The sequence below is a fragment of the Lactuca sativa genome, chromosome 3, assembly GCF_002870075.4.
Source record: "Lactuca sativa cultivar Salinas chromosome 3, Lsat_Salinas_v11, whole genome shotgun sequence".
NCBI classification, from domain to species: Eukaryota; Viridiplantae; Streptophyta; class Magnoliopsida; order Asterales; family Asteraceae; genus Lactuca; species Lactuca sativa.
The window spans coordinates 287032476-287104564 of NC_056625.2; the positions used below are offsets into that span (position 1 = coordinate 287032476).

Genomic DNA, 72089 nt, shown 5'->3' on the forward strand with positions numbered 1-72089 from the left:
AACAAGAGCAATAGCCTTCTGAAACTCTTCTTCAACATCATACTCTGAGTCGGCTTCGTATGAATGTGGTGTAGTGTCATAAGAGGGAGAGTAGGATTGATTATGTGGAGCTTGTGCTATAAGAGCGAGTGGTCCTCTGAAGTCAGCACAGTCTTTGAGTGCGGTGGATTCTTGTGCTTTTAGTTCCCCATAGAGCTTGTAGAGAGATAATGAAAGAATCTTTCTATCTCCTTGAACTATCATCTTAGCAGTAGTCCAATGTCTTCCCAAACCGTTGAGGAATTGAAGGTTTGTTTCATGCTTACTGCGGATGGTGCCAACATTCTGTAACTTAGTGACTATCAGATTGAACCTTTTAAATGAGTCTTCTAAACTTTCGCTAGTATGAGCTTTGAAGTTGTTGAATTAATTGAGTGAAGTTGTGAGCTTCTTATCTTGAGCTTGTTCTGAGCCTTCGTACAAATTTTTGAGAACATCCCAGATCTCTTTTGCTGATTTGCAGTTTATGATAATATCAAAGTTGTTAGGAGCAACTCCACAAGAGATTTCATAGAAAGCAACAACATCATTTTCCATTTTATCGAGATCATCTTTGGTGGGATGGCTTATGACTGGTTATCCTCCTCCTAGTCTAGCCGTGGCACCATCAGTTTGAATAGGTGTAAGGGACATGTGGTCCTTCTTCTACGGACCGCCATACATCTCTACCAAGTCTCATTAAGTACCTTTCCATTCTTTGAGACCAGTGATGGTATTCATTTGCCACCAATATTGGAGATCAATTTGAACCATCAACACTATTGGAAACATTCAGAGATAGTTCTTGTGCCATTTTGTTTTTTTTGTTTTTTTTTTTTTTAAGAAATGAGCTTCATTGTTATAGAAGGACCTTTGAAAATTAGAGTATTGTTTGTCAGAAAGCAACCACTATGGCTCTCATACCAATTGTTGAGAGGAAAACTTGAGGCACACTTTAACAAATGTTAGAACAAGTATAGTTGCGAAATAGTTAATCTCAAAGGATCATGAAAGCTCCACAATAATAATAAGTTAGAGTTAGATAGTTACAAAGTTAGGTGCGGAAATTTAAGGAAATGTAAACGACAGCAGGTGATATATCAAGTATACACATATGTTGATTCATAAAATGGAATGCATTCAGACCAAGTTAGTGAGTGAGATCAAGCATAGTGATAAAGTCACGAATGACTTGCTCCGAAGAGAAGTAATAATAAATTATGTTCTTAAGGATTTTGAGAGTAAGGAGAGATTTGAGATGCATGATAGAGAGATGTAACTGATAGATAAGAAGTATTTTAATTGAGAAAGATTGAGCTCTATTTGTAGAGATTCAAGAATTACATTGGATCAAATCTCTAAGAGTTGCCATGCAAGGCATACTGGACAATAGAGAGTATTACAGAAAAGTAGGTAAAGTTAAACTAAGTAAAGAGAAAGTAAGATTGCGGTTCGATGATGACTTCGGATGAGGTTTTTGTGGAGGGTTTGACTGCGGATCCTTGAGGGTTGCAGTAGACTAAGTTTAAGAGCGTCACTTCCATGATTCAACAAAGACACACCCCTAGATGCCTAAGAGGAATTTAAAACACAAAATGGCATGTATCACCAAGAGTGTACACCCGTACACTCACTTGGGCCGTACAGTCTGTCCGTACACACTCTTGAAAAACAACCTGTTGGCCGTAAACACTAATGTGTGGCTGTAAACACTCTTGAAAAACATCCTTAATCTACCTTTTAAATGATTTTAAATGCTTTTTTTTGGTGGGGGGGGGGGAATACAAGTTGAAAATTATAGTGATTATATCAATCACATCTGATGAATAACTATCAAACCAAAGGATTTACTATACTTTTAACTGTTGTATGAAACAAACTACTTCAAAATGTTAATCAAACTCTTTTACATGTTAAACTCTTTATCAAACTTGTTCTTACATACCAAACATTTTCTTTTAACTCTTTTAAACTTATATATTGTCAAAACCATGTCTAATGCATATATATTTATATAAGTAAGGGTGGGAGGACTTAGGACTGATAACTCACTTTACTTCTTGTTCCTCGTTTGGTTGTGCACTTAGAGTACCCTGTTGTTTGTCCGAGTGTTGTTTGATCCTTAGTTATATATTATGTATATATGTATAAAAAATAAAAGCTATTATCTCAGTTGAACACACTCAGTCATACAAACAACTATACTAGTAAATTATTATAGGTATAGTTTAGGAAGACACTACTCATTACTTCTAGTACAACGAAACATAGAAGATTCAGTTCATTCATGAGTCAATACAGACATACTATTTTGAGAAACTAAGAGAACATATTATTATTAGAAACTAGGAGAACATACTATACATTATACAAGAGAACATACTATGATAAGAAACAAAGAGAACATAGTACATACTAGACAGAGAGAACATACAATACACTAGTACATACAATACATATACAAGAATACTATAACATAAATGTGAGCCACTGTTTCGGGGCATGGCATCACTGCCATGGCTTGTTTTGTATGCAGAGTCTCCTGGAGGGAGAGCGTGAATTTGTGTATAGATCTATATTTTGGATTGAGTATCCTACACCTTGCTATTCGCTATAGTGGGACTTGCAAGTCTACGGGTGCCAAATGTCATTTCTTCCGACGTCTTTCATCGTCATGTTTTTAGTCGATAGTATGGTGCAGTCATATCACACTATTCCTTAATTAACAACTGGTTTAAGGTAGTTAGTACAACAATAGTTACTATATTACAACACTATAGTACTTCATTATTTTCCCATTGCATTAACATTGTGATCGTCTCACATAAACGGTAATGTAAAAACTATATTTTTTTTGTTAATGATAGTCACACTTGGGAAAATACACACTCTTACAAGAAACAAACATACATAACATTGGATGCCTTGGTAGAAGGCTACGTTTAGTAGAAAATATAGGATTTTCTAGGAGATACAAACATTTACTACAAACATTTACAAACTTATACATCAAACACTTACAAACATTTTCATACAAACAATGACACTAAAATGCTTATGAACTCACCAGCTTTAAAGCTGATCAAATCTTTCAAAATAACTTGTATTCTTAGGCCATCAGTAGACAGGTACCGATGCCAGGTTTTGAGAAGATGGATCTCGTTCAAGACTCATCTCCAAGATGAGAATGCCACAAGCATGCCTTGTCTAAACCACTAGACGAATGGATACACAACACATTATTTCCTAAGTTATCTATAACCGTCACAATTTCATATTGTCACACCCCAAAACTGGAATGGCGGAAAAGTTCGGGGGCGGAGGAGTTCATGTACAGTATCACAACAAAGCATAGTAGTAAACAAGCAACAACATCATCCATTGGAGTCATTTGACCTGAGGTCAGATGATACGTGTGGATCTTGTTTACTCAGAAAGATGTCTAAATCACCTTTCACTAGTACTTTTGAAAGAGGTGAGGGTTTATTGGATCTCATACACACATATGTGTGAGGGCCTTTAAGATCCAACACAATGGATGCTAACCGCTTCTATGTGACTTTTATCGATGATTATAACAGATATGGGTATATCTAGTTAATCAAGCACAAGTAGGAAACCTTTGAATAGTTTAAAAAGTTTAAGCAAGAAGTGGAGAATCAATTTGGCAGGAAGATAAAGATGCTCATATCAGATAGGGGTGGTGAGTATCTTAGTATCGAGTTCCAAGATTATCTTAAGGAATGTGGAATTGTTTCAAAATTGATGCCTCTTAGGACACCGCAACTCAATGGTGTGGCTGAAAGGCGCAATCGAACCTTGTTGGACATGGTTCGTTCCATGATGAGTCGAGCTTCGTTACCTATCTCATTCTGGGGGTATTCCTTAGAGACTACTATGCATATCCTTAATCTAGTCCCAACTAACAAGGTTGCCAAAACACCTCATGAGGACAAGGAAGGTTCCCTCGTTGGCGCATATCAAGGTTTGCGGTTGCGAGGATTTCGTAAGATGGGAGACTCACGAAAAGCTTGAACCTCATAGTGAGGGATGTATTTTCATCGACCACCCAGATAAATCTTTTGGATATCTTTTCTACATACCCAGTGACAACGTGGTCTTCGTAGCAAGGAGAGGGGTTTTCGGCGAAAGAGAACTCATATGACAAGAGGACAGTGGGAGGCAAATTGATATTGAAGAGCTTCAAGAGTCAAGCGGTAAAGGAACCTATAAAACTAGAACTCAACCTGAGGAAGAGATTCATTTTGAACCAGTTGACGAGTCATTACCTCTAAGACATTCCTCTTGAGTTAGGAGGGCACCATAGTTTTATGGTTTTCATATTACTACAGAAGGTGAAACGTTTATCAGTGATAGTAAACTAGTAAATTTGGATGAGCCTACTAACTAAAAGGAAGCCATGGAGGGCCCCTAGTCTGCAAAATGGAAAGAGGCAATGGATTGCGAGATCTAGTCCATGTATGACAATCATGTTTGGAACTTAGTTGACAATGTACCAGGTCGAAAGACAGTTGGGTGCAAATTGATCTTCAAGAAGAAGACCGACAAGGAAGGAAATGTGTGTACATTCAAGGCACGACGGGTTGTGAAGGGCTTTACTCAAACCCTAGGGGTGGACTATGATGAGACCTTCTCACTAGTTGCCAAGATAAAGTATATACGGGTTATGTTGGCCATAGCTGAATTTCATGATTATGAAATATGACAGATGGTTTTCAAAACTGTTTCCTTCACAGGAAGTTGGTTGAAGATGTTTACATGTGTTAGCCAGAGGGTTTTGTAGACGCAAAGTACCCTAATAGATTGTGCATTCAAGAGAAATCCATCTGTTGGGTTAAATATTTTGGTTTATACTTTGCTTTCCTAGGAAATTGATTTTTTATGTAATATTGTATATGTGTTTATGGTTAGGAAGTGTGTTTACGACCGTAAACAGTGTTTACGGCCGTAAGCCCAGTGTTTACAACTGTAAACCCAGTTTGCGGCCCAAGTGTATATATATAGGGGTGAGGGGTGTGAGGAAAATAGTGATGAACACTAGAGGAGCTTAAGTGTGTGCATTTGAAGGTGTTCTAGAGAGAGAGAGAGAGAGAGAGAGAGAGAGAGAGAACAAGTGTGTGTTAGTGTGTGTGAATCTTGTATCCAGATCTTCATTCTAATCATATCATACAAGATTCATATTAGTCTTCTTCTCCTTCTCTTCTATTTGATCTGACATCCGTTTGATTGGGATTCCGCACCATCAAACGGATCTGATTGATACATAGGCAAATTAGGGACTTACAATTGGTATCAGAGCTTGGTTGTATCAGTCAATTTTTTTTAAAAATTTAAAATTTTTTTTTGTTTTTATTTATTTATTTATTTATTTATTTATTTATTTGAATGAATTGAGCTTGCACACAATTAAACACAAGAAATTGTCAGGTACAACTCAAAAGTGACCGTAAACTTCTAGAGCAACCAACCCACAAAAGACCAGCTCCTACACTATATATACCCATCTGGACTGCAAACTGAGTTTGCAGCCGTAAACACGTTTACGGCCGTAAACTTGTTTACGGTAGTAAACACAATAAAGTTCAAGTTAACAGAAAGTGAAATTACAGACACAAAACAAAACACATCACATGCTAAGCCTAGCCCAAACCATTTACATGGCCCTTCAATATCCCCCTTGGTTTGGATCAGGCTTGGATTTAGTCTTTGTCGACAACCAGCACACGGGACCTCCCCATGGCTCCATTCCATATTCTCTTGTCAATAATTGTAGCCACCATCCTTGTATATTCCTTTGCAGCAGGCTCAAACAGCTCATCAACAACAACAATTTGACAACTTGCAAGCTGATGAATGTCTCGTTCACCAAACTTAAGTAGATCCCTTTTGTTATACAAGCGAATACAATCTTCCTTGAGCTTGATGACATCAGTATCTGATGTTTCATCATACAGCCAATAAAGCATAGAGTGTAGAGATCCATCAGGACAATTTTGAGGAACAGGGATGTGTTTTACTTGAGTAGTTGCTGGCCACATTACTGCCCGGATAGGCTCGCTAGTTTCTTTATCCAATACATGCTTGTGAACTGCAACAAAAGACTCTGCAGTTTTCGTTGATGGAAATCCTTTAGCGACTTGATCTTCCTAAAATGATTTGAATTGACTGGCCTTGGATTTCTTTGATGGATTCGAGACGGGAGCTTTAGATAGCTCAATGAGATCAACCTTAGTAAAGGAGTTGAAATCATGAGCATCCTTGTACAGTTCTTTGTTTCCACTCTTCCTTCGAACCATGAAAATATCTAGTGTATCATGAAATCCCCATGAAATAATTCCTGACCTATCACCATATATGTCTCTGAAGGTTTGAGTGCTTAGGTCAGTGAAGGTTACATGAGGCCTATCCCAAGGAGAATTATGATCTACACTTCTTTTAAAGAGCCATTTGTTCTTGTCAGTCGAATTTTCAGCAGCTTTCTTTCGTTTAGCTCCTTTTGCCTTTGCAGCTCTGTAAGCCTGTTCTGGATCCACGTCAAAACGATCAACAACGATGGAAGATTGGATTGGTTGAGAGGAAATGGGAGCATCATCTATGGGAGCATCAACATTTGGAGCGTCTGGAGCGGGGGAATCGACATGAGGTTCATCAACAGTTGTCTTGAAATCATCACCAAACCTGTCTTCAAGCTTCTTTTGTAACTCCAGGAGATTTGCAGCCAGACTGCCATATTGCGTCTGAAGATTAAAAATCTTCTTAGTCTTCAGAGCATTTTCTTCTTTAAGTTCAGCCATTTGAATGCTGAGCTAAGTATTCTCAAATTGGAGGTCTGCGATTTTGATTACCAGCTCAATGTTCCTCTGGTCAAGCTCAACATTCTTCTGTTTAATGGCATCAATCTGGCTTTGGAGTGAAGGGGAGTAATCTCTTGTGTTATCACCTTCGATGAGAATTCACTTGCCACAAGAAGGCGGCGTCGAGAATTGTTCCTCAGCTAACAGATGTGTAACAGCTCGGATTCCGATGTATTATTCATTCTTATATTTTGGTATTTTGTGAGGATAGTCGGCGAGTTGGAGCTCAGACTCGCCGAGTAGGATCGCGGTTTTGGACGCGGGTTCGCGCCTGGACTCGGCGAGTCCAAGTAGTGGACTCGGCGAGTCCACGTTGTTTAATGAAACCCTAATTCCCCGGGTTTGGAGCCTATTTAAGGGCACTTATAGCCTCCCATTGCGGCTACCAGTCCCTTGAGAGAACCGTAAGAGAGCTAAATCGTTTTGGGAGAGAAGAAGTCACTTTTGGGCCTTTGTATTCCTTGTTTAGCAAGAAGAAGGTGGCAAGAGCAAGGAGGAGGTCAGATTCTAGCAGATCCAGAGTCCAGAGGCTTCATTTTGAGGTAATGGTTCGAATCTCCTTCAGTTTTAGGGTTGATCTTTAGAGTTAGGATTTTATAACCCCTTTGAAGAGTGATTATGTGAAGAAAATGGTCCCTCTTCGAGTTTGTGCCATGGATCTGGACTCAAATAGGTCTAGAGACCTTAACCCTTGGGGCTTTTTGGGTTATTATGGAGTTATTAGACCTAGGTGGTCATTTTTGGGACCAAATCATCTTTTGATGCCTTGTGGGGGTCATACAAGCATCAAGTTCCAAACTTTACGTGACATTCATGCTTAGGGAGGCTAGATCTATGGTTAAGGAAATCAGATATGACCTCAGAAGGTCAATAGAGTGTGTGCATGGCATGAACTCACCGAGTTGTTCTTGAGACTCGGCGAGTAGGGTCGGAGTTACATGTAAAGTATTCAGCGAGTGGACTCGTCGGGTTGGGGGTTGACCCAGTGAGTCAGGGAGAGTCATTAGGGGGCTGAGTCAAGCCTGAACTCGTCGAGTTGTTCTTGAGACTCGGCGAGTTGAGTCGTGGTGGCCCCGCGATTCATGCCAGGTGGAACTCGTCGAGTTAGGGAAGTACTCGACGTGTCAAGAGAGGATCCAAGTGGGGTTAGTGAACACGTATAGACTCGCCGAGTCGCTCTAGTGCACTCGCCGAGTCCGGTCAAAGTTGACCGTTGACCGTTGACCAGAGTTGACCAGTGTTGAATTGATAGGGGTAGTCAACCTTAGTTGTGAAAGTGTTAACTGGAGATATATTGTGTTATAGGAGGATTATAGCTCGGGGGATCAAGCGCGAGTGATTTCCGGATTTCCGAGTTATTGAGATACGCGAGGTGAGTCTTCTCACTATACTTTACCTTGAGTAGGTAACCAGTGTTATGTGACATAGTATTTGTATGCTATATGTATGTTATGTGTTGTACTGCATTATTTCTATGTGATTTATGATGTACATGTTTATAGAGTTGGAACCGAAAGGTTCCCAGAGTTAGAACCAGAGGGTTCATAGAGTAGGGTCCACGGACCCACAGAGTTATAGCCTCGAGTGGCTACTATGTGTTATGTGTGGTATTTTGGGGAACTCACTAAGCTTTGTGCTTACAGTGTTGGTGTTATTTGTTTCTGGTACTAGTGATGACGGTGGGAAGGCGCCGGCTTGATCAGTATACACACACGGGATTTTATGTTATCAGATCTTGGGAATATTATATAGGATGGATTGAGTATCAAACATTGATGTTTTTATGAATGTTAAAAGAAATTGTGTTTTTATATTATGCGAAAAATTATTTTGAAATTCACGGTGTTACAAGTTGGTATCAGAGCCTTGGTTTGAGGGATTCGAGTACACCTTCAGGCGTATTTGAACTCAAACTGAGGATTTGAGAAGTATTTTCAAAAAAAAAAGAGTAAAAGATTTTTGGAAGAACGCAGAGCAGAGTTGTGTGTACGATCAGTCCGCACCCGAACGATGATCTCCCAAAATACCCTCATGTTATGTGATATTGATATTGATAAGATGTATTCTCATGCTATAGTAGGCTAGGTACTCCTATTAAGACTAGAGTGGCCTGATTTGTGATGCCTTAGCCTAGGGAGAGGCGAGCTGTTATGAGATGCTTGAGAGTGAGTAGGTAGCAGCGAGGGGCTTATAAGAGATCTGTTAGAGAGTGGATTGTGCATGTTAGAGTACTTGGAATTTGGGATCCGAAGAGGGGGACTTGGGGTGTATCCTGATACGGTGCGGACAGTAGTATTGGGCCCGTACTACTGAAAGCACCGGAGCGGTGTACAACCCAAGTAGGAATCTTTGGAATACCAAGGATCAAGGAGGGCTGAGTTGTCGAGTGTGAGTATGCTCGAATGGATTCTAATTTATCGTATGTTGTATTTCAGAGGTAGATCATGGTGAGGACACGTCTGATGCCTGAGAGCAGTGAGACTAGTGATGAGGAGATCCGCCGGATCATCCATGCAGAGGTGGCTGCGGCCATCAGGGCAGAGATACCAGAGGTGTTCGGGTCTATTAAGACCACGTTGATTGAGACCTTCGACGAGCGTTATGCCGCTCTTTCTGAGGCTGCTGTTGGAGTGGCCACCGCAGCTATTGCTGCCGCGAGGCCGTAGGGTGGTGATGCGTTGCTGTTCCGAGAGTTCAGCAACACAAAACCGCCGGAGTTTGATGGGACCCACGACCCGGTGGCAGCTATGAGATGGATTTCTCACATAGAGGGGTGTTTCTTCACTTGCTCATCTCCTGAGCATTTGAGAGTTCGGTTCGCGCTGAAACAGCTTCGCTTGGGAGCGAAGGACTGGTGGAAGTTTGTGACAGCGCACTTTACTCCTGCTGAGCTTATGACAGTGACCTGGGAGAGGTTCACTGCCATGTTCCGAGATGAGTATGTTCCCCAGGTGGAGAGGGAGTGTTTGGCCCAGGAGTTTCTGACCCTCAAGTAGGGTACTGAGTCTGTTACGATGATTACCAGGATGTTCCATGAGAGGGCGATGTTCTGCCCTGAGCACGTGTCCACTGAGCAGGCACGTATGAGCCAATATTTGAGTATCTTGAGGCGAGACATTCGGAAGCTCGCGGCGAACTCCTTGTACCGGACATTTGTCGAGCTTCAGGCAAATGCCCGGAAGAGGGAGATTGAGTTAGAGACTCAGGCCAGGGAGGAGGCGGAGTCTTTGGGGAGGGATCGTCGATCGACACAGTCTCAGCCGGCAGCCATGCGGGCCAAACCCGCTAATCCCAAATCAGGGAGCCAGAAGGGCCTCACTTGTGGGAAGTGCGGCAAGGTTCATGATGGAGTCTGTAGAACGGGATCTTGCTACAAGTGTGGCAAGGAGGGGCATATGGCCAAGGACTACCCCAAGGAGTTTGCGGTGTGTTTCCACTGCAACCAGATCAGACACCGGAAGGCAGAGTGTCCGAATTTACGAGGATCATCTCAGGCAGCACCTCAGGGATCTGCCCCTGCCGCCATTAGAGCTACCGAGAGTCGGCCAGTGAAGGCCGAGGCGCCAAGGGCACAAGGGAGAGCTTTTCAGTTGACCGCGGAGGAGGTCCGCGCAGCGCCCGATGTCGTGGCTGGTATGTATTCTTTCGTGTATTTATTTTGATGTTGAGATATTATGCTTATATTATGTTATGCGTAGGTACTTTTCTTGTGAATTCTGTACCTGCCTTGGTGTTATTTGACTCGGGTGCGAGTCGGTCTTTTGTATCTTTGGCTTTTAGTCAGCATATCAGTGTTAGTCGTGAGGCGTTGAGCCGGCCTCTGAGAGTTTCCATAGCTGACGAGAGGGTGATATATGCCACGGAGGTTCTCCGAGGGTGCGTAGTCGAGATTTTTGGTGTTGAGTTCCCGATTGATCTGGTTCCTATTGCGATGGGTGATGTCTATGTCATTGTGGGCATGGACTGGTTGAGCAGATTCGGTGCGGTTATCGACTGCGAGCGACAGTTGGTGACCAAACGAGACCCTAGTAGGGGAGTTCTTGCGGTGTACGGCGAGGGTACACGTTCTGGATCAGCATTTTTTTCGGCCGCTAGGTTGAGGTAGTGTCTACAGCAGGGTTGTAAGGGTTTTGTGGCGTATGTGATGGATACGCGGGTGGATTCCGAGAGACCGAGGTCAGTTGAGGAGGTTCCAGTAGTGCGTGAGTTCCCGGATGTATTTCCTGAGGAGTTGCCGGGTGTGCCTCCTGTGAGGCAAGTGGAGTTCAGTATTGATTTGGTTCCGGGGGCCGCGCCTATCGCTAAGGTGCCTTATCGCCTTGCACCTCCAGAGATGCAAGAGTTATCCTCGCAGCTTCAGGAGCTGTTGGGGAAGGGGTTTATTCGGCCGAGCAGCTCTCCGTGGGGAGCACCTATCGTGTTTGTCAAGAAGAAGGATGGTTCACACCGGATATGCATTGATTACCGGGAGTTGAACAAGCTGACAGTCAAGAACCGTTACCCGTTGCCAAGGATCGACGATTTGTTCGATCAGTTACAGGGAGCATCTTGGTTCTCCAAGATCGATTTGAGGTCTGGATATCATCAGGTGAGGGTGCGAGATGAGGACATCCAGAAGACAGTGTTCAAGACGCGTTATGGGCATTACGAGTTTGTCATGATGCCTTTCGGGCTCACCAATTCCCCGGCAGTGTTCATGGATCTCATGAACCGAGTGTGCAGGCCGATGCTTGATCAATCGGTGATTGTATTTATCGACGACATTTTGGTATATTCGATATCTAGAGAGCATGAGGAGCATTTGAGGGAGGTTTTCGGAGTTCTGAGATCGGAGAGGCTTTATGCCAAATTCTCCAAGTGTGATTTCTGGTTGCGAGAGGTCCAGTTCCTGGGGCATCTCGTTAACCAGAAAGGGATATTGGTCGACCCGGCCAAAGTTGACGCAGTGATGAGTTGGGAGGTGCCGAGGTCACCCTCCGAGATCAGGAGTTTCTTAGGGTTGGCAGGTTATTATCGGAGATTTATCAAGGATTTCTCTAAGATTTGCAGTGCCACTCACCAGGTTGACCCGGAAGGGTGTCGCTTTTTCATGGGGCCCCGAGCAGCAGGCCTCCTTTGAGACGCTTCGCCAAAGGTTATGCGAAGCCCCGGTGTTAGCCCTCCCGGAGGGGATGGAGGACTTTGTGGTATACTGTGATGCATCGATTTTGGGGTTGGGATCGGTGCTGATCCAGAGAGGGCATGTGATAACGTATGCATCGAGGCAGCTGAAGCCTCATGAGACGAGATATCCCACCCATGATCTAGAGTTGGGGGCAGTGGTGTTCACCCTCAAGATTTGGCGTCACTACCTGTATGGGGTTCGGTGTACGATATACACAGACCATAAGAGTTTGAAGTATTTGATGGATCAGCCCAACCTAAATATGCGACAGAGAAGGTGGTTGGATGTGGTCAAGGATTATGATTGTGAGATCGTGTACCACCCAGGCAAGGCTAATGTTGTAGCCGATGCACTGAGTCGCAGGGCGGAGAGCACCCCGCTACGGGATGTATGTTTGAGATTGACCATGTTAGCTCCAGTGTTGGACGCCATTCGTGGGGCACAGGCCGAGGCTGTGCAACCTGAGATGCAGAAGAAAGAGCAAGTTGTTGGATTAATTTCAGAGTTCGTTACCGATGGTCGGGGGCTTATGACATTTCAGGGGCGTATCTGGGTGCCGGTTGTGGGAGGAATGCGTACCATTTTGATGGAAGAGGCTCATCGGTCGAAATTTTCGATCCATCCTGGGGCTACTAACATGTATTTGGACCTGAGGAAAGAGTATTGGTGACCCTGTATGAAGAGGAGTATTGCGTGGTTTGTTGAGAGGTGCTTGACCTGCCGTAGGGTTAAGGCCGAGCACCAGAGGCCGCATGGTAAATTGCAGTCGTTGGAGGTTCCCAAATGGAAGTGGGAACAGATCACCATTGATTTTATCACCAAATTGCCAAGGACTGCCAGGGGAGTTGATGGAATTTGGGTGATTGTAGACAGGTTGACGAAGAGCGCTCACTTTCTTGCTATCAGCGAATGTTCTTCAGCAGAGAAATTGACAGAAGTGTACGTGAGGGAAGTGGTATCTCGGCATGGGGTGCCGATCTCGATTGTTTCAGACCGTGATGTGCGTTTCACTTCCAGATTCTGGAAGAAGTTTCATGAGGAGTTGGGTACTAGGCTGCATTTTAGTACCGCATATCACCCCAGACAGACGGACAGAGTGAGCGGACGATTCAGACGCTCGAGGACATGCTCCGGGCATGTGTGTTGGATTTTGGGGGAAGTTTGGATACATATTTGCCCTTGGCGGAGTTTTCCTACAACAACAGCCATCATTCGAGCATTGGTATGCCGCCCTTTCAGCTGTTGTATGGGAGGAGGTGTCGGACCCCCATTTGTTGGGGAGAGGTTGGACAGTGTGTGATGGGCAGTACGGAGATTGTGCTTCAGATGACGGAGCAGATCCAGCAGGTCAGACAGAGGTTGTTGACCGCTCAGAGTCGTCAGAAGAGCTATGCAGACAGACGCCGGTCCGAGCTTGAGTTTCAGGTCGGCGACCTTGTACTCCTGAAGGTCTCTCCTTGGAAAGGGGTGATTCGATTCAGGAAGAGGGGCAATTTGGGGCCCCGATATATTGGTCCATTCTGAGTGATCGCGAGGGTAGGCCGGGTAGCCTATCGTTTGGATTTGCCAGCAGAGTTGGGGCAAATTCACGACACTTTCCATGTGTCGCAATTACGGAAGTCTATAGCCGATGAGTCGGCAATGGTTCCATTGGAGGATATTCAGGTGGATGCGAGCCTGAATTATGCTGAAAGACCAGTGGCAATCAGAGATTAAAAAATCAAGGTTCTAAGGAACAAGGAGATACCCTTGGTTTTGGTTCAGTGGCAGCATCGGAAGGGGTCCGAGATGACTTGGGAGCCGGAGTGTGAGATGCGCGAGTAGCATTCGAAGTTATTTGCAGAGCGAGACTTCGAGGACGAAGTGTAGTTCTAGTGGGGGAGAATTGTAACAACCCGGATTCCCACGTATTATTCATTCTTATATTTTGGTATTTTGTGAGGATACTCGCCGAGTTGGAGCTCAGACTCGTCGAGTAGGATCGCGGTTTTGGACGTGGGTTCGCGCATGGACTCGGCGAGTCCAAGGAGTGGACTCGGCGAGTCCAAGGAGTGGACTCGGTGAGTCCATGCTGTTTAATGAAACCCTAATTCCCCGGGTTTGGAGCCTATTTAAGGGCACTTATACCCTCCCATTGCGGCTACTAGTCCCTTGAGAGAACCCTAAGAGAGCTAATTCATTTTGGGAGAGAAGAAGTCACTTTTGGGCCTTTGTATTCCTTGTTTAGCAAGAAGAAGGTGGCAAGAGCAAGGAGCAGGTGAGATTCTAGCAGATCCAGAGTCCAGAGGCTTCATTTTGAGGTAATGGTTCGACTCTCCTTCAGTTTTAGGGTTGATCTTTAGAGTTACGTTTTTATAACCCCTTTGAAGAGTGATTATGGAAGCAAATGGTCCCTCTTCGAGTTTGTGCCTTGGATCTGGACTCCAAGAGATCTAGAGACCTTAACCATTGGGCCTTTTTGGGTTATTATGGAGTTATTAGACCTAGGTGGTCATTTTTGGGACCAAATCATCTTTTGATGCCTTGTGGGGGTCATACAAGCATCAAGTTCCAAACTTTACGTGACATTCATGCTTGGGGAGGCTAGATCTATGGTTTGGGAAAGCAGATCTGACCTCAGAAGGTCAATAGAGTTTGTGCATGGCATGAACTCGCCGAGTTGTTCTTGAAACTCGGCGAGTAGGGTCGGAGTTTCATGTAAAGTGTTCAGCGAGTGGACTTGCCGGGTTGGGGGTTGACCCAGTGAGTCAGGGAGAGTCATTAGGGGGCCCCGCAATTCATGCCATGTAGAACTCGTCGAGTTAGGGAAGTACTCGACGTGTCAAGAGATGATCTTAGGGGGGTCAGTGAACACGTATAGACTCGCCGAGTCACTCTAGTGCACTCGCCGAGTCCGGTCAAACTTGACCGTTGACGGTTGACCAGAGTTGACCAGTGTTGGCTTGATAGGGGTAGTCAACCTTAGTTGTGAAAGTGTTAATTAGAGATATATTGTGTTATAGGAGGATTATAGCTCAGGGGATCAAGCGTGAGTGATTTCCGGATTTGCGACTTATCGAGATATGCGAGGTGAGTCTTCTCACTATACTTTACCTTGAGTAGGTAACCAAAGTTATGTGACAGAGTATTTGTGTGCTATATGTATGTTATGTGTTGTACCGCATTATTTCTATATGATTTATGCTGTGCACGTTTATAGATTTGGAACTGGAAGGTTCCCAGAGTTAGAACCAGAGGGTTCACAGAGTAGGGTCCACGGACCCATAGAGTTATAGCCTCGAGTGGCTACTATGTGTTATGTGTGGTATTTTGGGGAACTCACTAAGCTTTGTGCTTACAGTGTTGGTGTTATTTGTTTCAGGTACTAGTGATGACCGTGGGAAGGCGTCGACTTGATCTGTACACACACACAGGATTTTATGTTATCAGATCTTGGGAATATTATATAGCATGGATTGAGTATCAAACATTGATGTTTTTATGAATGTTAAATGAAATTGTGTTTTTATATTATGCGAAAAATTATTTTGAAATTCACGGTGTTACAAGATGAGATAGCTTGACTGAGGCATCGTCTTTATTTATCCTTAGAGGTGAGAGATCTGCTTGAAATGAGGAACCACCAACATCGAATACAGTGCTGGGACCTTTACTTATGGGTTTGGCTGAGACAATAGCTGGTGTGATTGTTAGAGGAGCTGTAACACTTTGTGTCGTTGAACTTCGATTTGCAAATCTCAGAACGAGTATTCGTCGCTTTGTCGGAGGAGGAGTGGCTTGGATGGTGGAAAGATCTTCTTCCATTGGCATGGATGTAGGTAACCTAGTATCAAGAGGAGGAATTCCTGACACTGTCACCATAGGAGTTGTTGTTTCTGCCTCTGGATTGGAAGTGGAAGGAGCGGTGACAAAAATTTCTTCTTCTACCCTTCTCTCAGCAGTTACATGAGATACTTCATCGACATCATTAAGCAAGTTGTCGAGGTTTACATCAGACAAAAATATACCATTGTTATCAAAGTTTAATGGGATATCATCTCTGTCAAAATCCGTGACATCAACATTCTCATTTTCTTTGTCATCTTTTCTCAAGTCCTCATTGTAAGTACTCTGAACCTGAACATACTGCAATTCCTGTTCATCATTGACTTGAGTTTCGAGGGCTGGGGATTCATCATCCTTGTGATCTGAAACAGTGATTATGCCAACGGAGGATACTCTTTCTGATGAAGTTGGCTCAGACAAAGTCTTCTCAGAAGTTCCATGCGACTCAGAAGACTCATTGATCTCTGTAAATTGTCCGAACTTCACCAAGGGATGATGACCTTGAAATACCACTTTACCCTTTATGTTTTCATTGATGAGTCCCAAAGCCTTTGTGTCCATCCTATCGCCAGGTTTAACCATGTCAGGAAACTGATCATCAATGAAGGTCTGAATAAATCGGGGATACATCAGAAAAGCATCTCTGTACCCCCGAGTTAGTGCACCAATGTTCACAAGAAATTCATCAAAGACGTACTTTGAAAAGTTGAACCTGTTGCCAGCTGCCAGGGAAACAATAGCCCCTGTGTTCCTGATTGAGATCTCATCCGCTCCCGATTTGCTTCCTGACACACAACTAATGAACATGTGAGCCAAAAATTGCCAGTAAGGAGGCAGAAGCTTTTTCACGGTTGGAGGAAAAGAGCCCTCATATCCCATTCTTTCAAGAATCTTTTGAATTTCCGCAACATCAGCTTCGGTTGGATAGTCAGAATTATCAAGAATCATCAAAGTTTCTCTGATATATTGCTCCGAAATTTGGATCTTGCTATTTTGAACCACAACTTAAATGATCATTTCCTTATTCTTGATGGTTACTTTGGCTGTTTTCCAGAACTCTTGAATACGACTTTCATAAATGATAGGATTCACCGTAATCGCATAAGCCAAGCAACACTCTCAAAGACGGTACATCATGGACATGAAGTCTTTGTGAGCCTTTGGTGGATCATCCAACACAATTGCAATGTTGTGCATCTCAGCTGTTTTAAGATATGCCATTATCTGCACTAAACAAGCCAAGTAAGAAAAGAATTTATGGTCAAACTAGGTCAACGGACCGTAAACAAAGTTTACGGTCAAACTAGGTCAATGGATCGTATACTGAGTTTGCGGCCGTAAGGTCAAACCTAGTTTACGACTGGAAAACCAAGGGACAGTTTACGGTTAGTAAATGAATTTACAGTCCATGACTTTTAAAACATGTTTACGGTCTATGAATCAGAACGAGTTTACGATCTATGATTTTACTCCCTGGGAGTTTACGGTCTATGAGTTTACTCCCTATGAACATTCAAAAACCGTAAACTCCGACAACCTTCAAAACTAAATTATTCCTATCATTCCGAGTCGATTTGAACAAGAATTACAGTTTCAGAGTCGGAATTTACATACCTTTGTCGTGGACTAAACGATTTTGAGAAAAGATGCACCTGATTTAGAGAGATTTGGGCAGTTTGCGGTTTTGTAGTGAGTGAGGCGATAAAGAGTGTTTACTGCATAAACTCGCGCTTTTATACTCCTTTGACTTTTTCAGGCTGCATCTCTATACCCCCGAGTTAAAGCATCTTTGTACCCCTGAGTTAGTGCACCAATGTTCACAAGAAATTCATCAAAGATGTACTTTGAAAAGTTGAACCTGTTGCCAGCTGCCAGGGAAACAATAGCCCCTGTGTTCCTAATTGAGATCTCATCCGCTCCCGATCTGCTTCCTGACACACAACTAATGAACATGTGAGCCAAAAATTGCCAGTAAGGAGGCAGAAGCTTTTTCACGGTTGGAGGAAAAGAGCCCTCATATCCCATTCTTTCAAGAATCTTTTGAATTTCCGCAACATCAGCTTCGGTTGGATAGTCAGAATTATCAAGAATCATCAAAGTTTCTCTGATATATTGCTCCGAAATTTGGATCTTGCTATTTTGAACCACAACTTCAATGATCATTTCCTTATTCTTGATGGTTACTTTGGCTATTTTCCAGAACTCTTGAATACGACTTTCATAAATGATAGGATTCACCGTAATCGCATAAGCCAAGCAACACTCTCGAAGACGGTACATCATGGACATGAAGTCTTTGTGAGCCTTTGGTGGATCATCCAACAGAATTGCAATGTTGTGCATCTCAGCTGTTTTAAGATATGGCATTATCTGCACTAAACAAGCCAAGTAAGAAAAGAATTTATGGTCAAACTAGGTCAACGGACCGTAAACTAAGTTTACGGTCAAACTAGGTCAATGGATCGTATAGAGTTTGCGGCTGTAAGGTCAAACCTAGTTTACGGCTGGAAAACCAAGGGACAGTTTACGGTTAGTAAATGAATTTACAGTCCATGATTTTTAAAACATGTTTACGGTCTATGAATCAGAACGAGTTTACGATCTATGATTTTACTCCCTGGGAGTTTATGGTCTATGAGTTTACTCCCTATGAACATTCAAAAACCGTAAACTCCGACAACCTTCAAAACTAAATTATTCCTATCATTTCGAGTCGATTTGAACAAGAATTACAGTTTCAGAGTCGGAATTTACATACCTTTGTCGTGGACTAAACGATTTTGAGAAAAGATGCACCTGATTTAGAGAGATTTGGGCAGTTTGCGGTTTTGTAGTGAGTGAGGCGATAAAGAGTGTTTACTGCATAAACTCGCGCTTTTATACTCCTTTGACTTTTTCAGGCTGCATCTCTATACCCCCGAGTTAAAGCATCTTTGTACCCCTGAGTTAGTGCACCAATGTTCACAAGAAATTCATCAAAGATGTACTTTGAAAAGTTGAACCTGTTGCCAGCTGCCAGGGAAACAATAGCCCCTGTGTTCCTAATTGAGATCTCATCCGCTCCCGATCTGCTTCCTGACACACAACTAATGAACATGTGAGCCAAAAATTGCCAGTAAGGAGGCAGAAGCTTTTTCACGGTTGGAGGAAAAGAGCCCTCATATCCCATTCTTTCAAGAATCTTTTGAATTTCCGCAACATCAGCTTCGGTTGGATAGTCAGAATTATCAAGAATCATCAAAGTTTCTCTGATATATTGCTCCGAAATTTGGATCTTGCTATTTTGAACCACAACTTCAATGATCATTTCCTTATTCTTGATGGTTACTTTGGCTATTTTCCAGAACTCTTGAATACGACTTTCATAAATGATAGGATTCACCGTAATCGCATAAGCCAAGCAACACTCTCGAAGACGGTACATCATGGACATGAAGTCTTTGTGAGCCTTTGGTGGATCATCCAACAGAATTGCAATGTTGTGCATCTCAGCTGTTTTAAGATATGCCATTATCTGCACTAAACAAGCCAAGTAAGAAAAGAATTTATGGTCAAACTAGGTCAACGGACCGTAAACTAAGTTTACGGTCAAACTAGGTCAATGGATCGTATACTGAGTTTGCGGCTGTAAGGTCAAACCTAGTTTACGGCTGGAAAACCAAGGGACAGTTTACGGTTAGTAAATGAATTTACAGTCCATGATTTTTAAAACATGTTTACGGTCTATGAATCAGAACGAGTTTACGATCTATGATTTTACTCCCTGGGAGTTTATGGTCTATGAGTTTACTCCCTATGAACATTCAAAAACCGTAAACTCCGACAACCTTCAAAACTAAATTATTCCTATCATTCCGAGTCGATTTGAACAAGAATTACAGTTTCAGAGTCGGAATTTACATACCTTTGTCGTGGACTAAACGATTTTGAGAAAAGATGCACCTGATTTAGAGAGATTTGGGCAGTTTGCGGTTTTGTAGTGAGTGAGGCGATAAAGAGTGTTTACTGCATAAACTCGCGCTTTTATACTCCTTTTACTTTTTCAGGCCGCATACACTGTTAAACTTCCAGTCCAATTTCCAAGCAAGTCTTTTCAAAATTAAAGCCTTTTGAGGATTGTTAAAAAAAATTTTAAAAATAAAATAAAAAATAAAAATAAAAATAAAAATATTCTAATTTCAACAATTAAAAAATAAAATAAAATTAAAAATAAAATTCTAACTAAGCAACATAAGTATACTTTTTGACTTCATCTTGAGGTACTAGGATCAAAGTTGTTGGAACTTTGATTTTCAATGAGAAAGTCAAAGAGTTTGGATTTTTGAGAAGTGAGGATGAGTCCCGTGTGTATGTCAAGGCTAGTGGGAGTGTAGTTAGCTTTCTAGTTTTGTATGTTGATGGCATATTGCTCATAGGAAACAACATCTCGACCTTGCAGGAAGTTAAGTCCTGGCTTGGGAAGTGTTTCGCTATGACGGATCTAAGGGAAGCTGCTTAGATTCTAGGGATAAGGATTTTGAGAAATATAAGTAGGAAACTAATAGGACTTTGTCAAAGTACTTACTTTGACAAGGTGTTGAAACGTTTTGACACGGAGAATTCCAAGAAAGGGGAACTGCCAATCCAAAGCAATACTAAGCTGGGTAAGAATCAAAGTCCGAGTACCAATGTCGAGATAGCAGAAATGAGTTGAGTGCCATACGCTTCCGCCATTGGCTTGATCATGTATGCTATGATATGTACTCGCCCCGATGTGGCTTTTGTGTTAAGCATGGTTAGCAGATATCAAGGGAAACTGGGTAGAGCTCATTGGACAGCAGTTAAGAACATTCTTAAGTAGCTGCGAAGGACGAAGGACTGGATCCTTACACTTGGTGGGAGTGATCACTTGAGAGTGACAGAGTACAGTAACCCCAACTTTCAAACCGACGAAGATAATTTCCGCTCTCAGTCGAGCTAGGTAATTACCCTAAATGCATGAGAAGTTACTTGGAAAATTTCCAAGCAGGAGACCGTGGCTGATTAAACGTGCAAATAAGAGTATATAGCAGCGAGTGAAGCATCGAAGGAGGCAATATGGTTGAAGAACTTCATTGGAGACCTTAGAGTTGTACCAACCATAAAGGTGAGTACGGAGATTTTCTATGATAACGAAGGATCGGTTGGGATAACCAAGGAACCAAGGGATCATTATATATCCATACACATCGATAGAAAATACCACTTCATCAGACGTCGGGTGGAAGAGGGACTCCTCGTGGTCAAAAGGGTATCATCAGAGGAGAATCTAGCAGATCCCATCACAAAGGGTCTGAGCCGGGTTAAGCACTTACAACATGCGAGGGGCATTGTTCTAAAGGACGATATTAGTTTTAGTGATTAGATAGATGTGTAGAAACTTTTAATAGATAAATGTAATTAACATTTGATGATTAAGTAATGCAGATTTATTTATGAGTAAAGTTTACTATCTTGTGTCGATTGTTTACTATTGTTTCACTTTTGCATGTTTTACTTCCAAAATAATTGGATTGTTCAAATTATGCACAGTCGGTCATACTTTAGAAGTAAGTAATGAGGCAAGAATGTCATGAATTGGTTTGTAGATTGTCTAAGTGTTTAGACATAACAAAGGTTTGCTGCAATGTTCATGAGTACTCATGAAATAAGAATTGAATATTGGATTCAACCCATGCTCATATGAATCATTTCATGGAATTTATCACCACTACTAGAAAACAGCCTTTTACGACGCGTAATGCGTGTCGTAAAACTATCTGAAGGCACGCAAATGCATGTCAAGGAAGGTCCTGTCATAACGAAAGACGAAACGCTTTTGCACGTCGTCTATATAAGACGCGCTGACACGCATTTACGATGCTCACTTACGACACACAATGTGTATCAAGGAAGGCCCTGTCATAAAGGAAGACAACATGCATATGTGTGAAGTCACCTTACTACACGTATTTAGGAGACACATTGCCTATCAATAAAGCCCCTGTCATAAATGAAGATGACATGCATTTGCGTGTCAAACACTTCAGCAACCATTTACGATATGCATATACGACGTGCCTTTACCATACTCTTTTACGCATAATACAAAAATATCGAAACAAAATATACCAAAACAATCAACTTCATCGAATAACATCATGTCAAAAAATTGTAATACATTAATATTAAAGGGATCTGATTGTACATTGTTATTAAGAGGTTTTCCCTAACTATATAACCTAATACTACATTGCTATAAAGGGGAACCTTCTTGTTTCAGTAACTCATCATTAAGCTGTGTGAAGAAGCTCTGAAATGTTTCCAATTTCTATTGTGTCTTTTCCTATTTCCTTAGTTTGTGTACATTATTGTAAGCAAGTGTGTATTGAAGTCCCCGAGTTTTCATACATAAGCCTTAACATCATTAAGCTGTGTGAAGAAGCTCTGAAATGTTTCCAATTTCTATTGTGTCTTTTCCTATTTCCTTAGTTTGTGTACATTATTGTAAGCAAGTGTGTATTGAAGTCCCCGAGTTTTCATACATAAGCCTTAACATCAGAAATACAACAATAGAAATAAGGTAGTGCTAATATGTTTGTTGTTGTTAATGCTCTAAAGGTAAGTTTTTATCATGCCTATTGAAAAATAAATAAACCATACATTTTATGTTACTTGACATAGAAGCACTAGGATTACATTACAGTGAGCAATAATAACAACCGTCAAATAAGAAATGGAAACATTTCATAGAAAAAACAAATCAAAGTGTTAAGAATCTAAAGTAATTATAGAGAAAAAAAGATAGATTTAACTTGTTACCTCTGTTTGATTTTAAAAGAAACTAGGTGTTCCATGACTACTGCATGCAGCTGCTTCTTAGTCAAACCCAACAACCAAATCCTAGAAAATGCAAAAACCAAGTTTAAATTTTGGTTAATCAATAATTAATAATTAATATATCAAAATTTGAAGCACTAGAAAAATGGTTACAATTGAAGATGGGAAGAAAGGATGTGAAAAAACTACTACAGATTCTTTCATTGATTGTTAAAAACAAATGTATATTGTATATATTGGTAAAAAGAGTTAATTACAACCATGTCCCACAACGAGAAGTATCATATATAAATAGAGAAATAACAGTTGTGACAAAAAAGATTCATATCTTGCCTTTCAGGTGGTTAACTAAATGTAAACTGACTGTTAAATCAATAAATATAAAAAAAATAAAAATAATAAAACATATCTTGGACTTACCAAAAGTAAACTGAATGTTGTTTCAATTCCACAATCAAGTGTGCAGTCGTGTTTGTACATCTAGCTATGAAAACTTTACAATCTGTAGGCAGCGCCTTATCAAAATGCCAACTGAAATGATTAAAATACCCCAAATTGTGACACTTACTAAGTGAATTCTAAAAGCTAAAATAATGAAGGTATAATAAAATATTAAAACTTCGCCATGCTGAACTTACAGATCTCTAATCACGTCTTCCATAAGATTCATATTTTTTTCTTTGATCATATGAAAAAATGACAAAATTATTTAAGAATACCACAATAAGAAGGAAAAACATATAAAGGTCAAAGAAAACCTAGATTACAATACAATCAATTTTAGGCCTCAAAATTTCATGTTTAAGCAGAAATATTAAAAAGAGAAATTGTAAACAAGAGAAGACAACACACAACCTTAGACGTGTTACCATTAACATGAATGTTCAAAAAAATACATGAAATGCGTCCTGTCATGTTGTTTTCACCATTAAACTCCCTAAAACTCTGATATACTCATTCATACAGCCCTATAACAAAGCATATTAACTGTGAAGGACTTAATTAAAAAAATCATTGAAATCTGATCGTTCTTTAAACAATCTGTGACACATAAATGATCTAAAGGTATCTCTCCATGGTAAGGCACCATGAGTTGTGGGTGCAACGTTTCACCAACAATAGTCGTAACGAGTCTCTTGAGTTGTTAGGAAGGAAACTTCTTGCTATAACTTGCAACTAAAAGACTTAGAAATATCATTATACCCTTCAAGGTAAAATCTAGAAAATTGTTATTTAGTCTTTTCTAACCTAAACTAGAGATGAGGCAACGCATAAGAAGCCTTCTTGAAAGCAAAACTTGATAATAGGAGCCATGTGGGCACATTTTTTAATTGTACATTACTACCCATCCATGTTATTCTTCCACAAAAACCTGGAGTTCTATCCAAGAACTGAGAGGGATCTACAAAAAAGAAAAGGAATTCATTGTGGCATTTACCTAAAATAAGAAAATATTGCATGTTTCTGATTACAATTCAACAGGAACAACTTCAATGAAAAGTTGAGTAGACAAAGTTACATGATTAGACTTAGAATTGTGTGTAACTTTCACACATTATAATTAGGTGAAAAACTTACACAGATGGGTAGAGTTTCAATAGGTGATTGTTGTATGCATCAACAATAACCTATTTAACTGCTCCTTTAATTACCCAACCCAATATATGATCAAATGAATCTTAATTGCCTTTACTGACCTCTGAAAGTAGAAGGGAAGAAATGAGAACATTGAAAAAGGTTCCATGGCTTTAATTGTGTGAGTGAAAAAAATGCACAAAAATGTAGCCATCAGAAAAAACGGTTTAAAAAAATGAAAACGACAACACCTTATCCTTCATGAGATTTAGTAATTCACCACTAGCAAAATAAAAAGCAGATTTTATGCATTCAAGATAGTGATCATTCGACCCAAAGTTAATTAATTTTGAATTCTCCAATGCAGGCACCTATATTATGCACATGTATAAAAGCCTATAATAATAGCAACAATATGAGTAAATTACATTTTTTATCCCTATAGTTTGTTAAATTCTAAAAATATGGTCCATTACTTTGATTTTTTAGATTTTGGGTCCTGAAAGCATGACGAAACAACGTTTTAAGGACCAAAAGATTAAAAATTAAACTGTTGCACCACACTTGTTAGAAACAGCAAAGCAAAGGGATGAAAAATGTAAATAATTGAAAGATACAGAAAGAAACAAGACCTGAACACTGTGGCCACATTCTCTCATAACATTCAAACATTTCGTTGTTGTTAAAATGGTTATAGCTAAATTTGCAAGGATAGAATACAAATCAAAATCAAAATCAAAATCTTTCTTCAAACCTTAAAAATAAGGCACCAGTCCCTGACTTGTGGTCAACAACACACTCTGCACGTACCAAACCAAGCTTGGCTCCAACACCATATGAGGAGCCCTGACCCATTCTCCTGTACACCTTTGTTGGGTTTCCCTTCACATCCTTTGAAATCCCCAAATCATTCCCATGCTCTGCAAATAAGTATACATGTGTGTTCCTCACTAGTATGTGTAGTTCAGCAGCAACCTGTAATGTAATTATACAAATCAATTCCCATTTCTTATTTCGTGTAACATCAACAATATGATGACGTAGAAATGCAATGTAAGATAAGATAAGAAACCTAAAGGATATTTCTGGCAGCAGCAATCTCTCTCATGTTGTAACCCTAACAAGGTAAGGTCCTCTAAGAGTTAAGACATCATAACTTAGAAGGTCTCCCACATATCCCCCATAATGACCATGAAGAATAAGCACCGGTCATGGGGATTTTCCAGCACCTTCTTCTAATTTTATCAGTTGGAAGAATCTTGTCATTGTTAGTTGATGTCGATTGAAAAACGGGAACGTCCAATTCCCAGCCCTTGATCAACCTAAAATTCCATTCCTAATTCCTAATATTACAACAACACTTACAATAACAATAATGCAACAACAAGACACGACTAGATTCACTAACATGAAATACATTCCTATCCCCAACAATTGCTCCATTTACAAATTGGGTGTTGTCCCTTGTGATATTTGCTAGTGCAAGTACCATTCGGTTAATACCCGTCCTAATTAGTGTTGTTGGAGGCCCATCTACACTAATACCACCACTCAGCAAAATCCTCTTCCGATTCAAGAAATATGACTGCTTTCATCATGTGTTGTGATCTCTTCCATTACAATTCCATATGTAAACTTGCTTTTTCGAGTGAAATTCTGGTCCAAACGACAATTTATTAATAACAATAATAACATAATTTAGAAATTTAAATAATAATGAATATAGATGATTTACGTTTACCTCAATGATATTGGTTTTAATTCCAGTTCTTTCAACCCAAATAGAAGGAACTTCATCTATTCCTGGCCCACCTTTGAACACCTGTGAACTCCAATGTTCTAACAGGCTCATGTGTAACCGTGCATGATTCAAAATGCAGCTCCATTCTGTATTTAACTATGACAACTGCATAAAATAATTCAACACTTTATGAATTGACTACTAACACTATTAAAAACAAGTACCCATATGAGCAATTTGTAACTAGCATCTGGTCCATGTTGGGAGTCAAAGGTCCAGATAATAATCTTTGTGAGAATATTACTTTTTACCATAATGGAAACCTCCAAGCTTTATCTTCAAGACCCTGAAAATATCCTGAAGCCATAAATTATGTAAGAATATCAGATATCCTGCTATTGATAATAATATGAAGCAAAAAGAGAGGGACCTTGAGAAGTGAAGGAAGAAGAACCTTCCTCCCCTGATCAGTACATTGAGACATCATAGCACGAGCAGCACATTCAACGGCTTCCTGAACAGCAACAACTTGATCAGGGAACGAAACCTACAAACAAGGTCTAGGGTTTACATGGAAACCCTAAAAAATGGATGACATAAGCAAAACTAGAAATATATGAACATACCATTTGATGACCATAACATGGACTACGAGGAGGGGGGCTATTAGGGCTAGAAACTAGCTTCCCATCTCCTTTATCAACATCATATCGATAAAAATCGCCATAAACATATGTCTATGTAATATATCAACCATTTTCAAAGTATGTTCAAGCATAATTTCAGAGAAGGTCACATGAATTCGTCTATAGGACATAATGTCCAATAGTTGTTATCTTTCATCCCTAAAGTCACAGGCATGATGTCTTTTTTCTTTTGAGCCATCGTCGTTGCCCCAAAACTTCGGATACGGCGTGCCTACTGTTGCATTGATCGACGTCGACGACCGAGAATAACAAGTAACGATGGTCGAACTGCGAGGACAGAAGTAGTCGGTAGTCAATGTCGAGAGGGGGAAGGAAGGAGTGTTGATAATCAGGGCAAGAGGGAAAGTAGAAAAAAGGAAGGTGGTGTTTTTAATTTTTTAGGATTTCATTTTCCCCCTGGCTAGTAAAGGATGGAACGCGCGTTCCATTAAAATTTATAAAGCGACATCCTTAGATGACACCCATTTAATATAGGAGCCCTCCGTGTTTATTTATTCTTATTTTTTTGTTTAGACACTAATTTAAGGGCACGCAATAATGCGTAACCTAAATCCTTAAGTTTTTCTAAAGAGATGGCACTTTTTTAATGTCACTCTCTTTTGTGTAACATAAATTAATGAGTGTCGTGGTTTGCGCGTCGTAAAAGGGTCTTTTTCTTGTAGTGCACGAGTGATTGTGAGACGACAATATTGTATAATCTTTAAACCGAGATATATGAGTTTTTTGTTTACATGTTGGATGTGCATTGATAATGCGTAAACACATTAGTAACATGATGTTATAAAACGTGTTGTTGTGTACAATTTGATGAGAAAAATAGTACAAGCATATAAGTTAAAATTTATCTGTTCCTTTTATCCTAAGAGGGTAAAAGCGATATCTTAGGCCCCTCGATTATTTTGTGTTGAGTTATGTGTCGGGCCCGATCAGGACTGAATTGATGTGTTCAATTAAGGTCTCTGTCAAATAAATAAGAAGTCGGGAAACAAAGTGTTGGACATTGAGAATGATTATGTTCCATGTCTTTGTCCACATGATATCTTGCAGAACGGAGGATTATATGATCCCTAATCTAAAGGACGTGTCATTGACTAGGTCAGAGTTCAATAGAGGCTTTTGAGAGCTACGATTGCTAATCGGATTTTGAAGTCATATTTTGTCACACCCCGAAACCGAAATGGCAGACATGTTCTAGGGTGGAGGACGTCATATATAATATCACAATAATTGCATCATAGTAATCAAAGTAAACACAACCATTACAATGAATATATAAGGTATTTACATAAGTTTGATGCACATTTATATACATCAAAAGTATAGAAAAATATGCAAGACATGACTCTATACACTCTGTCTTCTTAAAAGCCTGCGGAAGTACCTGTCTAATGATTTCCTGAGAATGCAAGTGGTTTTGAAAGAGTAGCAGTGTTAAGCTGACGAGTTCATAAGCATGTATTTGTAATGAAAACCTATTAATGAATCCGTGAAAATGTTTGTATGTTTCCAAGAAAATCCAATATTTTCTTTAGTAAGGAGAGGTAGTCTTAAACCATAAAACATTTTGTAAGTTCATTATTGAATTCTGTTTTTGTATATGAAAGTACTGGTGTGAAATCCCTAGCAACCACCAGTAATATAAGTAATGCAATGTATGAAACCCTGGCTATCACCTGTATGTAGTATGTAGTAGTTTTATTAATGAAAATAAAACTATTGAAGAATGAAATCTAGTAAACAAAAGATTAGTTTATACTGTTGTGAGTTCGTATAACCATGCTTGATATGACCTAGTGACCCCTACGACGTTCTTCAGGCATCAACATTTGTCACCCAGGCATGCCTGCCTAATTGTAGCTAGCAGTTTAGGTGTGGGATAGTCAATCTCGAATAGATCTATTCACAAATCTCACGTTGTCCCTCCAGGAGACTCTGTTTATACTATGATGGGATTTAGCCTGCACCCCGAATGGTATAATTGAAGTGACGTCTCACAACCCTGTATTAACTAGTTTATGTGTGGTGTAATGTTCTGTTGTACTTGAATCTGTATGTATGCCTTGTAGAGTAAAAATAATTATACTTAAATAAATATTTAGTAATGTACTCTTGTTATCCTTACAATAGTATTATATACAATAAACTAGTTCTACCATAGTTTAAATGTTTGTTATGAAGTACCGTTCTTGTATTTATAAAACGACGTATTTAACAACAAACTATATATATTATAGTTTCGTATGTATGTTACTCATATGTATTGAATTCTGCAAAAGTTTGATGATGCTTCCATTATATATCAACTTAGTTTGAATGTATAACATGTGTGGTGCTGAAAACCTTGCAATTATCAATGTATATTGTATATTGAAAACTACCTTCACGCTCAACATGTTACATAAGGGATAAGAAATCTAAATATTTTTATATAATGTAGTGATTTCTCGGTTTGTATCAATTACAAAGGTTATAAAATCCGTTTTAAATCATTTGTATAAAAACACAAAATCCTAGTGTTTTAATTGTATTCTCCCCGTGAAAACATTAAAAGTAGTAAAAGATAGCGATATGAACTCACAGTTGGTTGTGTGTATGTGCCGGAAAACGAGACTGGAAATGAGGATCCTCGAGTTGATGTACGCGACAATTAACGGAATCCTAATTATAATTAAATACATATTTGCATTTAAATTAGCAAATCCATTAGTTAAAGTGTTAGAAAACACTTGCTTTTGTTTAAGGAATGTTATCGAGACTCGATCGAAGTGGAAAAAGTGGGTTTACAGCCAATATCCACGACTTAGGATTGATTGCGTCCGGGAACGGTTCTCGGCCATGAACTGATTTCGACCCATGAATGGTTTACGCTCCTTGAATGGTTTGCGGCCGTGAACTAATTTCAGACTTTGAAGATTTGAAGATTTGAAGGTTCACAACCGTAAACTCAAGAACGAAGACTCCTTGATTTGATGAAATGATGAATTCTTGATGCTCCAAAATGAGTTCCATGGTGGATTGGATGATTTTTAGGGGATAGATGAGAGAATTCTTGAGTTTTCAGTTGGTGGTTTTAGAGAGAGAAAGTAGTGTTTTCGATCAGACATGTAGAAATAAGGCTAACAATTTATATATAGGCTGGGTTCATGGTAGAAGGTGGGATCCCCAGGCCGTGATTGGTTTACGGCCATAAACATGTTCACTGCTGTAAACACCAGGCTTCAACGGGACTTGGCTGATTTTCAAAGAAAAACTTGCATTTCGCACGATTTTTGACTAAGTAAATAAAATTCGAAATTTTTATTTAACGGGTTTTTACTTTCGTTGACTGAAGAGGTTCGGGTTGTCATATCATCCCCTCGATAAAGGGAATTTCGTCCCGAAATTCTAAAATAAAACAATAATGGACTAGGGAAAGAGATGCGGATACTTCTGTTGCATCTGATCTTCGCACTCCTAAGTGAATTCGGGTCCCCACTTAACCTTCCAGCGAACCTTCACTAACGGGATGCGACTTTTTTTTGTTTGCTTGACTTCCCTATCCATGATTTCGATTGGCTCTCCCAGAAAGTTAAGACACTCGTTGACCTCAATCTCATCGAGTGGAATTACAAGAGTCTAGTCGGATAGACACTTTTTGAGGTTTGACACATGGAAGACGGGATGTAGGTTGTTAAACTCTTGGGGTAAACAAATTTTGTAAGCTATAGGGCCGATCCTAGCAAGGATCTCGAATGGACCAATGTATCTCGGACTTAGCTTTCCATGATTTCATAAGCATATCATGCCTTTCCAGGGTGGGACCTTTAACAAAACTCAGTCACCAACCTGGAAGTCCAAGGGTTTTAGTCTCCTGTCGGCATAGCACTTTTGTCTATCTCTTGAAGAATTTAGTCATTCTCAGATTTGTATGATTTTTTCGGTGGTTTCTCAGATGATTTTTGGACCAGTGAGAGTGCAATCAGGGATTTGACCTCTAGCTAGCTACGTATAACCTCAGCCTAGCATAGAGGAGATCTACACTTACTGCCATAGAGGGCTTCGAATGGAGCAACCCTGATGCTATTGTGATAGTTGTTGATGTAAGAGAACTCGACCAATGGAAAATGGGTATCCCATGACTTACCAAAGTCGATAACACATGATCTCAACATTTAGTCTAGGGTTTGAATGGTTCTCTCACTCTGCCCATCAGTCTATGGATGGTAAGTTGTGCTCATATCCAACTTAGTTCCAAGAGCCTTCTCCAATGACTGCCAAATTAGGAACTATCTCTTGGATGAAGTCGAACTATCTGCTATCTCGATCAGAGATAATGGACACATGCACACCATGAAGTCGAACTATCTCTTGGATGTAGATTCGGGTCAGTCTCTCCATTTTGTACGTTTCTTTGATTGGTAGGAAGTGGGAAGACTTAGTCAATCTGTCGACAATTACCCAGATAGAGTCATGGACACTTGGGATCTTGGGAAATTTGGTAATGAAGTCCATTGTGATTCGCTCCCACTTCTACTCAGGTATTTATGGTTGTTGAAGTAGACTTGAGGGCTTTTGATATTCCACCTCCACCTTAGCATAAGTTAGGAACTTACACACGAAGGTAGCAATTTTTGCTTTCATGCTTGGCCACCAATAGAGCTTTTTGAGATCCATATACATCTTATCTGAACCTGGGTGAATGGAGTATCTAGTCCGGTGAGCTTCGTTCATGACAACCTCGCTGTAACCGTCGAACTTTGGGGTCCAGATCCGGTTCATGAAATAATAAACTTCGTCTCCCTTGATCTCTAAGTTCTTTTCCATTACCCTCAAAGCTTCATCCAACATGTTTTCTGGTTGCAAGTCTTCTAATTGATCCTCTATGATTTGTGCGGATAGATGTGAATGAATAGTCATTGTAAGTGCCTTCAGTCTACGACCTGAATACTCTTTTTCAGCTGAGGGCATCTTCTACCATATTGGCCTTGCCTGGATGATAGCGTATTTTGCACTAATCATCATTAAGTAGCTCTACCCATTTCCATTTCCTCATGTTCAGCTCCTTCTTGTCAAAAATATGTTGAAGGCTTTTATGGTCGGTGAATATGGTGAACTTGGTTCCATAGAGATAATGCCTACAAATCTCAAATGCGAAGACCAATGCTCCCAATTCTAAATCGTGAGTTCTATAGTTGACTTCGTCTGCTTTCAGTTGTCTTGAGGCATAAGCAATGAATTTTCCTTGCTGCATGAGCACAAAGCCTAGCCCTTGATTGGATGCATCGCAGTAGACCACGAAGTCCTCTGTCCCTTTTGGAAGAGACAAGATTGGTGCGCTGCATAGGGCCTGCTTCAATGTTTGGAATGTAGTGTCTTGATTTTCTCCCCAACTAAAGGTTACCCCTTTCTAAGTCAGGGTGTTAAGAGGCTTAGCAATTCTGGAGAAATTCTAGAGAAACCTGCAATAGTAGCCAGCTAGACCTCAGAATTGACGGATTTTAGTGAGTGTCTTCGGTGCTGACCAATTCTCAATCGCTTTAATTTTGGAATGTCCATGTGTATGCCTTATTCCTAACCACATGACCCAGGAAGGTTAATGTTATGATCCAGAATTCGCACTTTGAGAATTTTTCATATAGTTTCTTCGCCCTTAGAGTTTCCATCACTTTCCTCAAATGTTGTCTATGATCTTCCTCACTTTGAGAATAGACAAGTATATCATCTATGAATACTATCACAAAATTTTCCAGGAAGGGGCGACACACCCGATTCATCAGATCAATGAATACCGTAGGTTCGTTAGTTAGACCAAAGGGCATTACTACAAACTCGTAGTGACCATATCGAGTCTGAAATATTGTCTTAGGAACATCACCCTCATGGACTCGTAATTCATGGTACCCTGATCTCAGGTCTATTTTTGAGAAGTAGCTGGCTCCTTGGAGTGGATCGAAGAGGTCATCAATTCTGGGTAGGGGTAACGATTTTTATGGTAAGATTATTCAGTTCACGATAATCTATACACGTCTGAAAGGGCCCATCCTTCTTCTTGACAAATAAGATCGGGGCTCCCCATGGTGAGGAACTTGGTCTGATGAATCCCTTGTTGAGTAGTTCATTGAGTTGGTTGGATAACTCTTGCATTTCTGCCGACTCTAGACGACAATTGGGGGAAGATCTTCGGGGAAAACATCAGGAAACATGAAGATTTTTTTGGATTAGTGTCTAAGTCCATAACTATTTTGGTATGTACTTGACCCGATGGTGCATGGTCCTTTTGGGTTGCCTTCACCAAAGCAATTTGATAGGATGAATTATGGAGAGAAAGGATTAAATATGAATTATTAATATATTATGGGAATAATATATTAAAGGAGAAATCATATTGTTTAATTAATATTAGTCAAGAATTAATTGGTAATTAGTTTTGTGACTAAAAGAGATTAGTTAAACTTAAGGGACTGGAATTGTAGTGATAAGATAATTACAATTTGGGCCATGGATTGCCTTTTATTATAAGGTGGACGAATTCTATGGGGGAAGCCCATATGAAATCGTCCAAGGCCTTAAGGAAAGGGCTCCATGGGTTGCTTAGGCTTAAGCATCCAAATTAGGATTTTCTTGTTAGATAACCCTAATTGCCTCCTATATAAAGAGATCCCTTATGACCAAAAACGTGGCTAAGACATGTTCTAGGGTTTCACACGTTTTTGGGAAGCCTCTAACCTCTCTCTCCTCTTCATCCTCTTGCTTATGGTGTTTGTGAGCCATTAGAGGAGTGACACTTGTGACTCTAAGCCTTCCAAAGTCAATTCAAGGAGGAATTGGGATTGTTATTACTACATAACAATCAAGGTAATATCTTAAACCTAATTATATGTTAATATCGATTTCCATATGCTAGAATTAGGGTTTATAGCCTTGGATAACTTGCATGTGCAATAGAGAAACCTAGATCCAAGCATTAGGGTTTGTATGAGCACATAGGATGTTCTTAGGACCAAAACCTATCAGTGGTATCAGAGCCTTGATTGGTTTCTATTGTATTGATGCCTTGTTAATTTGTTCATGCTTGAAAAAAATCGTTTTTTTTTTGCCTCCTGCCTGATGTACTCGGCGAGTCCATAAGGGGACTCGGTGAGTTTAGCTGTCAGACAGGCGGATTTTCGGGATTTTTACCTATTTTGACTTAGGATAATTGCCATAATTGTTTTAACTTAATAAAATTCGAATTTTGTTAATCCCTTATGATTATCCTTATCAAAATAAAAGATTTTGGTCATCTAATTAGATAATTGTTACCTTATTTGATATATGTTAAGTTATGGAAATTATTTGATCATTATCTTGCAAGAATTTGAACTAGATCTAATTAGATAACCACCAATTATAGTTAATTGCCTTATTTGAATTATGTGATCTAGAATATTCTTGACAAAGTTTGGAATAGTTTCAAATTAATGCCTTTAGGTTTTATAGTTTAAATTTAAACCCAAAAGTTTTGATGTTTTGAAATTTAAATAGTTGAAACCCTAATGTTTTGAAAAAGGTTTCAAAACTTGCCCTCAAGTTTTGGAATTTAAATTTTGAATTAATAGTTTAATTTTGATGTATATTTAAATTCTAAACCCTAATGTTTTGAAATGTTTCAAAACTTGCCCTCAAGTTTTGGAATTTAAAAGTTGATTAAAAGTTTAATTAGGAATGTTAAATTATAAAACCCTAGTAATGTTTTGAAAAGTTCAAATCACACCCTTATGGTTTTATTAATTAATTAAGGTGTATAATTAAAAAAGGTTTAATAAATCCATAATGTTTTTGGTTTAAAATTTAATTGAATTAAAAGTATAATTGTTAAATTTGACCTCCTAATATTTTAAAAGTGTAAAATACACCCTATATATATATATATATATATATATATATATATATATATATATATATATATATATATATATATATATATATATATAACATTAAAAGTCTAACATTATATATATGTATGAGTAACAGTCAGTCTTACCGTTAGTAGGCCTCATTCACGAAGCTGGTCTATAAGGGGTGATTAAGGAAATTGCCTATAAAATGGCGATTGAATGGGTATCCACTCTTACCCACCGCACTCTTGACTAGTGGAGGGTCGTTAGCCGAACGGGTTGGATTGGAAGAAACCTTCCATTATAATTATAGTGAAGTATAAAAGTAACTAAATGTTTTCCAAATTACCAATCTTAGTTACTTAGGCAAAAGTGAATTGATGCAATTCCACTTTGTGCCCTGGCGAAGACGTTAGTGGAGCGTGTGTGGTTTACCGGCACACTAAATGGTTCTAAGCAAAGGTAGCAAAGGGTGACTCAATGTTTGTCATAGTTCGGTGGAGCGTGTGTGGTTTACCGGCACATCGAATAGGTGACTGTAATATGTGAGGGCACCATGTAAGTTTGTATGGTTATTCACACCCGCTTTGTGATCCTCGGCATCCCAGTCACAAACAAGAGGGGCATATCGAGATTTAAACATGTCATTGAAATGGTCAATGAATCTCAAAGGATCTAGGAGTTTTCATAGATTTAGAACTTAAATTTCTTTTTCGTTTTTCATGGTGGAAATTAGTGAATCGTCATTCACTTACCTTCAAATGTTCTACAAATTGGGTTATGACATCCCTCTCCCAAGTTGTAGAATATTGTGTTGGTTCCTAGCCTTAGCATCTGATTTGGGTGATTTACTAAGGACTCAATCAATCAACTAACTTGAATTCGTTTTCTCCCGTTTTGTAGATGTCAAAGTTCGACAACTATGGTCTTCCCAAATCCCGTGGAACAAGCATTCCACATGAAGATGATATTCCATGATTCGATCAAGGAACAAGAAATCATGCTTCATTTCCTCCACCTCCTCCAATTATTCTCCCTAACCCACAAGTTCGAAGGCTTGAAAAGTTCAAGATCACTCAAGCCCTTTTGGCAAGTAAACATAAAGAAAGAAAGTCGGTGTGTGCACACGTCCTAGGGATGAAGTCACACATTGATAGGTTAAGAATGTTGGGATCCGTTGTCTGTGAGGAAATGGCTGTTGATTGGGTTCTTTAGTCACTTCCTAACTCATATAGTGAGTTCGTAAGAGAGTACTATATGATGAACCGCGACGTGACCCTTATAGATCTCACCTATATGCTTATTGCTGATGAATCAGCAATGGTTTGGCGCAATAGAAAAGCAAAGTTGATTGGTGAATCTGCCTTCAAGACCTCTATGGATATAGACAACGGCAACGAAAGACATGCTATGATCAAAAGGTTTGATCATTAGAGAATGGCAATGTCTGAAGTAGTTCCATGTCATGTTCCAAAGAGTCAATTTGCTTTTATTGCCAAGAGAAAAGGCATTGGAGACGAAGTTGCCCCATTTACCTAAGAGATCTAAGAGATGGGAGACTTGAAACGTATGGCTCTAATATAGGTAAAATCCATTAACTAACTCTTTTAAGCTTCTATTCTATATTCTTAATACATAATGTGATAAGATTGCAATTGATGTTTTCTAGGATCGAAGAAATGAAAGGAAGCTTAAGGGATGAAGTGAGCAGAATATAACCGTGAATGAATGGATTTCGATCGCATTTCTCGAAGATTAGATTCTTGAGCTACTACTTAGAGTTAGAATTAGAAAGATGTATTAGCATAGTTTTTCAATGAATTGCATTGTAAGGACAAATTTTTTCCGCAATAAAATAAATTTTGATTTTATATTATTTATTTATCCTTGCAATGGCGTATATGAAAAATTAATGTTTGAATGTTTCTATTATTAGCAATAATGGATTTGGTTCTTATTATGTTATTTATGGAAAGTCGAGAATTTACCAAATAGGGAGAGTTTCTCATCGCCCAAGTTTCAATTGGAAAGAAACTTGAAATCATGCAACTTGATTGCATGATGAATGAGAAATTTCATATTTTGGAAATTCGACTAATTCATTGACAAAGTGTCAAGTGAAGGACTAGGAGATCGAGCACAAAAAGTTGCGTATTGGTCAAAGTCCACCATAAGAGCAACAAAGATATTCGTCATGATTTACTAAAGGTTTAGTAAATGTGATTATACCTACAAGATTAAGTGTAATTCTAGATTGATTGAAAAATGTTTAAATCAATAGTAGAACGAATAAGAAGAATCAAGTAAGCAGAAAGATAAAAGTTTCTCCATTCTAAGAAGAAGGGAGAGTAGCTTTTATGCTTTATGATAAGTCTTAATGATTAAGAACCATATCTCAATTAATCCTCTAAGTGAGTCTTAGTACAATTGTATATCTAATAAGAAGAATCAAGAATTAAAGAAATGGTTAAATCAAGAAGTCAATCATACTTCGTTCCAAAACAAGTCTTAGAGTTAATATTGTGACATTGAGTGGAAAAGTATTAAGAAGGTTTATAACATTCATCAAATGTGGAAAGTTGTGATGTCATGGATAAGACAAAGACCAACTAGGACCAATTTATGAAGAGTTTTGATAAAAGCTACACTAACTCTTGAATATTTGTTTGTCAAGAAATGTTTTGACAAGAGAATCTTATATGTCAAGTAGTCAGTGGGAGTCTTAATGGTCTTGAAAGGTTTCAAGAACAAATCAAATAAACCTTATCGATCATCACTAGCACACGAGTTGAGGTTCACAACCTATCGTGTTGACATTATTTTATTTATGTGCCAATCCAATCGAGTTAATTATGCATGTGAGTCATATGAGTTCTCATTTGAATGCATAAAAGGCAAGGACCTTGATCAATGGAAAGTACATTGATAAGAAAAGGTGAGCTGCTTAACTACTTGGAAGACATGGTGGGCAGCTGTGCTACCATAAGGCAAGAAATCAAGATTAAGAAAGTTTGATCCATATGAGTTTGAATTTGTCGTAAACTTTGGTTTTGAAAAATTCACATGGATAGGAACAAATACACTATTTAAATCTAAGTGTCATAAGATTTCCTCCTTCGTGAAAATGATTGTGAGGAAATGCTTTCACTAAGAAAGATTTTAAGAAGATAGTGATTGTAAAATTGCATTCTCGAATTCGATTATAGTTACGATATCCCTTTCCATAATTTGAATTGTGACGTTTGGCAGTTAGTCTTAATTGTTTAGACACGCATATGAACTATCTAAGGCAAAGGTTTATAAGTTCAAGAAGCCTTGATAAAAGATTATCAAAGCATTAAGTATTAGAAACATGGACTTAAGAAATTCAATAGGTATTGTTTTTCTGAAAGTTAAGATGTTTATGAATACATGTTGAAGCTAGTGGGAGCATAAGTGTTATGTTTTAGAGTAATCATCATGATAGTGGGAACATAAAAGTTATGATTGTATGATTATTAAGGCACATATGGCAAGTTGGCAATATTAATTATAGAAAACAAGAGTTATACCTTGCAAAGTCGTAATGGTTGTAAAGTTGTTTTTGCTATAATTAAGGGAGAGAATATTATGCTTCATTTCAAAACTAAAGGATTAGGTTGAGAAATGTTAATAAATTTAGTCAAAGGTACATAATGTGTTCTTAAAAATTTCGATTATGATAACGGCATTCCTCTTCACAATTCGAATTTTGAGAATATAGAAAATAAAACATTATGCGTCGTGTCCCATACGCTTCGGGTATAGGATCGATTGCAAATGCTTTAATGTTTGACCATTCTAAAATTTTTCTAATGTCGAGCGCATTTAGAGGGAAAAGGGACTAGAATTGGTTTTGACTAAAATAATTAAACAACTATCAAAGGACAATCCAAAGTTTGACGAGGATTGGTCGCTTGTGAGTAGTTGGAAGCATGGTATTGGATGGACCATATCGAAATTATTGTGAATAGAAAAGATTCTATTAAGAATGAGTTGTCATATGGAAATTATGGAAATGTTTCCATATTGGATGGACCATATCGACATCATTATGAATAGATAAGATTCTATTAAGAATGAGTTGTCATATGGAAAATATGGAAACGTGTCCACATTGAGAATTGGATATTGAAAATCTATGACTAGATTAGAAACTTTTTATGCGAAGGATGTTCAAAGGAATGTACTTTGAGTGAGAGACATCATATCTAAGGAATTGTCTTGTAGCAATCTCCGATAGAGGACTTTGTAATATCATTGGGAATAGTCTGTGACTTTGGTGTAGTGACATTACGAAAGGATGATTGCATAAAATGTTAGAATCTAACATATTCTATAAGTGGCAAGAATTTGATATTCTTTCACTTATGAAAAAGGATTTGGAGTTGTGAAATGAGAATGATTGGAAATGTGCTCAATTTGGTCTATTTCACAAAGTAAGAACCATAGGTAAACATTGTGTGCATGCTAGGAGCATGGGACAAGTGTAATAATTCAAGTAAGAAGTTGATTACCCGAAACGACAAATAATGAGTAATCGATATGGTGATAAATAAAAGGAGTTTTATTTATACTCAAAGGTTTGAGGCCATATGGGATTAGTATTATTCTTGTGTTTCACATTTGCATGTTTTGACTTCCAGAATAATTGAATTTATTAAGAATAATTGAATTATTCGAATGGGCCACAGTCGTTCATATGTTGGAAGTAGATATGAATGAAGACTGTCGTGAATTGGTGTGTGGATTGACTAAAAGAGTATTAGACATAAGCAAATGTTTGCTGCAACGTTCATGAGTGCTTATGAATAGGTTTTGAGCATTGAATTAAACCCACGCTCACTTGGATTACTCCATGGATTGTATCACGAGTGATTGGTGAGACGATAACATCTTATATTCTTGAAACCGAGATGTGTGAGTTGTATTTTGCAAATCGGTTGCACATTGATAATATGTAAACGCACTAGTAACTTGGTGTTATAAAACATATTATTGTGTGTGATTCGGTTAGTAAGTGCAAGAGAGCATTGAATCAAAGATTATTCGTTCCTTTTATCCAAAGTAGGATAAAAGCGATATCTTTGGGCCCCTCGATGACTTAGTGATGACAAACGTAAATGCTCGGCCGGGCTAGGGCTAATTTGATTTGTTCAATTAGTCAGTCGTCATAAATTGGGAATCGAGATATAGTACAAAGAGAATGATTTGAAATCAAATCTCATACGATATCTAGAATGGAGGAATATATGATCCCTTATCTAAGGACACGCGTATCTGATAGGATCAGAGTTGACAGTGGCTTTGGAAAGCTACGATTGTAGATCAGGATCTGAAGTCATACGCATAATAGTTATTAGACTTATCCAAGTGGGAGACTGTTGGATTAGTGTCTAAGTCCATAAATATTTTGGTATGTACTTGACCCGATGGTGCATGGTCCTTTTGGGTTGCCTTCACCAAAGCAACTTGATAGGATGAATTATGGAGAGAAAGGATTAAATATGATTTATTAATATATTATGGGAATAATATATTAAAGGAGAAATCATATTGTTTAATTAGTATTAGTCAAGAATTAATTGGTAATTAGTTTTGTGACTAAAAGAGATTAATTAAACTTAAGGGACTGGAATTGTTATTATAAGATAATTACAATTTGGGCCATGGATTTCCTTTTATTATAAGGTGGACGAATTCTATGGGGGAAGCCCATATGAAATCGTCCAAGGCCTTAAGGAAAGGGCTCCATGGGTTGCTTAGGGCTTAAGCATCCAAATTAGGGTTTCCTTGTTAGATAACCCTAATTGCCTCCTATATAAAGAGATCCCTTATGACCAAAAACTTGGCTAAGACTTGTTCTAGGGTTTCACATGTTTTTGGGAAGCCTCTAACCTCTCTCTCCTCTTCATCCTCTTGCTTATGGTGTTTGTGAGCCATTAGAGGAGTGACACTTGTGACTCTAAGCCTTCCAAAGTCAATTCAAGGAGGAATTGGGATTGTTATTACTACATAACAATCAAGGTAATATCTTTAACCTAATTATATGTTAATATCGATTTCCATATGCTAGAATTAGGGTTTATAGCCTTGGATAACTTGCATGTACAATAGAGAAACCTAGATCCAAGCATTAGGGTTTGTATGAGCACATAGGATGTTCTTAGGACCAAAACCCATTAGATTTCAGGGATGCTCTCGAGGCCTTTAACTTCCTACTTTGCGTTAACGACATGGGCTAGGAATGCATGGCACTCCTTTCGCAGTTATTTCTGGGCTTTGATACACGAAATGATACGAAGATTGAGCTGAGTTTATCACCATAGATGATGAGGGCTTCGCTGGATGGCAAATTGAGGCTAATGGATTTTTCATAACAAAGGATATCGGCATGATTGGGGCTCAACCAATCCATGCCGATGATGACATCGAAGCTTTTATGGAGACTAGGATGAGGTCGATTGGAATGGAATGGTCGTTTAAGGTAAGGGTACAACCTATGAATACTCCTTAGTGTTCTCTTTCATTCCATTAGCCATCTCGAAGGTGAATGTTTCGGTTAAAGGTTGGGATTTATGCTTGAGTAGATGTTTAAATGCATGACGAACAAATCTCGTCTTCGCACCACTATCGAAAAGAATGCATGCATAAGAGTGTTTGAGGAGGAACGTACCCGTAACTACGGTGGGATTAGCGACTACCTCTTTTTGGCCCATAGCTAGGACTCTTCCCGTGTTGCCAGCTGTTGTTGCTTTTGGGAAATTCCTCTTATAGTGCCCAGTTTCACCACAGCTACAACAGGCTTGACCAACTCCCGCTCCAGGACCCTGATTGGTTGGTTGGACCTGTGTCTTGCAGAAACGGTCTATGTGTCCCTTTTTGCCATAGTTGTTGCATTACATGTCATGGCAGGCTCTGCGATGATGAAAGTTATATTTATCGCACCTTGGAAAGGTACCAGCATATCTACTGGCAGGTGGTTGAGTTGAAGGAACAACAAAAGGAGTGGTCGCAGCATGAACTGCCACCATTTGTTGTTTCTTGGAGGGCTCCTGCGAATATTTTCCCTTGTGTTTGTTCCAGAACTTTGTCTTTCCACCGCTCTCCTTTGGAGGTTCGTGGGTGGTTGCTACAGTTTCATGGTTGTTCCTGTGATCTATCAAGGCTTGTTCCAATCGCTTGGCGCTATCAAATGTGAGGGGTTTAGCAGCTAAAGCATTCCTCTGAGTTGGGGGCGTCAATCCCCATATGAATCTCTCGACTTTCTTGCTCTCTGGGGTGACCAACCTGAGACACAGAAGATCCAGGTCACTGAACCCAACAATGTATGCATCGACGTTGGAACCTTTCATCTTCAGGTTCCAGAGTTCTTGCTCTAGCTTTTGCTCTTGCCCCGCGGGCAGTACTTAGTGAGCATCAGTTCTTTTAGATCATTCTAACTCATAGCATTAGCCACCGAGAGAGTTAGGGATTTTACTTGGCCATTCCACCAAGTTAGTGCTTTGTCGGTGAAGGTACATGCTGCAAACTTCACTTTGCTAGATTCGGGGTGAACACATATCTCGAAAATAGATTCGTTCTTTGCGAACCATCGAGTTAGAGCAAGAACACCTCTAGTTTCATCAAAAGACCGCGGCTACACGTTGGTGAAGTCCTTGTATAGACACTCCTTCGCGTGTCCGTGACTATCACCAAGGTTGGAGGGGTTGTAACCACTACCTGACCCACTAGTGCCACTCACATTGATTTGCAACATGGCGGCAACCACAGCGGCTGTCACTGCTGCTTTGAACACCGTAGGGTCGTACTGAGGAGGTGGTGGCGGCGGATTTTTTGGAGGATCGTTGTTCTTTCTGTTCGGTCTCTTCTTAGGAAGCATCTTTCTCTAAAAGATACAAGGGGAAAAAGGACGAGACCCCTTCTATATTGATCATGAGTCTGATATTTTCGTAAAAGATATATCTTACTACTAAATGCATAATATCTCGACCATACAACGTTAACAGAGATCTACAATAAAGGTTTACTAACATAAGCAAGGAATTGTGGGTCTTTCATTTGTGGGGATTAGTACTACTTGTAACAATTATGTGCAGTGTTATAGAGTTATAAAATACTCCTATAGTATTTTTACTATGTGCTTTATTTGCATAGAATTTGGTGAGTTTTAGACTTGTTGGAACACCATAGTCACTCCTAAACACCTGTTGGTCATATCTCAAACAAATATAGTTGACCAGGTTATATTTTCCCCATATATGATTACATAAGTATTCAGGTTTAACCGTAGTGCTCAACTCGTGTTAAATACTTTTACATAGCTTTTAATATGATATAGCTTCTAGTATGTACGTATACTCGTATACTTCATGTAAAATACTTAAATTTTAAAAGTATACTCTTAGTTTCAGAGCGCTTCGGCCCCTTTAGTGTTTATAGTTGAATACCATGTAACGTTCAATATACTTAATTTACTACAAATAATTGCTCTGATACCAATCTGTCACACCCCCAAACCGAAATAGCGGACACGTTCGGGGGTGGAGAACGTCGTGTATAGTATCACAACAATTGCATCATAGTAATCAAAGTAAACATAACCATTACATTTAGTATATAAGGTATTTATATCAGTTTGATCCATATTTACATACATCAGAAGTATAGTAAAATATACAAGACGTGACTCTATACGCTTCGTCTTCTTAAAAGCCTGTGGACGTACCTGTCAACTAATTTCCTGAGAATACCAGTGGTTCTGAAAGAGTGTCAACGTTAAGCTGGTGAATTAATATGCATGTTCTTGTAATGAAAACCTGTTAATGAATCTTTGAAAATGTTTGTATGTTTCCAAGAAAATCCAATATTTTCTTTAGTAAGGAGAGGTAGTCTTAAACCATAAAACATTTTGTATGTTCGTTATTGAATTCTATGTTTGTCTATGAAAGTACTTGTGTGAAATCCCTGGCTACCACCAGTAATATAAGTATTGCAATGTATGAAACCCTGACAATCACCTGTATATAGTATGTAGTAGTTCTATTAATTAAAATAAAACTATTGAATAATGAAATCCCGTAAACAAAAGGTTAGTTTATACTGTTGTGAGTTCGTATAACCATGCTTGATATGACCTAGTGACCCCTACGACGTTCTTTAGGCATCGGACGTTATAACATTTGTCACCCCAGACATGCCTGCCTAATTGTAGCTAGCAGTTTAGGTGTGGGATAGTTAATCCCGAATAGATCTATTCACAAATCTCACACTCTCCCTCCAGGAGACTCTCGTTATACTATGAAGGGATTTAGCCTGCACCCCGAAGGGTACAATTGAAGTGTTGTCTCAAAACCCTGTATTAACTAGTTTACGTGTAGTGTGATGTTCTTTTGTACTTGAATCTGTATGTATGCCTTGTAGAGTAAAAATATTAATACTTAAATAAATATTTAGTAATGTACTTTTATTATCCTAAAAAGAGTATTGTATACCATAAACTAGTTAAACCATAGTTTATATGTTTGTTATGAAGTACCGTTCTTGAATTTATAAAACGGTGTATTGAACCCCAAACTGTACCTATTATAGTTTTGTATGTATGTTACTCGTATGTATTAAATTCTGTAAAAAGTTCAATGATGCTTCCAAAGTATATGAACTTAGTTTGAATGTATAACATGTATGGTACTTAAAACCTTGCAATTATCAATGTATATTGTATATTTAAAACTACCTTCATGCTCAGCATGTTACATAAGGGATAAGAAATCTAAATTTTTTTATATAATGTAGTGATTTCTCGGTTTGTATCAATTACAAAGGTTATTAAATCCGTTTAAAATCATTTGTATAAAAAAACAAAATCCTAGTGTTGTACTTGTATTATCCCCCTGAAAACATTACAAGTTGTAAAAGCTAGGGGTATGAACTCACAGTTTGTTGCGTGTATGTCCCGGAGAATGAGACTGGAAATGAGGATCCTCGAGTCGATGTACGCGGAAATTAACGGAATCCTAATAATAATTAAATACATATTCGCATTTAAATTAGCAAACCCATTAGTTAAAGTGTTATATATCACTTGTTTTTTGTTATGGAATGTTACCAAGACTCGATCGAAGTGGAAAAAGTGGGTTTATAGCCAAAATCCATGACTCAAGACTGATTGAGGCCATGAACTGTTCTCGATGGTGAACAGATTTCAACCCCTAAATGGTTTACGGTCCTTAAATGGTTTGCGGCCGGGAACTGATTTTGGGCTTTGAAGATTTGATGATTTGAAGGTTCATGACCGTGAACTCGAGAATGAAGAGTCCTTGATTTAATGAAATGATGAATGCTTGATGCTCCAAAACGAGTTCCAAGGTGGATATTATGATTTTTGGGGGATAAATGAGAGAATTCTTGAGTTTTCGGTTGGTGGTTTTAGAGAGAGAAAGTAGTGTTTTCGGCCAGACTTATAGAAATGAGGGTAAGAATATATATATATATATATATATATATATATATATACATATATATACATATATATATATATATATATATATGCATATACATATATATATATATATATACATATATATATATATATATATATATATATATATATATATATATATATATATCAACGTTGTAAAAATCGCTCGACGTTAACTAGTTGGTGGACTAGGGTTAAGGGATTAATCGGCTAGGCGGAGATTAATCGGAGACCATTAATTGCTAATTTGTTAGATTTAAAAAAATAAATATGACTAATATCATATAAAAGTTCATAAATATGACTAATATCATAACAAAATAGGTTAGTATGATAAATAAAACACTAATCATACCTCAAATAGTTTCTATTGAAATATAACTTCTTCAAAGTGTTAAAATTTATCGGGTTCTACTGTCTCAGTCATTGTATATTCATGGATTAATCGCTAGGCGCTCTCTAATTGGTCGAGTAGCGACTAGGGATTAATCGGAGATTAATCTGGACCTAATCGGGATTTTTACAACACTGATATATATATATATATATATATATATATATATATATATATATATATATATATATATATATATATATATATATATATAGGCTGGGTTCACGGTCGGAGGTTGGGTCCCTAGTCCGTGAACGGTTTACAGTCGTAAACATGTTCACGGCCGTACATATCGGGCTAAATCAAGACATGGTTGATTTTCGAAGAAAGACTTGATTTTTCGCATGATTTTGGTCCCGAAACTTATATAAATTTAATTTATATAATCTAAGTTGTTTTCAACCCTTACGAGCTTGACAAAATTGACAAAGTAAATAAAATTTGAAATTTTTATTTAACGGGTTTTGACTTTCGTTGACTGAAAAGATTCAGGTTGTCACATCATCCCCCCGATCGAGGGAATTTCGTCCCGAAATTCTAAAATAAATACAATAATGGACTAGGGAAAGAGATGTGGATACTTCTATTGCATTTGATATTCGCTTGGCATTGAAGCGAACCTTCACAATCGGGATGCGACTTTTTTTCGTTCGCTTGACTTCACTATACATGATTTCGACTGGATCTTCCACGAAGTTAAGACTCTCGTTGACATCAATCTCATCGAGTGTAATTACAAGAGTCTCGGATAGACACTTTTTGAGGTTTGACAAGTGGAAGACAGGATGTACGTTGTTAAGCTCGTGGGGTAAACAATGTTTGTAAGTTACGGGGCCAATCCTAGCGAGGATCTCAAATGGCCCAATGTATCTCAGAATTAGCTTTCCATGCATTTTGAAGCATATCATGCCTTTCTAGGGTGAGACCATAAACAGAACTCGGTCACCAACCTAGAATTCCAAGGGTTTCGTCTCTTGTCGGCGTAGCCCTTTTGTCTATCTCTTGAAGCCTTTAGTCTCTCTCAAAATTTTATGATCTTTTCGGTGGTTTATCGGATGATTTTTGTGCCAGTGAGAGTTCTATCAGGGAATTAACCTCTAGCTAGCTACGTATCACCCACCTCAGCCCAGCATAGAGGAGATCTGCACTTAGGGCCATATAGGGATTCGAATGGAGTGGCCATGATGCTTGTGTGTTAGTTGTTGTTATAAGAGACCCTGACCAATGGTAGATGGGTATCCCACGACTTACCAAAGTCGATAACGCATGCTCTCATCATGTCTTCCAGGGTTTGTATGACCTTCTCACTCTGCCTGTCGGTTTGTGCATGGTAAGTTGTGCTTATCTTGGGCTTACTTCCAAGAGCCTTCTACAAAGACTGCCAAAATCTTGAGGTGAATCTGCTATCTTGATTAGAGATAATGGACATAGGCACACCATGCAGTCAAACTATCTCTGGGATGTAGATCCGGGTCAGTCTCTCCATTTTGTATGTTTCTTTGATTGGCAGGAAGTAGACATACTTAGTCAATTTGTCGACAATTACCCAGATACATTCATGGCCACTCGGGGTCTTAGGCAATTTGGTAATGAAGTCTATTGTGATCCGTTCCCACTTCTACTCAGGTATTTCTGGCTGTTGAAGTAGACCTGAGGGCTTTTGATATTCCCCCTTCACCTTGGCGCAAGGCAGGCCCTTGCCCAAGAAGGTAGCAATTTCTGCTTTCATGTTTGGTCACCAGTAGAGGTTTTTGAGATCCATACACATCTTATCTGAACATGGGTGAATGGAGTATCTAGTCCGCTGAGCTTCATTCATGACAACCTCCCTGTAACCACCAAACTTTGGGGTCTAGATCCAGTTCATGAAATTATAAACTACATCTCTCTTGATCTCCAGGTTCTTTTCCATTCCCCTCAAATCTTCGTCCAACATGTTTTCCGGTTTCAAGGCTTCTAGCTGAGCCTCTCTGATTTTTACGAACATATGGGAATGGATGGTCATTGTTGAAGGGTTTTGAGCATTCTAACACTCCTATGGTGTACATGCAACCCTAGAAAACTTGGATCTATGTTTTCTCTATTATACATGAAAATATGATTTTTCCATGGTTCTCATCCTAACTAACATACTATGGGGTACTTGTAATATAAAACTTAGTGGGATGACACACCTTTTTCTTGTTGTTGGTTCCTTGGAGCTTCAAAAGCCTAGCACCAATAATGGGGATGCCTCAAGTGGAATCAAAAAATCATGAAACTACCTTGGAGAACTTGAGATAATAGTAATCACACTAGAAATTGGCCCACTCTTATTCACTCACACACTAGTGCCATTTCATGTGCCAAGGACCTCTTTATATAGTATGGAGGATTAGGGTTACATTCATGTAAGCCCTAATACCCATGCCCTTTCATTTCCATGGGATCCATGTGTTAAAAACTCCATGGACTATTCATGAAAGATTAGCCCATCCTAAATGAACGTGTCCCATTCTATATATATAAGAGTCCATATTTAATTAGTTCCTTGTTTATCACTAAGTTAATTCTAAATTAATTCTTGATCAATACTAATTAAATAGTAAGATTTCATATTAATATATTATAACTTAGAATATATTAATAAACCATAGACATACTATTCTAAACAGACTATCCATACAAATTGTGCCGGTGAAGTGCAACCCAAATGGACCATGCTACTTTCGGGTCGAGTACATACCAATAAGAGTTATGGGCTTAATCATCTAATCCAATAGTCTCCCACTTGGATAAGTCTAGAACTATTATTCAAGTATGACTCCAAGATCCTGACAAGCAATCGTAGCTCTTAAAGCCGCTGTCGAACTCTGACCTAGTCAAATGACCTGCCATTAGATCAGGGATCATATATTCCTCCATTCTAGATATCATATGAACTGAGACATGGATTATAATCATTCTCTCTTTCCATTTGTTGTTTTCCGATTTCCGATTTATGACGACTGACTAATTGAACAAATCAAATCAGTCCAGGCTTGACCAATGACTTAGGGGTGTCATCAGCAAAATCATCGAGGGGCCCACATATATCGCTTTTATCCCTCCAAGTGTAAAAAGAATGGATAAACTTTGACCCAAATGTTTGCTTGTACTTACTCGTAAAATTACTCACAACGATATATTTTATAACAACCAAGTTACTGGTTGTGTTTACATATCTCAATGTGCAACTGACGCACAATTACCACTCACACGTCTCCGTTTGAAGAATGTAATATATTATAGTCTCATGATCACTCGTGATAAAATCCATGATGTGATTCAAATGAGCGTGGGTTTAATCCAATACTCGAATCTCATTCCTGGAGCACTCATGAATGTTGCATCAACTTTTGCTATGTCTAAACACTTTAGACATCTACAATCCCAATTCATGACAGTCTTGATTGATACCTACTTCCAAAGTATGATTGACTATGGAGAGTTTGGATAACCTAGTTATTCGGGAAGTCAAAACATCCAAAGTGAAACACAAGAATAATCGAATCCAATATGGGCTCAGAACATATGAATATAAATAAAACACCTTTTATTTATCACCATATTGATTACATGTTATTCATTTTATAATGTTTCGAACAATCAACTTAATACTTGAACTTAAACAATAGTCATGCCATGCTCCAAGCATGCACACTATGTTTGTCCAAACAATAGTTATGCCATAATCCAAGTATGCACACTATGTTTGTCTATGATCCTTACTTTGTGAAATAGACCAATTGAACATTATTCCAATGATGCTCATTTCACAATCCCAAATCCTTAGGTTTTAGACTTATATGCATTGATTCTCTTGTAATGATTATGCAAAAAAGTCACAAAGACTTCACAACAGACATTTAAAGAGTATTCTAATAGAGATCAATTTCATGGAAATGAAGTCTCAAATTAAAAGTACATTCCTTTGAACATCCTTCTTGCATTAAGTTTTTCTAATATTACACAAATTTAATGAATACCTTCCACCTATGGAAACATTTCCTCATTCTCATTTTGACTATCACTTCTGAACAAGAGTTGCCTCTGTTCAGAATATGTCAAAATGGTCCTTTCAAAATTAACACTATACTTCCAGTTATTTAAGAGAAACCAATCTTTGGTAAACCTGAGATTGTCCTCGACAATTGCTTAATCATTTTAGTCATATCTAGTTCTAGTCCTTTTTCTCTATTAATGCCCTAGGCATTTGGAAAATTTAGAACGGATGAATATTATAGCACATGTAATCGATCCTATACCCGGAGCATATGGGATACGATTCACGATGTCTCACATAAAGACATGATCCTAGACCAACCTTTTGCTATAGTATTTTTATTTTCCATGTTTTCATAATTCGACTATGAAGAGGGAGGTTGTAATCATAATTGAATTTTGAGAACACAATATATATAGAATTTCCTTATGTTGAACCACTCCAACATAAAATTCACATATATATATATATCCTTGACTAAAGATGATTAAAATCTAAATCTATGCTTTTAGAATTGAAATGAAGTATAATTTTGTCTCCCTTAATTATAGCAAAACAAGTTTTTCCCAATTGAAAGTTTTGTTTTCTATAATTAACATTGCTTACTTGCAACACTCATCATAATTAATTAATGCCCCCACTAGCATAATACTTACTAGCATAACATTTAAGCTCCTACTAGCTTTGACATTTACTCAGAAATCAACTGGACTTCTAAAAAATCAATATTTTATTGACTTTCTTACCAAAGTTCAGATTTCTGATACGAGATGCTTTATTAAGACTTTATCAAAATCGTACACCTTTCCTTAGATAGCTCACACTTGTATCTAAACAGTTTTAGAGCTATGAAAATGGATGTCGTAATCATACCATCAATTGTATAGACCATTTCCATTTGTCACAAGTCCATGTTAGTGTGCTGGTTAACCTCACACGCTCCGCTAACGACTTTGAGAATGCAAATATCACAATAGTTATCTACTTTAAATCTACTCAGTGAAAGTGTTTCCTCACCATTATTTTCATGAATTGTCACACTCCAAAACCATGAACGGCGGAAACATTCTGGGGCGGAGGACGTCATGTACAGTATCACAACAATAAATAGTAGTAAACAAGCAACAACATCATCCATTGCATTAATAATATAATTTTAATACAAGCGTGTTCTGTCAAATTATAATGGACACTAAAGTATAAATCAAAATGAAAGATGAGTCTTGAACAAGCTCCATCTTCTCTAAACCTTGCATCTATACCTGTCTAATTACTACATGAGGATACAAGTTATTTTGAAAGCGAGTATCAGCTTTAAAGCTGGTGAGATCATAAGTATTTTAGTGACTATATTTGTAAGAATGTAATTGTAAGTATGAGTATGTCAAAGTTTTGAATATCCTAGAAAATCCTATGCTTCCTACTGAAAGTAGCCTTCTACCACGGCATCTAGTATTCGACTGTTTCCTTTGTAAAAGTGTGTATTTTCCCAAATCTGACTTTCATTAACCAAAATTATAGTTTCTACATTACCGTGCATCGTGTGAATGTTCACAAAGTGAATGTAATGGGAAAATGAAATAGTACTATAGTGTAGTATCAAATAACTACAACCGTACTAACTACCTTAAATCTATTGTAATTTAAAGTAACATGTGATCGACCTATATCCTGCTACCGACTCTAGTAAAAGACGATATAAGACGCCGTAAAAAATGACATTTGGCACCCGTAGACTTGCAAGTCCCACTGTAGCGAGCAACAAGATGTAGGATAGTAAATCCAGTATAGATTTATACGCAAACTCATACGCTCCTCAATTAAGGAGATTATGGATACAAAAACGGTCATGGAAGGAAGTGCCAGGACCCATTTAATGGCTCACATAACTGCATGAATGTATATGCAATGAACGTGCTAGCTGTAAAGTGTGTTCTCTCTCTATTTTGCCTGTATAGTAATGTACTGTAATGTTCTGCGTGTGCTAGCTGTAATGTCTGTTCTCTCTCTATCTAGCATGTATAGTAATGTACTGTAATGTTCTGCGTGTGCTAGCTGTAATGTGTGTTCTCTCTCTATCTAGAATGTATAGTAATGTATTTTAATGTTCTGCGTGTGCTAGCTATAATGCGTGTTCTCTCTCTTTATCTAGCATGTATAATAATGTACTGTGTGCACTAGATGTAATGTGTGTTCTCTCTCTATCTAGCATGTATAGTAATGTACTGTAATGTTCTACCTGTACTGACTCATGAATGAACTGACTCATTGTATGATTCATTGTTTTAGTAATAGTTTTAGTATCTTTCTAAACTACCTATGTGGTAGCTTACTGGTAATGTAACTGGTATGTATGAACATGAAAGTATACCCCTGCTACCCAAGGGTATTGAATAAACTGATAGAACTTTTATATATATATATATATATATATATATATATATATATATATATATATATGTATACATAGTATACAACTAATATTTAGACGACCTTCAGACGGATAACCAATGCCCTAAAGCCACATCCCAACGAGGAAAAGAAGGTAAAGCGAGCTAGTCTTCCTAAGTCCTTTAAACATTACTTAGCTAAATATACATATATATATATATATATATATATATATATATATATATATATATATATATATATATATATATATATATATATATATATATAGACATGCATTTGACAATATAAAAGTATAAAAGAAGTTTTGTAAAACCTTTGAAAAGTTTTACAACTAGGAAAAGATGACTTGATGTCAGTGTGTAAAACGATTTGAAAACAATTTGTTTGATGAGAACAATTTAAAGTACAAGGAGACCTTTGTTTTGAAACACAATTGTAATAGAGTTTGAAAAGAAACATTCAGTATGTAAGACAGTTTGATAAAGAGTTTTAAACAAGTAAAAACATTTTGGAAAGCCATTTGAAGTATTCTGCCTAGTAAAACAGCTAAAAGAGTAGTAAATCCTTTTGTATGCTACTTATTAATCACATGTGATTGATATAATAACTCGCATGATTCAACTTGTATCCCCCGATAAAAGCATTTAAAAACATTTAAACCATTGATTAAGGGATATGAACTCACCTGTAGAAAGTGGTTGGGATTGAACGGACTGTATAGGATGCTTGGTGTCAAGTGAAGACTTGTACACACTCTATGATCAAGGTAGAAGCTTGAAAAGGTGCTAAAAGTCCAAGAACACTAGTGTGTGTTCATGGTGAAACTTGAAGATTGACCTAGATTGAAGATCTTGAAAAACTTTTGGATGATACTTGAGAGAGAATTGGAGTTGGATCTTGAGATTTGGAAAAAGTGTAAATAATGACTAATTGTCATATATATACTCCCAGATTTATGGTTTTTGGCAGTAAATATTTTATTCATGCAGCAAACTCTAATTTCTTGGAGTTTTGGAATAATAGTGTTGCACAATAAACCCTAGGGAATCCTCTCTCCTGATATCACCCAAAGTGTAAATCCTAAAATACTCAAACTTGTTCCAAAAAGATTGAAACTTAACAACAACTTTTCTGACTTCTATTGAATTGAAGGGTTGTACAAAATAGAAATTTCGAGTAGTCACATCATCCCCCCGTTAAAAGGAATTTCGTCCCGGAATTAGAATTTAGGTATGGAAGTAGGCATGAATAATCGAGCCAAGAAGTGGGGATACTTCCTAAATGATTGATTCTCGCGCTCCCAGGTGAATTCGGGTCCTTGGCTGGCATCCCAACGGACCTTCACTAAAGGGAAACGACTATGAATCGTTCGCATGACCTCTCTGTCCATGGTTACTACGGTTCTTCCACGTAGGTGAGGCTCTTGTGGGACTCGATCTCTTCGAGTGGGATTTCAAGAGTCTCGTCGGATCGATACTTTTTACAAGTTCGAGACGTGAAGGGTAGAATGTATGTTACTAAGCTTGTGGAGTAGGTCTAGTTTATGAGATGCATGACTGATTCTGGTAAGAATATCGGAGGTCCTAACTATCTTGGCTTTAGCTCTCCACACTTTCCAAAGCGTATCAAGCCATTCCCAGAGTGAGACTTCCAAAAGAAATTGGGTCTCTCACTTAGAATTCCAAGGTTTCTTTTTCTTGCTTATCTTCCCAGTCAAAGGCCACTCCCTGTTGGTTCAAAGTCGTAAGGGATTCTGTAATTCCCGAGGTGTTCTGAATGGACTCCTGACAGTAAGTCTGCGAGACCTAAAATTTGGCGAATTTCTTAAGCGTCTTCGGTACCGACAAATTCTCAATGGTTTTTGACCATTGGAAGGGTCCTCAAAAATTCTCACATTTCTAATAATGTGTCCTAGGAATTCGACTCTTCGAATCTACAACTCGTATTTAGAGAACTTCGCGAAGAGTTTCTCTAAGGGTAATTTTTCCATGGTTTCCTTCTTACTACGAGTGTGGATAAGTAAATCATTTTTCAAACACAATGACGAACTGATCCAAGTAAGAATGGCGTACCCTATTCATTAAGTTCCTGAATACTAAGGGCGTATTGGTCCTATCCGAGGGGTATCACTACAGACTAGAAGTGTCCGCATCGAGTTCGGAAGGTAGTCTTCGGGACATCCTTCGCTAAAACTCGAAACTGGTGATATTCGGATCTCAGGTCCATTTTTGAAAGGTAATTCTTTCCTTGCGTTTGCTCAACCAATTCATTTATGCGAGGCAGAGATAACGATTTCTAATGGAATCTTGATGGAGTCCCCGATAGTCGAGGTACATATGATACAAGCCGTCTACTTCTGGAAGAATAAGACCGAAGCTCTCCTGGGTGAGAAGCCTGGCCTTCTAATTCTATTGCTGAGTAGTTTGCTAAGCTATCTGGATTGTCCTTGTATTTATGTGGGTGTTTAGACTGTAGGGCAATATGGTTGCAGGAGTCGTGATGGGTTCTAAGTTTGTTCACATAATGATGCGATTACTCGTATTCTTGGGCAGTCTCCGTCCTGAAGTTCATATTAGAATTCATACATGGTTCATCGATCACAATCTCATGTATATGAGTCGTATATAATTAAGATTGAAAAGATAGTCAAATAAATGATTCTTCTTTACGCACACATACCAACGACGAAAAGAATTTAAAGGGGAAAATCATTAATTCTAAATCTGTAGAACCTTGATTATATACCACCCTTGTGTATACATTATTCTGCGATAGATCAACCGTATTGATCTTTGGATTGAACTTGACATATTGTACGAGTGGTACTTCGGGGATTTTTGTTGAGGTTTCTTCGGAAGGGATAAGAAACATGAGGTACTCTAAGGAGGAGTACTTCCGAGTTCCGAAATGACAGCTTTGTTAAAAGACGTTTTCGGAGAAGGAGATGTGCGCACGAAATTGGTATTGTGCGGATCAAATTGACTTAAGTTTGTATGATAATGTCTGAATCATATGGAAACTAAGGACATAAGGATTTTAACATAAGGCGTTACAGACAAAACACAACAGTGCAATCTTTAACAGAGTTACAGTATTTTAGACATACTACAAGACTATTGCTGCGAACAAGGCATACTACAAAAGACAAGTCTACGCAGCACGAGGGTCCCTTTACTGTCGAGATCTCCCAAAAGGTAAGACTCTAGTTGCACTAGTTTTAAACAGTTTATAAGTCTGTTACAACGAACGCCTTAGATATTCCAATGAGGGTCCGGCGTAGTTTCTCTTGCAACTGTGATCCTGAGAATCATCCCGTCCGTGCCCGAATTCTTTGCTATTGGAAAGTCCTTCTTGAGATGTCCCATCTCTCAACATAAATGAAATATCTGGCTAGTGCCAGCATCGGTAGTGGAAGTAAAGTGCCGAGTAGGAGTTATGGGGACATGGTTGCTTTCGTTGATCTTCTGTTTTGGACAATTAATATAATAGTGCCCTGCCTCACAACAACTATAGCAAACTAGGCTAGCTCTAGTGGTGGAGGTAGTTCTACAGAAACGAGCAATGTGCCCCATCTTGTCGCAATTGTTGCATTGTCGTACTCGGCAAATTCCCATATGGTGATAGTTGCACCGATCACACTTCGGGAGTGTTCCCTCATATTTTTTGACAGGTGTTGTGATGGAAGGGGTTGCCACTGGTTGATGTTGCATGTCAATCCTCTGAAATCGCTTGCGTTCCACTTGGGCTTGACATTTTTGTTTCCTGAACTCTGAGTTGTTGTTTTGGGTGGTGGTGACTGTTACTATTTATTGATTTCTTGGATCGTTATCATGATCGGAATTGTCAACTCCTTTATCAGTCTTGTTTGCATTGACAGCGCTGCGGTTTGCAAGGACATCTGTCACGGCACCCATCACGGCAGCTGTAACTGCGGCTTGGAAAGTAACGGTGTCCATAGGAAAGGAAGGGGTTTTGTCACACCACAAAACCATCAACGGCGGAAACGTTCTTGGGCGGAGGATGTCATGTCCAGTATCACAACAATGAATAGTAGTAAACAAGCAACAATATCATCCATTGCATTAATAATATAATTTTACAACAAGTGTTATGATATGTCTAATAGACACTAAAGTATAAATCCAAATGACAGATGAGTCTTGAACGAGCTCCATCTTCTGTAAACCTTGTATCGGTAACTATCTACTGTTGACCTGAGGATACAAGTTATTTTGAAAGAGAGTATCAGCTTTAAAGTTGCTGAGATCATAAGTATTTTAGTGTCTTAATTTGTATGTAAGTATTTGTATGTATATGAAAAGTAAGTATGTAAAAGTTTTGAACCTCCTAGAAACCATATGTTTCCTACTAAAAGTATCCTTCTACCTAGGCGTCTAGTATCTGTGTGTGTCTCTTGTAAGTGTGTGTACTTTCCCAAATCCCACTATCATTAACCAAAAATATAGCTTCTGCTTTACCGTGCATCGTGTGTATGTTCACGACGTGAATGTAATGGGAAAATGAAATAGTACCATGGTGTAGTATTAAATAACTACAACCGTACTAACTACTTTAAATCTATTGTAATCTCTTAAGTACTGTAGGAATTGTAATAAGTGACTACTTTTGTACTATTTTACCTTATTTGAGGGATAAGGCATAATGTGATGGCTAAATCCCAGGCTATACGCTCCCCTGTCAAAGATATTTTAGGACCCACACACGAACCCCGGCATGTTTGCAAGCCGTGAACATCCATATTACTATGATCATGTATACCCAACATAACTATCACAATGCATTGTGATTCATTGGTATAGTTAGATCCTAAAATCGTTCCATGCTATAGCACCTAGTTATGTATGTCCTATTATCGTATATGTAAACACACTCATGTAAGCGTATCTATGTAATCGTACTCATGTAAGCATATCAACGTAAACGCACTCATGTAAGCGTAATCATGTAAACGTATCTATGTAGTAGTATAGTAATGTACTGTAATGTTCTGCGTGTGCTACCTTTAATGTGTGTTCTCTTTCTATCTAGCATGTATAGAAATGTACTGTGTGTACTAGCTGTAATGTGTATTCTCTCTCTATCTAGCAAGTATTGACTCATGAATGAACTGACTAGTGGTATGATTCCGCATTCTAGTAATCATATTAGTATCTTCCTAAACTACCCATATGGTAGCTTAGTAGTAATGTAACTTGTACGTATGAACCTGGAAGTATACCCTTGCTACCCAAGGGTATTGAACTGACTGCAAGAACATTTATGACTATATATGTACACATGATATGTAACTAATATTTAAATGACCTTCGGACGGATACCCGATACCCTACCAGACCACATCCCAACGGGGAAAAGGAAATAAAGTGGGCTAACCTTCCTAAGTCCTTTAAACATGACTTATGTAACTATACATATATAGGCATGCAAATTGACAATATAAAAGCATAAAAAAAGTTTTGTAAAACCATTGAAAAGTTTAGCAACTAAGAAAAGATGATTGGATGTTAAATTGTAAAACGATTTGAAAGCAGTTTTTTGATAAGAACAGTGTCAAGTATAAGGAAAACATTTGTTTTGAATCACAACTGTAACAGGGTTTGAAAAGATACCTTCAGTATGAAAGACGGTTTAACAAAGAGTTTTAAATGAGTAAAAATGTTTTGGAAAACCATTTGAAGTAAACTGTTTGGTAAAACAGCTAAAAGAGTAGTAAATCCATTTGTATGTTGCTTATTAATCACATGTGATTGATATAATAACTAGCATGATTCAATTTGTATCCCCCCCATAAAAGAATTTAAAAACATTTAAAATATTGATTACGGGGTATGAACTCACCTATAGCAAGTGGTTAGGATTGAACGGACTGTATAGGATGCTAGGTGTCAAGTGAAGACTTGTACACACTCTATGATCCTAGTTAACATATAATATCACATATATGTAACCAATTAGCCTTTAAACAACTAAATAACAAAGTTAAGACATCCTAAGACATGTTAAACACTTTATATAAGTGTTATAATTGCTAAGGATTTCATCTAAGTGTTATTGAACAAAGCTATTAAGCTTAGTGTTCAAGGGAACCCCTAGTATGAGTTTACTCCATTAAGACCATAACCCATTGATTTTATGGCCTAAACTCATGAGTTTACGACTGTAATCTCACACTTCTTTGACCACTTTGAGTTTTGAAGCCTTAGAAGCATTTCAACATTGAAGTATAAGCCTATGGAAGTGTTTGTGGCATCAAAACACCCCTATATGTAGTTTATGGCCCATGGACCACTTCTCCATGTGTTTGTGGCCATAAACACATATTACTTATGTTCTTTTGATGTTTTCAAGTCCCAAACATATCAAGGAATAAATCTAGACTAGTTTCCTAAGCTTGTGAAGCGACTAGGGCCATTTTTGACCCCTTAATAAGGGTTTACGGCCCAAGGTGTTCTTGGACCGTAAACACCTTTAATCTTGGTGTTTCCTTGTGATTTTCTTGACGTAAGGACGTATACTAAGCAGTATGATACTTTAGGATAGAAACACTTAAGATCTAGAAGCTTGAAATTAGCCAAAAGTCCAAGAACACTAGTGCGTGTTCTTGGTGTTCTTGGTGTAAATTGAAGATTGACCCTTTTGGAATGATTTCACGGTTAGAAGTGTGTTAAAATACTAGATTAAGTCATATAACAACTTAAGAAAGCTAGAAACACTTACTAGATCGAAGATCTCAAAAACTTTTGGATGATACTTGAGAGAGAAATGGGACTTGGATCTTGAGATTTGGAAAAAGTGTAAATAATGACCAATTCTCATATATATACCCCCAATTTTAGGGTTTTTGGCTGAAAATATTATTCTGCCTACAAACTCAAATTTCTTGGAGTTTTGGAATAACAGTGTTGCACAATAAATATTAGGGCATCCTCTCTACTGATATCACCCGAAGTGTAAATCCTACAATACTCAAACTTGTTCCAAAATGTTTGAAACTTAACAACAACTGTTCTGACTTTTATTGAATCGAAGGGTTGTAAAGAATAAAAATTTCGGGTTGTCACAGGTTTCGTTGTTTGGCTATCTATTTCCGGATGCCGACATGATTCTGTTACATGAAAAGAAAAGGAGTTTGTGAGCTAGTATGGTTGAACCTAGATGAATTTCGATTGATCAAGTAAAGAGTAGCAGTATGTTCTCGGGGGTTTGACCTACATCCCTATGATGCAGTCCAAGTACAGAGTATAAGTGCGATCGCGAAGGTTTGACCTACATCCCTATGATGCAGTCCTAGAATAGAATAGAAGTAAGTTCGTAGTATGGTTTTATGACGCTTGACATCTAAAACAGGGTACCATTGGTTGGTAAATGACATGATCCAATCCTTGAAGGAGAATTAGGTATTATCCCTGAGCTAGAATACCCTAGTTCAATAACTCAACTAGAGTAGGTTTCAGATAGACTCCCATGATAGCACAATGAAATTATTTGAATAAAGAATGACACAGAAGTTAGACGACTGCCAATATCTTTGATATTCATGACGCATAAGTTCTAGAAAAATTGACCTTATAGAAGGTCTTACATCATATCCAGAGTAGAAAGGTTATGGCCGCATAAGGGCCAAACTAAAAGTACTTACAATACAAGATAGTTTCATAGAAAAATGCCACTTAGGGTATAGATAGGAAACGATTCCTTAAAAAAGGGAAAGAATGTAAGACATCTACTACTGGTGACGGTCATCCCTCTGGTGAACCCTTAGCTCAGCCAGTTGGTGTTCCATATTGAGCAGGTGTCTTTCGTACACCCTTTGGTGTACTCAGAGTTCTTTGACTTCGGCTCGTGATTCAGCCAGTGCTTGCAGCAAGGTTTCATGGTCTCTTACAGATCTCTCACGAGAATCTTCCAAGCGAATGGTGCGGAGGGTATGCATTCTCGCGTTGACGACAACTTCTGTGATCTGATGTAGGGCTGTCCTGCCTTGAATCTCATTTCAGGCCACTCTCCGGACCAGGATTGGCAAGACTCTATCTGCTGAGCCCCCTTCACTCAGGTCATAAAAGCTTCGGTCTCCATTAAATGGCATGGGCTGATCCTGCCCTTGGCTCCATGTTTCCAAGCATTCTACTTAAGGAGGCGTCGGGCCATGAAAAGTCGGACGAGGGTTAGGATTTGGAAAGGGAGCTGCCTGGGGTAGGTTCTCAACCTCGGGTTTGGAGTTAGCACGATCCGAAAGGTCTTCATCATGGTGATCATTCAAAGGGATAGGATGATCATTCCCTGGTTCTTCTCAAAACCATCTAGCAATGACTTCGTTCGGAAGGTACGGATTGCCGTGGGGATGGAGTCCAGCCATGTTATCTACGCGAGAATTGGGGTAAGAAAATAATTATTAGACGAACTATCTAGATAATTATTTAGAAAATCTTCATTATTTACATCACTATTTTTGAAGTGCATACCAGTTATATGTAATCAAAACAGGATAGGCATTCGAATAATTGACCTTAACTCCAAATTCAGAAGGAATAGGGGTAAAGCAAAATATTCACAGATTCTAAGTTTATAACATCCTAGTTACATATAGCCTTAGTGTATCCACTTAGAAACTATCAACTTAGTAATGAAGATCCTTTTTAGTTCTCAAGTATAAAGTACTTATAGTAACACCAAATACCCCTATAGTGTTTTAGGTTTATGTTCTATTGTTCTCATTGTGGTATTGTTGGTAAGATTTTAGACTTGTTGCAACCTCACAACTACACTTAGGCACATGCTAGTCAATCCTCGGATAATATAGTTGATCATGCTATATCTTCCCATTTTGAGTATATGTCTCTAAGTCTACTTGTGCTGCCCAACAATCGTAATTCTTTTGTATTGTCCTAGTGACACTGATTTTAGTATGAATGCAGGCACGTATACTTAATAAAATATTTTATTATTTAAAGTATAAACTCTTGGTCAGAGTATTTTAATCCCATTGTATTTATAGTCTGTATATCTTTTATGGGTTGATATACTCAATTCACTATAAACATTGCTCTGATACCAATCTGTCACACCCCAAAACCATGAACGGCGGAAATGTTCTGGGGCGGAGGACGTCATGTACAGTATCACAACAATGAATAGTAGTAATAAGCAACAACATCATCCATTACATTAATAATATAATTTTAATACAAGTGTGTTCTGTAAAATTATAATAGACACTAATGTTTAAATCAAAATGAGAGATGAGTCTTGAACGAGCTCCATATTCTCTAAACCTTGCATCGGTACATGTGTAATGACTACTTGAGGATACAAGTTATTTTGAAAGCGAGTATCAACTTTAAAGCTGGTGAAATCATAAGTATTTTAGTGTCTGTATTTGTAAGAATGTAATTGTAAGTATGAGTATATCAATGTTTTGAATATCCTAGAAAACCCTATGCTTCCTACTGAAAGTAGCCTTCTACCAAGGCGTCTAGTATTCGACTGTTTCCTTTGTAAAAGTGTGTATTTTCCCAAATCTGACTATCATTAACCAAAAATATAGTTTCTACATTACCGTGCATCGTGGGAATGCTCATGAAGTGAGTGTAATCAGGAAATGAAATAGTACTATAGTGTAGCGTCAAATAACTACAACCGTACTAACTACCTTAAATCTATTGTAATTTAAAGTAACATGGGATCGACCTGTATGCTGCTACCGACTCTAGTAAAACGACGATGTAAGACACCGTAAGAAATGGCATTTGGCACCCGTAGACTTGTAAGTCCTACTGTAGCGAGCAGCAAGGTGTAGGATAGTCAATCCAATATAGATCTATATGCAAACTCATACGCTCTCCAATTAAGGAGATTCTGGATACAAAAACGGTCATGGAAAGAAGTGCGAGGAACCGTTTAATGGATCACGTAACTGCATGAATGTATATGTAATGAATGTGCTAATTGTAAAGTGTGTTCTCTCTCTATCTAGCATGTATAGTAATGTACTATAATGTTTTGCGTGTGCTAGCTGTAATGTGTGTTCTCTCTCTATCTAGCATGTATAGTAATGTACTGTAATGTTCTGCGTGTGCTAGTTGTAATGTGTGTTCTCTCTCTATCTAGCATGTATAGTAATGTACTATAATGTTCTGCGTGTGCTAGCTGTAATGCGTGTTCTCTCTCTATCTAGCATGTATAGTAATGTACTTTGTGTACTAGTTGTAATGTGTGTTCTCTCTCTATCTAGCATGTATAGTAATGTACTATAATGTTCTACCTATACTGACTCAAGAATGAACTGACTTATTGTATGATTCATTGTTCTAGTAATAGTTTTAGTATCTTCCTAAACTACCCATATGGTAGCTTACTAGTAATGTAACCGGTACGTATGAACATGAAAGTATACCCCTGTTACCCAAGGGTATCGAATTAATTGATAGAACTTTTATGTCTATATATGTATACATAATATACAACTAATATTTAGACGACCTTCGGACGGATAACTGATGCCCTAAAGCCACATCCCAACGAGGAAAGGAAGGTAAAGCGAGCTAGTCTTCCTAAGTCCTTTAGACATTACTTATATAACTATACATATATAGACATGCATTTGACAATATAAAAGTATAAAAGAAGTTTTGTAAAACCTTTGAAAAGTTTTATAAGTAGGAAAAGATGACTTGATGTCACTGTTTAAAATGATTTGAAAACAGTTTGTTTGATGAGAACTGTTTAAAGTACAAGGAGACCTTTGTTTTGAAACACAATTGTAATAGAGTTTGAAAAGAAACCTTCAGTATGTAAGATTGTTAGATAAAGAGTTTTAAACAAGTAAAAACGTTTTGGAAAGCCATTTGAAGTATTCTGCCTAGTAAAACAGCTAAAAGAGTAGTAAATCCTTTTGTATGCTACTTATTAATCACATGTGATTGATATAATAACTAGCATGATTCAAATTGTATCTCCCCCATAAAAGCATTTAAAATCATTTAAACAATTGATTAAGGGGTATGAACTCACATGTAGCAAGTGGTTGGGATTGAACGGACTGTATAGGATGTTAGGTGTCAAGTGAAGACTTGTACACACTCTATGATTAAGGTAGGAGCTTGAAAAGGTGCTGAAAGTCCAAGAACACTAGTGTGTGTTCTGTTGGATTAATGTCTAAGTCCATAACTATATTTGGTATGTACTTGACCCGACCCGGCATGGTCCATTTGGGTTGCACTTCACCGACACAATTTATAAGGATAATCTTTTGAGAATAGTATGTTTATGATTAATATTAATATATTATAAGTTCTAATATATTAATATGGAATCATATTATTTAATTAGTATTGATCAAGAATTAATTTAGAATTAATTAAGTGATCAAAATGAACTAATTAAATATGGACTCTTGTATATATGGAATGGGCCAAGTTCATTTAGGTTGGGCTAAGCTTTCATGGATAGTCCATGGAGTGTTTAACCCATGGATCATATGAAATGAAAGGTCATGGGTTTAACCCTATTCTCCATACTATATAAAGATGTCCTTGGTTGGTGAAATTGGCACTAGTGTGGATACACTAAAAAAGGGCTAGCCAATTTCACTAGAGAGAACCAAGTAATCATATTCTCTAATGCATTCCAAGGTGTCTTGGTGATTTGTGATTCCACTTGAGGCTTCCACACTATTGGGGCTAAGCTCTTAAAGCTTGAAGACATCAAGATACATCAAGAGGTATGTATTCTATCTTGTTACATTCATAGTTTTTGTATGCTAGATTAGGATAATACCTTGGAAGTTCTTATTTGCATGTATAATAGAGAAAACATAGATCCAAGGTATTTAGGGTTGCATGTACACTTAGGAGTGTTAGAATGCTCAAAACCCAACAGTGGTATCAGAGCCTAGGCTTGATTTCTTGTTATACCTGCAATAGAAGCTTAAAAAATCGAATTTCTTGTTGTCTGGTCATCAGACTTGGCGAGTCCATCAGGAGACTCGGAGAGTCCATGCCTAAAAAGTGATGAATTCGATCCATCTCGCCGAGTTGGTTCATGCACTCGACGAGTTGGACCCCCAGACAGCATAAACTCGACTTTTTTGGCTAGAAATGGACTAGGAACATTACCCTAAGTTGTTTTTGAACTTATAAACATGTTTTTTGATGTGGTAATGTTCATGCTAATCCATTTTCAAAGATAATTGTCAATAGATTCATGTTTTGTATTAGTTTAAGGTTTAGACTAATTACATGAAAAAGTTTGATTTGAATTATCTTGTTCTTATGAGTTGCTTAGATTAATAGAAAAGTTAATTGAAATAGTTGTTTTTCAATCCATTTTAATCTAAGAGTTGAGTATAAAATGTGTTTGTGTAACTTGTCCTCAAGTTACATGAAAAGTCACATTTAAGACTCATAAAACTCATAAAAGTTGGCAATGGTTACAAAATGAAGAGTCTTGTGTCATTGAATAATTTTTATGACTCCATAACTTGTCCTCAAGTTATGGAAGTTCAAGAGTCACTTCATTAAAGAAAAATATGTAACCATAATTAAATCCATAAGTTATAAAATAAAGAAAAAGTTAGTTCTTTTATTAGTTTAAAGTCTTCCATAACTTGTCCTCAAGTTATGGAACTTGAAGAGTTTTTGGATTAAAACTACTTTAAACACATAAGTTATGGAATTAATTAGTTTTGAATAGTTTCAAAACTTGCCCTCAAGTTTTAGAATTTGAAAAGTTTTCACTTATGAATACTTTAATTCCAAGTTAGCCCTTAGAATTTTAAAAGTTAAAATTCAACCCTTATACTTTATAATATTATAAGTTAATAATATATATATGTATAAGAGTAAAGTCAGTCTTACCGCTAGTACGCCTCATTCACGAAACCGGTCTATAAGGTGGGTATAAGGTTGTTGCCTATAAAATGGCAACTTAATGGGTGTCCACTCTCACCCATCGCTTGCTTGACTGGTGGAGGGTCGTTAGCTGAACGGGTTTGACAAGACTGTAATTCTCCTTTCATTAAAAGTATTAATGATAATACTAAGTAACTAAACTCTTAATAATACCCAATCTTAGTTACTTAGGAAAAATGTGAATAAGGTGCTAACCCATGAAATTACACTTTACACTTTGTCAAAGTCGTTAGTGGAGCATGTGTGGTTAACCGGCACACTAACTTGGACTTAACAAGGTAGGTAAAGGGTGACTTAATATTTATCATAGTATCGATGGAGCGTGTGTGGTTAACCGGCACATCGATTGAGGGGTAATTTATTAAGGGTACCAAGTGATTTGCATGGTTACTTCACACCTTGTTTTGTGATCCTCGGCATCCCAGTCACAAAACCTGAAGGGCACACTCGAGATTAAAACATGCCATTGAACAGTTCAATGAATCTCAAAGATCTAGGAGTTTCAAAACCAATTAAAACCTAATAATACATTTAGTTTATCTTGGTGGAAATTGGTGAATTGTCATTCACCTACCTTCAAATATTTTATAGCTTGGATTACGGCATACCTCTTCTAAGTTATAAAATAGTTTGTTGGGTCCTAGCCTTAATATTTCATATTGGGTGTCATATTAAGGACTTAAAATCAACTATCTTGAATATCTCCCAAAAGTTGTCTGGTTTAGGCACCTATGATCTTCCCAAATCTTTTTGAAACAAGGTTTCCTAATGAAGATGATGTCCCATGGATATCATACTTCTTTCTCCTCCTCCAACTATTCTCCCTAACCCACAAGTTCTTGAAAAGTTTAAGGTCACTCAAGCCCTATTGGCAAGGCAAGGTCTAGGTGTGATCACATCTTGGAGATGTAGTCACATATTGACAAGCCGGGAGAGTTGGGTGTCAAAGTCTTGAGAAAGTTGGTGGTTCAATCACTTTCTAAGTCACATAGTGAGTTCCTTTGGGACACCTATGAAACAGACTATGACAAGACCCTTAATGATCTTATCTAAGGTCAACTTCCTTAAAACTTGATGGACATTGACAATAGTGACACAGGAAATCCAGAAAAGCATTCTCTTCCCAATAGAAAGGGATCGGCCATAGTCAACGCGGTTGACCAAATGGTAAAGAGAAAAGCTAAGTCTGTGATAGTCTCGTGTACCATTATCAAAGGGTCCATATGTTTATATTGCCAAAGGAAGGGGCATTGGTTGCGAAGCTGCCAGATTTACCTAAGGATGTTAAAGTCAATGAGTTTGACTCTACTTCAGGTAAAGTCCACTATCTAACTCTGTTAAGTTTCTATTCTGAGATTATTGATACATGATGTGACTGGGTCACATGGTGATGTTTTAAGAATCAAAGAAAAGTGAAGAAACTTAAAGAAAGAATATGCTGAATCTGATCACATAGATGGATTTCTATTGCATAGTTTGAAGATCGGATTCTTGAGCTACTTCTTAGGAGTTATGAGATATTGCTTAGGAATAGGTAACAACAAGTTTTCATATGGATTGTAAGGATAAGTTTTTACGCAAAGTTTTAAAATAAAGGAAAATTTTTGATTTTATTTATTTTAAAATATCCTTACAATGGCATTTGAGGAAAAATTGTTGCTTATATGATTCCATTAAAAGCAAGAGTGGAAATATGAACTTGATTCTTTCATTTGTGGTAATGTCTAGATTTACCAAATAAGGAAATATTCTCATCACCCAAGTTTCAATTGGACCGGAACTTGGAATCATGCATGTTGTATAGCATGATGAATGAGAACTTTCAAGTATTGGAAAATTAAGACTAATTACTCGGTCACATGGATGTGTGAGTTAAATAATGGACTAAGGGATCGAGTACATAGTCTTGTGCACTAGTCAAGTCCACCATAAAAGATTGATAAGATTATTCGTCATAGTTTACTAAAGCTCAGTAAATATGATTATACTTACATGCTTAAGTGTAACTCTGAGACATTGGAAAAAAAGGTTCCAATGTAAGGTAGAGCGAATAAGAAGAATCAATCTAGGCAGAAGGATAAAAGTTTCTCAAATCTGAAAAGATGGGAGAGTACTTTAGAATCAGCTTTTGTGATCATCTTAATGATTAAGAAACCATAGCATAATTAGTTCTCTAAGGAAGTCTTAGTGCATTCTTATGACTAAGAAGAGGGATCTTGAATTGTTGAAATGGTTTAATCAAGAAGATGAGTCATACTTCGTTCTAATACAAGTCTTAGAGTCATACTCCAGGATTGTAACTTGAGTGACATGTCTTAAAGAAGGTTTAAAACACTTGTCAAATGTAAGAGTAAAAGTTTTCTACTCTAGTACATTTGAAATTGGTAAGTTGTGATGTTTTGGATAAAACAAAGACCAACTTAGGCCAATTGTGTGAAGTGTTTTTCTTGATTAGAATCCACACTATCTCTTGAATATTTGACAAGGGAGTCTTATAGGTCAAGAGGACAGTGGGAGTCTGAAGTTCTTGAAAGGCTCAACATAAGGAATTTCTATATATGGGTCCATTATTTGCGTTCTAAAATTTGATTATGATTACGGCATCCCTTTTCATAATCTGAATTATGAGAACTTGGCAAATAAAAATGGAAATGTTATAGCAAAAGACTGGTTTAGTCTTTATGTGAGACATCATGAATCGTGTCCCATATGCTTCGGATATAGGATCGATTACATGTGCTATATTCATCCTTTCTAAAATTTTCCAAATGCCTGGGGTATTAAGAAGGGAAAAGGTTTAGAACTGGATATGACTAAAAGGATTAAACAATTGTCGAGGACAATCTAAGGTTTACCAAAGATTGGTTACTCAAGGACAATTGGAAGTATAGTGATAATTCTGGAAGGACCATATTGACATAATCTGTAAGGAGGCAACTCTTGTTCAGAAGTGATAGTCAAAATTGAATCTGGAAATGTTTCAAAGTTAGAATTTTCAATCTGTGTAAGATTAAGGAAACTTAATGCAATAAGGATATTTCCAAGGAGTTGATCTCCTTTGGAATACTTTGTAATGATTGTTGCCAAGTCTTTGTGAGTTTGTGCATAATCGTTACAAGAGTATCAATGCATATAAGTTTAGAATCTAACAGATTTCAGTAAATGGCATGAATTTGGAATTCTTGCATTTGCAGTAAGGATTTGGGAGTGTGAAAAGAGAATCATTGAAGCTATGTTCAATTGATCTAGTTCACAAAGTAAAGATCATAGACAAACATAGTATGCATACTTGGTGTATGGCATGACTAGTGTTTAAGAAAACATAGTGTACATGCTTGGAGCATGGGACAACTGTTGTTTTAAATTCAAGAATAAAGTTGATAGCTGAAACAGTATACAATGAATAATGTGTAATCATATGGTGATAAATAAAAGTTGTTTTATTTATGTTCAAAGGGTTGATACCATATTGGATTCAATTATTATTGTGTTTCATTTTGCATGTTTTTACTTCCCGAATAAACTGGGTTATTCTTCCGGAATGACTAAGTTATTCAAACCATCCACAGTCGGTCATATGTTGGAAGTAGATATGAATTAAGACTGTCATGGGTTGGCTTGTAGAGGTCTAAGGTGTTGGACAAAGGGCTACAACACTCATGAGTGCTCATAAGTTCTAAGTATTGGATTCAACCCGCGCTCATTGGAATCACTTCATGGATTTTATCACGAGTGATCATGAGACGATAATATCTTATATTCTTCAAACCTAGAGATATGAGTTGTTAGTATGAGTTGATAGTACATTGATTGCACGAAAACGCATACGGTAACTCGGTGTTATAAAACGTGCCTTTGTGTATGATTCAACAAGTAGTAGAACAAGCCATATGAGTCGAAGTTTATCCGTTCCTTTTACCTTCGGGATAAAAGCGATATCTGTGGGCCCCTCGATGATTTGATGATGACAAATGGAAATGCTCGGCCGGGCCAGGACTGATTTGATTTGTTCAATTAGTCAGTCGTCATAAATCGCAAATCGGGAAACAACAAATGGACAAAGAGAATGATTATAATCCATGTCTCAGTCCATATGATATCTAGAATGGAGGAATATATGATCCCTTATCTAATGGACAAGTCATTGACAAAGGTCAGAGTTCATCTACATGGTCAGAGTTCGACAGAAGCTTTTGAGAGCTACGATTGCCAGTTGGTTCCTGAAGTCATACGCAATAATAGTTTTAGACTTATCCAAGTGGGAGACTGTTGGATTAATGTCTAAGTCCATAACTATATTTGGTATGTACTTGGCCCGACCCGGCATGGTCCATTTGGGTTGCACTTCACCGACACAATTTATATGGATAATCTTTTGAGAATAGTATGTTTATGATTAATATTAATATATTATAAGTTGTAATATATTAATATGGAATCATATTATTTAATTAGTATTGATCAAGAATTAATTTAGAATTAATTAAGTGATCAAAATGAACTAATTAAATATGGACTCTTGTATATATGGAATGGGCCAAGTTCATTTAGGTTGGGCTAAGCTTTCATGGATAGTCCATGGAGTGTTTAACCCATGGATCATATGAAATGAAAGGTCATGGGTTTAACCCTATTCTCCATACTATATAAAGATGTCCTTGGTTGGTGAAATTGGCACTAGTGTGGATACACTAAAAAAGGGCTAGCCAATTTCACTAGAGAGAACCAAATAATCATATTCTCTAAAGTATTCCAAGGTGTCTTGGTGATTTTTGATTCCACTTGAGGCTTCCACACTATTGGGGCTAAGCTCTTAAAGCTTGAAGACATCAAGATACATCAAGAGGTATGTATTCTATCTTGTTACATTCATAGTTTTTGTATGCTAGATTAGGATAATACCTTGGAAGTTCTTATTTGCATGTATAATAGAGAAAACATAGATCCAAGGTATTTAGGGTTGCATGTACACTTAGGAGTGTTAGAATGCTGAAAACCCAACATGTTCTTGGTGTTCTTGGTGAAACTTGAAGATTGACCTAGATTGAAGATCTTGAAAAAAAATTTGGATGATACTTTAGAGAGAATTGGATTTGGATCTTGAGATTTGGAAAAAGTGTAAATAATGACTAATTGTCATATATATTCCCAGATTTACGGTTTTTGGCTGTAAATATTTTATTCAGGCAACAAACTCTAATTTCTTAGAGTTTTGTAATAATAGTGTTGCATAATAAACCCTAGGGCATCCTCTCTCGTGATATCACCCGAAGTGTAAATCCTAAAATACTCAAACTTGTTCCAAAAAGTTTGAAACTTAGCAGCAACTTTTCTGACTTCTATTGAATTGAAGGGTTGTACAGAATAGAAATTCCGGGTTGTCACATGAATCGAAGAGAAACCTTATGACACTTAGATTTCTATGGTGTATGTGTTCCTATCCATGTAAATTTGGCATAACCATAATCACAAGACAAGGTTAGTGACAAATGAAAATTCATATGGATTGAACTTGTTTATTCTTAATTTCTTGCCACCTAGCAACACCAGGGCCTACCATTGCTTCCAGCTTGTTATGAAACCAATTAAGAACTCTCAGAACTCATATTCAAAGAAAATTTTAACTGGAATGGGCACAAAAACTAGAATATATCAAAACAATGGGTTATAAACCTTAAGTCGTGTGCTAGTGATAAACTACATGTTTTATTCTTGATTAGTTCTTGAAACTGTTTCAGGATCTTTTAAACTCCCACTATCCTATTGACATATAAGACTCTGTTGCCAATAACCATTCCTTGACAGAAAAATATTCAAGAGATAGTGTGGATTCTTTATCAAGACAAACACTTCACACAATTTGCCTTAGTTGGTCTTTGTTTTATCCAAAACATCACAACTTACCAATTTCAAATGTACAAGAGTAGAAAACCTTTTACTGTACATTTGACAAGTGTTATAAACCTTCTTTAAGATATGTCACTCAAGTTAAAATCTTGGAGTATGAATCTAAGAATTGTTTTGGAATGAGGTATAACTAATCTTCTTATATTAACCATTTCAACAATTCATGATTTCTCTTCTTAGCCATAGGAATGCACTAAGATGTCCTTAGAGGACCAATTTTTATATGGTTTCTTAATCATTAAGATGTTCACAAAACATGATACTAAAGTACTCTCCCATCTTTTCAAATTTGAGAAACTTTTATCTTTCTTCCTAATTTAATTCTTCTCATTCGTTCTACCATACATCAAAACTTTTCGACTGTTTCAGAATTATACTTAAACTTGTAAGTATAACCATATTTATTAAACTTTAGTAAATGATGACAAATAGTCTTATCTATCTTTGTGGTGGACTTGAACAGTGCACAATAATGTGTAATCGATCCCTTAGTCCTTCACTTGACTCACATATACATGTTAGCAAGGAATTAGTCTTAATTTTCCAAGGATGAAAATTCTCATTCATCATACAAGACAACTTGTATTATTCCAAAATTATGTACAATTGAAACTTGGGTGATGAAAGTCCTTCTTTATTTGGTAAATTTAGACACTACCACAAAAGAAAGAATCAGATTCATATTTCCAATATTGCTAGAAACATACAAACATCAATTTTTCATAAATTCCATTGTAAGGAGATATAAAAAAACAAAACAAAATTTTATTTATTTATAAAATGAGGAAAAAACTTTTTCCTTAAAATGAAACTTTAAATGAAAACTATGCTATTACATATTTTCCTAGCAATCTATAATAACTCCTAAGTAGCAGCTCAAAAATCTGATCTTGGAACCATGCAATTGAAATCCATCTTGACGATCAGATTCAGCATACTCTGCCTTTAAGGTTCCTTCCGTTTGCTTGATCCTGCTAAACATCAAAATGCAACCTAGTCATTTCATGTATTAAGAATCAGCAATTAGAAACTTAACAGAGTTGGATATTGTACTTACCTAAAGTAGAGTCTAACTCTTTGATTCTTCCTTCTCTCAGATCTTTCAGGTAGTCACGACAGGTTCGCAACCAATGCCCCTTCTCATGAAAATAAAAACATATAGACTCTTTAGGAATGGTACACGGGACTATCATAGACTTAGCCTTTCCATTTACATTTTGGTCAACCACGTTTACCAAGGTCGATCCATTTCCACTGGGAAGGGAAAACTTTTCTGGACTTCCAATGTTCCCATTGTCAATGTCTATGGAAGTTTGAGAAGTAGATC

At 37.7% G+C, this 72089-nt stretch overlaps 1 pseudogene; it reads right to left on the reverse strand.

The window, feature by feature from the left end:
* Positions 1 to 25029: 25029 nt before the first annotated feature.
* LOC111886566 (protein TOC75-3, chloroplastic-like) lies at positions 25030 to 41971 on the reverse strand (annotated as a pseudogene).
* Positions 41972 to 72089: the final 30118 nt, after the last annotated feature.